Source organism: Mus caroli, unplaced genomic scaffold (genome assembly GCF_978045245.1).
Source record: "Mus caroli unplaced genomic scaffold, Mus_caroli_1 scaffold_9, whole genome shotgun sequence".
In the NCBI taxonomy this organism is placed as follows: Eukaryota; Metazoa; Chordata; class Mammalia; order Rodentia; family Muridae; genus Mus; species Mus caroli.
This window is the reverse complement of record NW_028227264.1, coordinates 20148504-20220592: the sequence shown is the minus strand read 5'-3', so window position 1 is coordinate 20220592 and position 72089 is coordinate 20148504. Positions and strand designations below refer to the sequence as shown.

The window sequence follows — 72089 nt, the reverse complement described above, 5'->3', positions numbered from 1 at the left end:
GATAAGATTGACTTCCAACCCAAAGTCATTAAAAAAGACAGGGAGGGACACTTCATACTCATCAAAGGTAAAATCCTCCAAGAGGAACTATCAATCCTGAATATCTATGCTCCAAATACAAAGGCAGCCACATTCATTAAAGAAACTTTAGTAAAGCTCAAAGCACACATTGCACCTCATACAATAATAGTGGGAGACTTCAACACACCACTTTCACCAATGGACAGATCATGGAAACAGAAACTAAACAGGGACACAGTGAAACTAAGAGAAATTATGAATCAAATGGATCTGGCAGATATCTACAGAACATTCTATCCTAAAACAAAAGGATATACCTTCTTCTCAGCACCTCATGGTACCTTCTCCAAAATTGACCACATAATTGGTCACAAAGCAGGCCTCAACAGATATAAAAATATTGAAATTGTCCCATGCATCCTATCAGATCACCATGGACTAAGGCTGATCTTCAATAACAGAATAAATAATAGAAAGCCAACCTTCACGTGGAAACTGAACAACACTCTTCTCAATGATACCTTGGTCAAGGAAGGAATAAAGAAAGAAATTAAGGACTTTTTAGAGTTCAATGAAAATGAAGCCACAACATACCCAAACTTATGGGACGCAATGAAAGCATTTCTAAGAGGAAAACTCATAGCTCTGAGTGCCTCCAAAAGGAAACTAGAGAGAGCACACATTAGCAGCTTGACAACACACCTAAAAGCACTAGAACAAAAGGAAGCAAATTCACCCAAGAGGAGTAGACGGCAGGAAATAATCAAACTCAGGGGTGAAATCAACCAAGTGAAAACAAGAAAAACTATTCAAAGAATCAACCAATCAAGGAGCTGGTTCTTTGAGAAAATCAACAAGATAGATAAACCCTTAGCCAGACTCACTAGAGGGCACAGGGAAAGCATCCTAATTAACAAAATCAGAAATGAAAAAGGAGACATAACAACAGATCCTGAAGACATCCAAAACACCATCAGATCCTTCTACCAAAGGCTATACTCAACAAAACTGGAGAACCTGGATGAAATGGAGAAGTTCCTAGACAGATACCAGGTACCAAAGTTGAATCAAGATCAGGTTAATGATCTAAACAGCCCTATATCCCCCAAAGAAATAGAAGCAGTCATTAATAGTCTCCCAACTAAAAAAAGCCCAGGACCAGATGGGTTTAGTGCAGAGTTCTATCAGACCTTCAAAGAAGATCTAATCCCAGTTCTTCACAAACTATTCCACAAAATAGAAACAGAAGGTACTCTACCCAACTCATTCTATGAAGCCACAATTACTCTGATACCTAAACCACAAAAAGACCCAACAAAGATAGAAAACTACAGACCAATATCCCTTATGAATATTGATGCAAAAATCCTCAATAAAGTTCTTGCTAACCGAATCCAAGAACACATCAAAACAATCATCCATCCTGACCAAGTAGGTTTCATCCCAGGGATGCAGGGATGGTTCAATATACGGAAATCCATCAACGTAATCCAGTATATAAACAAACTCAAAGACAAAAACCACATGGTCATCTCCTTAGATGCGGAAAAAGCATTTGACAAGATCCAGCACCCATTCATGATAAAAGTCTTGGAAAGATCAGGAATTCAAGGCCCATACCTAAACATGATAAAAGCAATCTACAGCAAACCAGTAGCCAACATCAAAGTAAATGGTGAGAAGCTTGAAGCAATCCCTCTAAAATCAGGGACTAGACAAGGCTGTCCACTTTCTCCATACCTATTCAACATTGTACTTGAAGTCCTAGCCAGAGCAATTCGACAACAAAAGGAGATCAAAGGGATACAAATTGGAAAAGATGAAGTCAAAATATCACTTTTTGCAGATGATATGATAGTATATATAAGGGACCCTAAAAATTCCACCAGAGAACTCCTAAGCCTGATAAACAGCTTCGGTGAAGTAGCTGGATATAAAATTAACTCAAACAAATCAATGGCCTTTCTCTACACAAAGAATAAACAGGCTGAGAAAGAAATTAGGGAAACAACACCCTTCTCAATAGTCACAAATAATATAAAATATCTTGGCGTGACTCTAACTAAGGAAGTGAAAGATCTGTATAATAAAAACTTCAAGTCTCTGAAGAAAGAAATTATAGAAGATCTCAGAAGATGGAAAGATCTCCCATGCTCATGGATTGGCAGGATCAACATTGTAAAAATGGCTATCTTGCCAAAAGCAATCTACAGATTCAATGCAATCCCCATCAAAATTCCAAATGAATTCTTCAACGAATTAGAAAGTGCAATCTGCAAATTCATCTGGAATAACAAAAAACCTAGGATAGCAAAAACTCTTCTCAAGGATAAAAGAACCTCTGGTGGAATCACCATGCCGGACCTAAAGCTCTACTACAGAGCAATTGTGATAAAAACTGCATGGTACTGGTATAGTGACAGACAAATAGACCAATGGAATAGAATTGAAGACCCAGAAATGAACCCACACACCTATGGTCACTTGATCTTCGACAAGGGAGCTAAAAACATCCAGTGGAAGAAAGACAGCATTTTCAACAAATGGTGCTGGTACAACTGGTTGTTAACATGTAGAAGAATGCGAATCGATCCATTCCTATCTCCTTGTACTAAGGTCAAGTCTAAGTGGATCAAGGAACTTCACATAAAACCAGAGACACTGAAACTTATAGAGGAGAAAGTGGGGAAAAGCCTTGAAGATATGGGCACAGGGGAAAAATTCCTGAATAGAACAGTAATGGCTTGTGCTGTAAGATCGAGAATTGACAAGTGGGACCTCATGAAACTACAAAGCTTCTGCAAGGCTAAAGACACCATCAATAAGACAAAAAAACCACCAACAGATTGGGAAAGGATCTTCACCTATCCTAAATCAGATAAGGGACTAATATCCAATATATATAAAGAACTCAAGAAGGTGGACTCCAGAAAGTCAAATAACCCCATTTAAAAATGGGGCTCAGAACTGAACAAAGAATTCTCACCTGAGGAATACCGAATGGCAGAGAAACACCTGAAAAAATGTTCAACATCCTTAATCATCAGGGAAATGCAAATCAAAACAACCCTGAGATTCCACCTCACACCAGTCAGAATGGCTAAGATCAAAAATTCAGGTGACAGCAGATGCTGGCGAGGATGTGGAGAAAGAGGAACACTCCTCCATTGTTGGTGGGATTGCAAGCTTGTACAACCACTCTGGAAATCAGTCTGGCGGTTCCTCAGAAAATTGGACATAGTACTACCGGAGGATCCAGCAATACCTCTCCTGGGCATATATCCAGAAGATGTCCCAACCGGTAAAAAGGACACATGCTCCACTATGTTCATAGCAGCCCTATTTATAATAGCCAGAAGCTGGAAAGAACCCAGATGTCCCTCAACAGAGGAATGGATACAGAAATTATGGTACATTTACACAATGGAGTACTACTCAGCTATTAAAAAGAATGAATTTATGAAATTCCTAGCCAAATGGATGGACCTGGAGGGCATCATCTTGAGTGAAGTAACACAATCACAAAAGAACTCACACAATATGTATTCATTGATAAGTGGATATTAGCCCAAAACTTAGGATACCCAAGATATAAGATACAATTTGCTAAACGCATGAAACTCAAGAAGAATGAAGACCAAAGTGTGGACACTGTGCACCTTCTTAGAATTGGGAACAAAACACCCAGGGAAGGAGTTACAGAGACAAAGTTCGTAGCTGTGATGAAAGGATGGACCATCTAGAGACTGCTGTATCCAGGGATCCGTCCCATAATCAGCTTCTAAACGCTGACACCATTGCATACACTAGCAAGATTTTGCTGAAAGGACCCAAATATAGCTGTCTCTTGTGAGATGATGCCGGGGCCTAGCAAACACAGGAGTGGATGTTCACAGTCAGCTATTGGATGTATCACAGGGCTCCCAATGGAGAAGCTAGAGAAAGTACCCAAGGAGCTAAAGGGATCTGCAACCCTATTGTTGGAACAACATAATGTACTAACCAGAACCCTGGAGCTCTTGTCTCTAGCTGCATATGTATCGAAAGATGGCCTAGTCGGCCATCAATGGAAAGAGAGGCCCATTGGACTTGCAAACTTTATATGCCCCAATATAGGGGAATGCCAGGGCCAAAAGAATGGGAATGGGTGGGTAGGGAAGTGGGGGGCGCTATGGGGGACTTTTGGGATAGTATTGGAAATGTAATTGAGGAAAGTATGTAATAAAAAAAAAACTATTCAAAATAAAAAAAAAAAGAAATGGAAAAGAGAGGTTACATTTAAGAATTGCAAGGAAAGAGATTCAGAGATTGATAATCCATGGCTTCTGTGGAAAGGAGAGCAAGAAGAGGAGAGCAAGAGAGGAAAAAAAAAGAGGAGAGGGAGCGAGGGAGGAATGGAGGTAAGGAGAGAGAGGTGGGGGGAGCTGACTCCTCTGAATGAAGCCTGGGGAACATGAGCAATGCTGGTGCCACTACCAGGTCAGAAAAAGGTTTTGAAAGTTTAAATGCTGTGACACGTTTGGAGGCTGAGGTGACTTGGCGGCAAAAAGGCTACCAAGAAGAGCACAACAGAGCTCCAGAAACGGCAGAAGCAGGCAGAGTGTCTGATTGCAGGCAGAGTGTCTGATTGCAGTAGCAAATGCATAATAAAAATTTAGTGATTACTCAGGAAACTGCAAAGTTCATCTTCCTGGGTTGGGAAGGCCTCTTTCACATTCCACATCAGGAACCTGAGAGCTCTCTTGCCTCTGACTTTTGTATTAGTTGACCTCCTTGGATCTGTGAGCAAACATCCTGACGGAGGCAGATTTGGAGGGTAAGGGTTCAGGGGTCACAGCACGAGAGGATAGACCCTGTAATGATGGAGAGGGCAAGGCAGGAGAATATGGTATCCAGAGAGAGGACAGGAAAGGAGCAGGGCTAAGGAACCTGAAGAGTCATCCACAGTGACTCCCTTTCTCTAGCTAGACAGCATCAGCAGGCCCGACCCTTGATGCCAGCCAAGTGTTCAAAAACAGGAGTCTCGGGGTGACATTTCTCTTTCAAGCCATATCCCCTGTCTCCTGGGATATGGCATTATCATCTCTACCCATCAACCAAAGAAACAAAAAGAATACAGAGGAAGTATGCCTGTGTCTTTAAAATGTTGGCCAGGAAATGGTGTACGTGTCACCTGAGCTTCCATTACTAGTGACAGTTACTGCAAAAGACTGAGAGTTGTCATCCGTCACATACCTGAGAAGAAAAGGATAAAGTTTTTGATAAATGGAGCTCTCTGAACATCTATCCTTGCTGGCAGAGTCAAGAATCTGTGAGGACAAAGATAATTCTCCACTCAACCACCATTATGGTGTTTTTGTCTGCCATGTCAGGTGCCTGGCAAGTGTGTGGTGTTGGCCAAAAAAGAAAAAAAGGCAGAGCTGAAGCCATGGGTGAGATAAAAGAAGAGGATGTGCTGGGCATGGTGGCTCATGCCCTTAATCCCAGCACGGGGGAGACAGAGGCAGGCGAATCTCTATGAGTTCAAGGTCAACCTAGTTTACATTCTGAGTTCCTGACCAGCTGGAGATAACAGTGAGACTTGTCTCAAAATAAAGAAGAGACAGAGAAACAGAGACAGAGAGACAGAGAGACAGAGAGACAGAGAGACGAGACAGAGAGACAGAGAGAGAGAGAGAGGAGAAAGAGAGTAAGGAAAGAAGGGAAGAAGGAAGAAAGAGAGAGACAGAGACAGAGAGACAGAGAGAACAGAAAACTATATAGAAAATTTAAAGAAAAAGATATCTCACCTGGGGATGTAATTTAATACAGAGCATCTTCCTGATTGCTCAAGGCCCTGGGTTTGAGACTGCATCACAAAAAAGTCTGAACTAGTGATGACAGGGAACTCTGCAAGTTGCTTGAATTTTAATCTCTAGTTTACCAGTTACCGAGGGAAGGGTGCCAAGGACCCTTGACTCCTGTCACAGCAGAAGAGAGAGGTATTTCTGCAGGATGCTGAGGAGACACTCAGGAGAACCAAGCAATTGGTTAGTCTGAGCTTTTGGCTTACACCGCGAGGCATGAGCAGATTTGCCTGGGGATCACAAGCCAGCCCACATAGGGAACAGGGAGAAACTTGGCTCCGTTATTCAGAGAGCCCCCAGCCATTGCTGTCAGCCTCGGCCTGGCTGCTGCCTGACCCTACGCGAGCTTCCCTGCTTCTGATTGAAACATTTACCATGAGACAGCCTATCCCTTGTCTATCTTCTTGAGTGGCCACCTCTGAGGATGTCACCTCGATGTCACCTGCCCTTAACATGAGGTTGGTGCCTAACCAACCTCGACTTTGCCCATATTTCTAAGATTCACTAAGGGGAAATATTAGGAAGTTTCAGTTAATTTTATTTTCTGAAAATCTCATGCACCCCTCTGCTTCCGAACGTTTCCACCTCTACATGAGTTCTCGCTGGACCACATAGATGGAGCCCTGCCCGGCCTTTCCTCGTCCTTATCTCTCTCACACTAACTTATTGTCCAGCAGTTCAACAGCAAGTGGTGTTCTGATGTGCACCTATGCTTAGTCTCCACACCTTTTTAAACTTTTAAAGACCTACTTTGGAGTTAGTAATAGGTAAACTTACTGGCACTAGTCTTTTAGGAATTCTTCCAAAAGCTATGTGATGTAAATTGAGTAAATGTGACCATTTGTGACAATGGCAGCGATTTCCTTCCTCCTGCTGCCTGCTGAGAGATCAGGGGGCCAGCTGCTGAGCTCCGGAGTCCCTTTCCTCACCCAAGTAACCAGCTCTTTTCCCTCTGTCAAAATCAAGAGAACTCAAATGTGTTTGTTGTCAATGTTTTCGGGAGACACTGATTCTACGTAGATTTATACGAGAATATATTTAAATGAATCTAAACTATCATTTAATACCTTTGGACACAACCAATCTGTTAGTTAAACATGAGGTCAAATCTGTTGCAAGGAAGATGTGGTTTTAGAGATACTCAGATATTTTAGTAGCTATCTTTGTAGTTTATATTACATCCGTTAACTGAAATATTCTCTCTTGTGCATTGGAGTAAAAATTTTAGTTTCACATTTTTAAAAAGCAGTACTTTGGGCTGTTTTGTCATCACATTCAATGTCATAAGCCAGTCTAGACCGGCTGAGGTAGAGGCACTTTCTGAGTCCTCCACCTTTTTCAGCCTTTTCCTGGTGGCCTCCTATCCTGGTGGCATCTCGAGGGTTTCTAGCCCAATTCAGGTGTTTCAAGGCTCCCCACATTTCTCTCTCTTCATGAAGTCTTTGACAGACTTGTGTATATAGTTGTTGGATTAATGCCTACCCCCCCTCGCCATCGTATCACCAACACTAGTAACAAACATTCAACAAATACTTTATTAATGAGTTTACAATTTCAGTAAATAAGAGTATATGACCCTTGGAGGAAAACTCATGTGAAATGCTTGGGAAATAATGCTTAATTTTGAACCCCTTCACATACTAGTTTTTGTTTGCTACTCAGTGAATAATTTTAAGTAAAAATATTCTACATTGACTATCAGCAAGTTAGTGTGAATCGAAACAGAAGCAATTTAAAAAACAATAGGCTTTCTAGTCCTATTGAGTTTCTAGTCTGAATGGAAATGTTTGTATGCCCTCTACTTGTTACCAAAAGCTGTGATATTTTAAAGTGCTTTCCATTCATCTACATCTTACAATATTTAAACATCTTTGCTTTGCAAGTTTTGCTTTTCCTTTAAGGAATTTTTAACCCAACAGTTTAGCAAATGAAATATATATACAGCTCATGAACATATTTTAAGACTTTGGGGAAACACTTAAAACAAAAACTATTTTGAGGATTAGGAAATGGCTTGTCTGAGCGTTGCCAAGTGTATGTGGCTAACCTCTCTGTGTGATGCATGGAAAGAGAAAGGCACAGGCCCCGACATTCTCAGTTCAAGGTTACCAGAGAATGTGAGCGCAGCTTGTTCCTCTTCCTGTTAACATAGGCCATAAAAACAGTGTCTTCTTTCACTCAAAATAACTTAAGCACATGCAGGGAGACTTTGACCGCTTGCCTTTTAGTTTCTCGGGAGGGTCCTGGATGGGTTTTGACCCCCTTTCCTCCTTCCCAGAGTTTTATTGTGTATTTAATGAGCCTTGGATACCTGTGCAATCCACTGTCTACATTTAATCAAGCGGGAGAGAGGGGACTCCAGAGGTTTATTACACGGTGGCTAACGCCATTGCAGAGTCTGGGCATCCCACTCCGAGCAAACTGCCCTCGCCTTTTAAGAAATGAGGAGTTTATTCCCCAGAGTTAATATATTAAAACGAAGGCTTAATTCTCTACTTAGAACACAGAACCCAAATGCTCTTCTGTTTATATTAAGTCTATTTACTAGAGGAAAGACATTACCACCTGTAATTCTAGCACTTGGGAGGCTGCAATAGGGGGAAGGCAGTGAGTTCAAGGCCAGCCTGGGCTACGGAGTAAATTCCAGGCCAGCCTAGGCATTCAGAATTAAATATTGCCTCAGTAAGAGAAAAAGGAGAGAGGGAGTAAGAGGAGGGGGAGGAAGGAAGTGCGAGAGGGAGGGCGGAAGAGGGAGAGAAGGGGGAAGGAGGGAGGAAGGAATTTAAGGGGTGACTGCTTACAGAAATAATTCATTACATAACTTCTACAGTGCTTTCAACAGGAATTTTATGTTAGCCAAATATAGTATTGCCTGTGCCCCTACTGGAGTACTTCCTACTTTGTTCACAGCACGTTGGACCATGCCCAGAACTTACCTGCATGGAGAAAGAAAGATTTTCCAGGAGGTAGGCACCAAAGTCAGACTGTGAGCACTGGGAAACATGACTACGGAAAGAGCCAGAGGGAAAATGAGTCCAAACTCCATTGCCCTGACTGAGAAGGAATTCTCCAGTGAGAGCCAGGACTTGTAGCCCAAAGCAGTCTGAAAGCTGACCTGGAGCCTGTCCACCTCTTTCATGCCCCTGCTTCTCCCATAGGGCACTTGGGCAAAAATCTTTCTGAGGAATGTCTCCTGGATCTTAAAAAAGAATTTCAGAGCCAATAATTCAAATTAGTCATCGTGACCTAGACCTGGGCATTAAAAGCATTTATTCTGTGTTACTAATAATATTAAGCAATATATTATTAGATATAAAATATGTATATTCAGCATTCCATTAAATACACAAATAAATATATGTACCTTGTCGTTAATTTTGCAAATTGAAGAGCAACACATAGAGCAGGCAGGTGGGAGAAAGTCAAGAGGTTACACTTTGTTCATTTTGTACTTTTAAGATTGTGTGATGAAGTTCCACTCACAAGCCACAAAGCAGGGCCACTGTACATAGCAACAGTAGCCAGTCATAACAGGAGAGAACTACTAACAATTTCTTTTAAAAAATTACATTCAGCCGGGCGTAGTGGTGCACGCCTTTAATCCCAGCACTCGGGAGGCAGAGGCAGGTGGATTTCTGAGTTCGAGGCCAGCCTGGTCTACAGAGTGAGTTCCAGGACAGCCAGGACTATACACAGAAACCCTGTCTCAAAAAACCAAAAAAAAAAAAAAAAAAAAAAATTACATTCAAAGACTGGCTCAAAAACTACAGCAATACTCTCATCAAAAGTACTTGAAGCTCTTTGGAAATAGCAGTGGTCTAGCCTGCTTCGTCTGATGAGGCATCTCATAGGAACTTGATAGTGAAGTCAGGGACAGGTTTTAGGCCATGTGAAGCAGTCAGAAATCTGAGCCCTCTCATTTTGTGTGTTTAAACTCGCATCTCATTTTTCTGCGTTTCCCTGCCTTCCTCAAGAGCACCATCGGAACTTCTGCTTCCTCATACACAGCATCCAGCACACACTTGATGACTAGGTGTTAATTTTGTTACCACCAAATGAATACATTTTAAGGCTGTGGGTTAAAAGATGCTAAACTACTGTAGCAAACAGTGATGAAAACTGGCATAATCCAGAAGCTGTAGAAATTCATTTCTTCTATATGCACTGTCCCAGGACCACTTCCCCCTCCATCTGAAAGTCTCTGTGACCTCCAGAAATGCAGCAGCATCTCCATCCAGTTGCCAGAAGCTGAAGATCAGAGAGGACCGTTCTAGGGAGCCCAGCTTTCATGGTGCTTCAGGGAAATGCTGAGAGAGGATGAGAGCTGACATGTGGGTTATTTACCTGGTTATGAAGCAGAAGAAAGACTAGACCTGCAGAGGTCGCTGAAAGCCACAGCCACTCCCTCCTAAGCTCCAGGAAAAATCATCACAGTAAGGAAAGAATGCTAAGTACTCTAAGTGTCCCAATAAATTTTAATATTAAAAGCTCATAGTAATTATGAAAGATAGTAAAACTACATATAGTGAAGTATGTTACACAGAAAAAAAATATTAAACCCAAAAGTGTTGTCAGCTTCTAAGTGCAGCAGACAGCTTGTCAGTCTCATACAAATCAAAGGTGTTATGAAAGTTAATCTATCTACTGGCTGGGTTACACTGTGGATTCAATGTCCACTACATTTGAGGATCAACAGAATAAGGTGATACGCACTTTATATAACAGTTGTACAATCTGTGATTCTACTGCTACATGATGAAGCTAGAACAATTTTCTTGTTACATGCATCTCTAATTTCTTTCTTTGGGGTTTGTGTGTGTGCCAGGGTATGTGTTTGTTTTTCTGGTTGTGTGGGTTTCATTTTCATAGTTTTGCTGTCTCCATAAATAGATCAGGTGCACAAGATTAGGTCTTTGTCTCCTCTCTGTCACCAAAACTCCTTTAGACAAAGCAAAACATGCCACAATCTTGGTCTAATTAAAGCCTGGCCAAATGAGTACGTACTAAGCAGTGTGCACTCAGGTCAGCAGGCCACCCACCAAGCAAGTGGAAAAGAAGATGTGGGGTTATCCCACAGAGAACTGGATGCGCCTTCAGAGAAAACAGAAGATAGTGTATTTGGCCACTGTCAAGTACAAATAGTACTTCACGTGGTGGCACGCAGGCCACATGTGTGCTGAATATTGAGAGCATACTTGGAAAGAGAGAAATAGCAGTCTGACATCTGTAGGGCAGAGTGACCTTCCTCCACTGCCCCCCCTCAATATTCCCAAAAGACTAATTCTAGGGAGAAAATGATAAAAATACATAGTCATTTAAGGATAATGACTGAAGTTTTCCAACTGAGTTTCTAAATATGTTTAAACAAAAAGGTTGTCTGGGTCTAAATGGGTTTCAAAAGATGAAAAAACTTTAATCTCTTCTAATGCTCTAGACATATTTTCACTTAACAGAATTCCTCATTAGTTTTTAACTATTAGTTTAAATCTTGCCAACTGGAAGCAAGCAGAAACTTGCGGATGTGCGGCAGATAACTGATTCTCAAATGGGAGTTGGTAGGAAAAACTCAGAGCCTCCACAGAGATAATGAGACCAGGAATGTGGAGTTTGGGAAACTCCCCAAGCTGAGGCTGACTCCTCCACCCTATCCTTGTCTAGAGCCACTGCTGAGCTGTTACTTCACAGTGTGAGGGCAAACTGCTCTCCTGTGGACTAGCCAGAAAATAAAAACAGGGTACTTTCCCTTCTCCTTGGAAGTTATGAAGGAACAAGGAATGGTCATAGAAAAATAGTCAAAGAAAGAAAATTGCTTCAAAAGGCATACATGTGAGGGAAATGAATGGTTCTTTCTTTTCCTTCAAATGTTTCCTGTTTTTTTAAGGTTCTCACATATGTGTGTGTGTGTGTGTGTGTGTATGTGTGTATATGTATATATGTGTATATATATATATGTGTGTGTGTATATATATATGTGTGTATATATATATATGTGTGTGTGTATATATATGTGTGTGTATATATGTATAAATATGTATATGTGTATACATGTGTATGTTTATATGTTTGTTTATATGTGTGCATATGTGTGTATGTATATATGTATATGTATGTATATATGTATATGTATGTATATATGTATATGTATGTATATGTGTGTATATGTATAAATGTATATGTGTATATATATGTATGTACATATGTATATGTGTATGTAAGTGTGTATATATGTATATGCATATATATGTGTACATATATGTGCATATTTATATATGTATGTATACATGTGTATGTATATATATATGTATATGTACATGTATGTGTGTACGTATGTGTATAAATGCGAATATATATAGATGTATGTGTATATGTGTATGTATATGCAGATATGTGTATGTATTTATGTATATGTGTATATGTGTATATATATGTATGTGTGTATGTATATATGTGTATATATGTGTAGGTATATATGTGCATATATGTGTATGTACATATGTGTATATGTGTATGTATATATGTATGTATGTATGTTTATACACACTGTATGTTGAACATGTTCCCCTCATACCCTCTATTCTTCCTTTTCTTACTTTGCCCTCTTCCCTTGCCAACATACATGGGATTTTTATTATCATTTCCTTAATTTTTATAATTATAATAATTATATTATATATATTATATTATAATATAATTATATCAAGTAATTATATTATAATATAAAATTACATCATTCTCCTCAACCCTGTCCCTTTCCTCCCTGCAAATCCTTCCATATACTTTTCCCTGTCCTCTTCAAATTCGTGGCCTCCTTTTTTATTAATTGCTATTCTGCACAAATATGTGTACATGCAAACACATTCCTAACTACATAAAAACAATCACGTTACTTCTACTTTCATATCTCATGCTTATTTCACAATACACAGTACACATTATATATACATATTCTCATGAATCTATACATCTATATAAATATAAGAAAAAAAGAGAAAACATGTTATTTATGCTTCTGACATGGCCTTAAGTCACTTGTGTCCAGCTGCATGCATTTCCCCGAAAATAACAAGACTGTTCTTCATTGCTGAAAATTTTGTTATGTATGTATACCATTCCTCTGTTGTTGGATATCTAGCTTGGTTCCATGATTTATCAATTGTGAATTGCTCTATAATAAACATTGGTGTGTACAAATCACTGAGCTAAGTGGGCCTGAGGTCCTTTGTGTCAATACCTAGGAGTGATGTAGCTGGATCATATGTAAGATGCGTGGAACCCTTACATGATGCTGGTACAGTAAACTAGCCCAGTCGCTATGGAAACATAAAATTGACCATATCTCCATGCTCTTCTTTCTTTATCCATTAGAATTGTTGCAGCTGGGATACTTGGAAAGTGGAGACTGACATAAAGTGGATTTTATTTGTCCAAGAAAACTGAAAGTAAGCAGCACAGACCCTCACAGTGGATAGTTCAAATTAGAGGAAAGAAAAGCAATGAGTGAGAGAAACAGCGCTAAAATATTGTTAAATATCTCAGTTCTAAAGCCCATTCTATTTAGGCCAAATTTAAACCCAGTTTTGAAAATGTGTGTGTGTGTGTGTGTGTGTGTGTGTGTGTGTGTGTGTGTGTGAAAATATCACAGGTTTCACAAGTTTCTGGGTCACTCTTGGGAATGAAATAACAATCCACTACAGCTTTGACTCCAGATTAAAATGAGACAGGCTGATTTTACCCGGACTGATTCCATCCTAGGCTGACAGGACCTCAAAGGAGGCTTCCTCCACCTCAGCACCATTTGCACTAGGGCTGAGTAAACACTGCTGTGGGAGGCTGCACTTGAATCCTTGATGGGCAGTCCCTGTCCTGTTTCCTCTAAGTGTGAGTGGGATCTCCCCTGCTGTGACAGTCAAGAAGTGTCCCAGACATTATCAGATGTGTGGGGCCCAGGCTGGACCAGGGTTATCGCTCCATTGAGAACCTCGGATGCCTGGGCAGAAAGCACTCCTGGGAGACCTCACACTGTGCATAAAGTAACTATGGGATTATGAGAGAAATCAGTATCAAAGTAGACAAGCCCATTCTTAACTGCAAGACTTAGGGAACTCTGGCCAAGGTTTCTGTTGCAAAGAAGCCTTGCCCTGAAGTTTCTGCTGCTTTGCTGTGTAGGCAAGGATTACCCAGAAAGTAAAAATTCCTGAAGTGTGTGGGCCATTAACGTTTTAATTGTCTAGTGTTTGAGTCCAAGAGGAAAGAGGACAGTTTCAATGGGGACACAGGCAGGCAGCTCTGTGGACAGGAAGTTCTACAGTGGAGAACACTGTCCCCTGACCTCCTTCCTCACTGTCACAGGGAGAACCTCGGAGGAAAAATTCCAACCCACAATGGTCCCTTTAGGATTGATTCTGGATGGTGGCTTCCCCAAAAAGGTGGAATGATCAACCAAGAATCATGTGGTACTTTTAACTAAAATTAAATAACTTCCTTACTGTTGTTGAGCTTGATACTAGCAATTTCAATTTAAAATGAAACAAATCAAAACTAACAGGAATTCGGCCAAAGAACAGCAGCCCAGCCTGAAATACTTCTTAAATTTACCCTTAAATGAACCCATCAAATAATAAAACTTTTTTAAATCTTAACTCTTCCATAATTTTTAAACATAACTTTTTCCTAGCTCATCTAAAAATAAAATGCAATAAAATAATTGCAAAAAATTAAATATGCCAGAGAGAAAATTTTACTGTGTGAACTCATATTGCTCAATTAGAGTCACATACACACACACACACACAAACACACTCACACACACAAACACACACACTCATAAACACACACACACAGTATTTTAGATACCTAAAACATCTGTGATTTTAAATAAATAGACCTTTTTAGTGACTTAGAAAGAAAGCATATTATTACACAATTGCGTTATACATACCTCACACCAATGAAACTAACATTAAAATACAAAGATTCCTAAAATTAAAATAATTTTTCCATTATTAACAGTAGCTGGAAGAACTGATGTGAATAAATGCAAATTCATCGATTATTAAACATGCTTTTCCAACTCATGGAACACAGCAATTTAAATTTTCTCCACCTGATCAACTTTTGCACTAGAGTCATGCTGAAACAGCAAAATTGATCACATTTCTATCTTCGTCCTTTAAAAACACGCAAATAGATCACAACAGAAATAAAAATAAATGGTAGAAATTGTTCAGGAGCCACTGCCCTTTTGACTGCACAGAGCAGAGAGCAGGTAGATGCAAGCCACTATTACCTTGACTTTAAACCTCTGTCATGCTGACATCTATAGCAAACTGACAAGCCAAAAAAAATTTTACCTTCATCTGTTTCAAAAAAGAATCTTGAAAGGCATTACATTTTGTGGTATGAATTCAAAAGTAGTTTTAGTAGGAAAAAAGAAAAAACTTCATCTACCAATAATGTGAACTGAAGCTTTGGGCTTAAGAGGAAAACTGTGAATATACAAGCGTGCTCAAGTGTCTTTTAACACATAACTTGATTTTTAAAGAGACTATACTAAGAACTGGAGCAGAAGGAAGTACTGAGTCCTGCCAAGTGGCTTACAGCGTGCATGTTCTTCAGTGATTTTAAAGCCTTAGCTTTACTTAGTTGTATCCCGATGTTTAGCTAATATTTTAGTCTATACTTCTCAGGTCTGGGAATGTATCTCTGAGTTGAAAAACATTTTCTTGTGTGTTCACATAGACTGTTCAATTCCCCTTGCTTAGTCTCTTGCCCAGTTAGAGATCTGAACATTTGCAAGGGTCAGAATGGTCACCTGGAATACTGTATCCAGGGGTATGGTGTATCACCTAGATGTTTGTCTGCACGAATCATAGATGGCTACTTATTTGGCATTGGTCGGTTCTAGGCCTTGACACCAAAGGTAAACTCATGCACTCTGGCGCAGGGATGTCGCATTCTGTTTAGAAAGTAGAGCAGAGGCCAGGAGAGGGGCCACACCAGTGTGCAAGTCAGGATGCCAAGAGCTCATGGCCCCCAGAGATGGCAGAGCAAAGGGAGGTTTGATCGCATCTGACAAAATATTCAAACTCGAGATATCTCTGTCTGCCCCAACCTAAGAAATATAAGGCATAATGCAAAAGTCCGCCAGTGATCTCTTCCTTATCTTGGCTGATGGCATAACCTCAAGTCACACCGTCTCCAGTTCCTGCCTCCTGAAACCTCACACCCATTAGTCACCAGGTCTTGTCAATCATACCTCAAAAAAAAAAAAAAGTTTACATAATAAACTGTTTCTGGGCCTCTGTCGTTGCCATTGTTGTGTCTGGGGCTTTATTCTTTATTTAGCCATGTGTCATGCCAGCCACTACCATGCAACGTGTATCCTTTCTCAGCAGCCTGTTTGCCTAGGACAAATTCTGAAATTCAGAGTTTTCTCTGGCACGCTAGTGTCCAGCTGCTCCCTATGTTAAAACTATGTTCCTTCTACTCATCTGTCAGACCACCCACAGCCCACACTTCCATCTGGATTAACCCTTCGATTTTTGATACCCTCTAGTCATTTATCTGTACTAAGACTGTCTCTCTGCCACCTGCTCTGTGACCTGAGTTACATCTCTTACGGCAACCATTGCTTTCGATTGAAGTCAGGGCTTAATTTTATTCAGCTTCCCAGATCAAGTTCCCTAGACAGCATCCACCATTATTTTATGTGAATTTTTAAATGTTTAACTTAAAGAGTCAAGTGCCAGTAAAATAAGGAATTAAACAGTAAAGTTCCCCAAAGTGACTGCAGGTAAATTTATTTATTAGCAACTTCTATAGAACATAGTCCCATTTCTTTATTTACCAGTCTTCCTCCACACTTCCTGTGTCCTCGTGAGCTTGGTCCTCATTCAGCTTAGAAGAAATTTGAGGAAGAAAATGATTTAAGGGGAAAACCTTTATTCTTAGCAGGTGTGATTGACAAACCATTGTTCCCCTACATAAAACAGTGTACAGTTCTTGGAAGTCCTGGAACCTACTCCATCTCAGCATACAAATGAGATACATGCTGCTCAAACACAGCAGTTGAACATTATTCCCTCCCCCCAAAAAAAACTGATAATGGATAAAATTAATATGATTTGAACCCACACTTATATTATATTGACTTTCAGTTCCCTAAATAAGTTTTTCAAATGTATTTATACCTTTCATCAAAAACAAGAAATATATACATATGTATGTATAATTTATATTTTTATTTTCCTGAATGTTATACACATTGAAGTACCCCTCTTTAGGTTCCTTCCTCAGTGATGTATAAAAGAAGATAAAAGCCACCTTCCTCTACCCTTGAGCTTCAAAATACAATAAACAACCAAAGCAGGGCTCCCAAATGACAAACCCACAGAACAACTATCCAAGAATTTATAGCGTGTGTAAATAATGGCATAATACGTAACATTTAGCATTGTTGTGAATATGTAACACACTGGTATACAACACAAATACAGAGTCAATTCAAGTTCACAAAAGCCTCTACAGTTAAAAATTATATCGGTGCCATGTTTTACAGGTCTGCAAAATGAAGGGACATAAAGAGTGGAGAGCTGGAGTGTCCGCCCACAGTTATAAAGTGGGAGAGGCTGAGCCCAGCTCTGGTCTTGTCAGGAACTAACCTCTGCCTAAGCTTTGTACAGGAAATATCCAGGGTAGGTCCCAGCCAAGCTTTGTTACTCAATAACAATGTTACTTGGGGTTGTTTTGTTCTATGTTTAAACTCTCCAATGTGATATATACACACACATATACATATAGATACATATGAATACAAACATACACACATGCATATCTTTTACTTGGGGCGATTTAGAATCTCTTTCCTTGGATTAAGAAATACACGCATATACAAAATATGCAAAAGAAGGAGAAAAGGCACTTTTATGCATTCTAGAAGTCTTAGAAATGGCAAGTATAGATATCAGGAGATTAAAATTAACCTCAGCTTCAGAAACCATGCTGGGAACAAAAGGGTTTGGACTTCAGGACACTAATGTTGAAATTCTCCATTTCAGGAGAAATTGAGTCCTCATTAGGGCAGTGAACTCTTTTCCATTAGCAGCAGGGCCTGAGCACTGGCCTTCCTGTACACCCTCAAGTGAGAACTGAGTTATGTATGAGTGGCTGCCTTAGGAAGAAAATAAGCGTTCCAGGAAGGGGGGCTGGTGGGGACGCTGAAGGAGGGCTAAGTGAAGAGCTGCCATTTAGCTTGTAAAGTGCAGCAGCTGCAGCCTGTTTTCACTAATATCTGACATGTTTCTTTGGCCATTGGCCAAATGGATCTGTACCCAACACTTCTCCCGTTCTTTCTCTGCCTGGAGGCTCCTTTGTAACGGCGGCTTGAGACTGCAGTTCACTCCAATCAATGCCTCGATTCCTTCCTCCCCCTAATGTGCAGGCATCCCCTCCTAATTAATTAACCCAACACCAGCTTCGCCCAGGACCTTCCCACATCCCACACTTTGCCCGTCACAAAGCCCGGAGACATCAGCACATTCCTGACTGCCTCACTTGTCAACTCCCTTTCTGCTAAAGACCAGTGTCCCCTTTCCCTGACCTGCCTCCGATTCCATCTCACTTTAAAGTATCTCACTTTAAGAGACAGTAACAAATGTTGCCTTTTTTTCTGTTTGGTTTGTTTATTCCCTTTCACTGGGCCTGTTAGAATTAAAGCCCAGGGGACTTGGGAGAGGAGCTGAGAAAGATACTGCGTGTATAAGAACTCAGTGCTAGGTCTATAACTATGTAACCATGCAATATGTAACTTTACCTGTTACTAATTGACCTTGAGTCACCCATCCAGATTCTTTTTTTTTTACCTTTTTTTGGGGGGGGGGATAGAAACTGTCCCTTTATTGAAGGACAACTCGGATAAGAACATTTAAATGGACTGTTGAGGAAAATAGTATCAAAACCATGGGAAAACTATGCCCATCCAGATTCTTAACACATAATCTGCTACATCATTATCTGTTATTATCTACTGTTAATTAGCCCATTAATCTGTTCTGTTCTGTCATAAATGCTGGTGCTATAATATAAATAAACAAATAAATAAATGGATGAATAAATAAATAAATGAAAATAACTGCCCTTCAGAAAGCTTATACTTTAGTAGGAGATAGCTATTAATTAGTACATGAATTTAAAAATATTGGCAGTATCAAGGATGAGGGAAGGAAGAGGGTGCAGTGTTGGGGGCTTGAGAGTAGGATGGAGGATGGGAACTTGACATAAACCAATCAGGAATCACCTAATAAGATGCTGGACCAGATATGAGGGGACAGAAATGAAAGCCTGTAGACATCTGGAGGGAAAGCAGTTCCAGTAGAGGACGCACAGTTAAAGCTCAGGAGGTGGGTGCTTTGCAGGGAGCACTGGGAATCAACAAGGGTAGTTGTGTCTGGTGGACACCCAGAGGAGGCAGAAGATAATGTCCAAACAGAGAAACATCATGATGCTTAAGGTCTGGGAGACAGCTTGTTCTTTGAGTGGAATTGGGAGTCACTAGCTAATACTTATTACAGAACAATGAGATTGGATTTACTCTAAAAACCCTCAACTAACTCCTCTATGAAATGGGAATGACAGGTTGAGCCAAAAGTGGGGTGAGCCTTAATTTCTTCTTTTTTCTGTCTTTAAAATAGAACTGCTAGGAATAGTTCCTGGTTTTAATGTGGTTCAGAAGCAATGCATGACAACATGCTCAGCTTAGCACCTAGCTCACAGAGTCCTCTAAAATGTGCTGACCTTATCAGGCTGGGGAAGACAGTGTGTGAAGACTGTGTGAAGTGGGAAGTGGGAAGACACTGTGTGAGAGTACCATGCCTGAACAGTATAGGGAGCACACACACATACACACACGTATACACACACATATATACACACAAGCATGCGCACACGTATGCACATACATATGCACATATACACACACGTGTACACACATATACACACGTATACACACAAGTCACCTGTGATTATTTACATGCATTGGTCTTACCCACTGACTGCTTCAATGTAACATGGCACATTTTAAAGGTTATAATATATCACCTAGAAAGAGTCAGAGCAGCCAGAGTTCACAGATTATCTCCAGCGGTCTCAGAATTGAGAAAGGATTGATTGAGTTCAGCTCTGCAAAATTCTCTGGGACAGTAACACTTTGGTTGAAGAGGTGATAAACTTTATGTACACACACACACCCTATATGTGAACATGTCCCTGTTTGGGGGGGGGCGTGATATTGAAGGCTGAATTTGGGGACTCACACACTAGCAGGTGTGCTTAACCACATCTTTCTTTTTATTTGTTTATTTAGAGTCAGGAAGATCACAAGTCCAAAGCCTGCTGAGCTGCAGAATGAGTTCAAGTCCAGCTTCCGAAAGTTAGAGAGATCACAATCCCAACTAGCAGAAATTACAGTCATGTGCTACTAGCCCTGGATACTCCTGTCTTTTTTTTTTTTTTTTTAAATAGAAAAAGTGTTGAGCAAAGTCTCTCTGTGTGTTGCTGAGCCTTGTTGGGGGCTAAAAATTAGAACCGGTATTGACAACTTAAATATAAAGCAAACCAATTCTCCAAAGAATAATGAGCATTGCCCAGCAACAGCAGAGTGCCCCATGGTAACATGCACAGTGAACTACAAGCATAGTCCGTGAGAATGGACCTGGTTAAGAGCTCTTGATCCTCTTTCAGAGGACACAGGTTCAATCCCCGCACCAAATGGTGGCTGCCAGTTGTCTGCAGCTCCAGTTCCAGGGAATCTGTTGCTAGGTACACAGGCATACACTGGGCAAAACAGACATAAAATGAGAATATTTTAGATGTCAAAAGGCTATGATAGTTACTAGCAGGCGATCGGCGATCGTGCAGAGCAGCTCTTCCCTCACTGCTGCCTAACTTCATGGCCATTTCAAAACCAGCATTGACCAGAACAACTCCATCTTCATTTTGAAGATTTTTGTACTATTAGTCTCTTGAAAGAAAGAAGAAATGGGATTCTCAATGCATTGATCAAAGTCCAAGTCTGGAATGTATTCTTTCCCAGTAAAAGTGATATTCCATCTCTAGCCATGGCAAGAAGAGTTTTGGAGGAGGGTTGAGCTTTTGTAACAGCCTTGCCTCATTGCTCAAAGGCTACACAGTTCCTGACTCATTCTGTCCTGGATTACCTAAGTCTGAGTCTTCATTTCCCTTGCATAGCAGGCACTCACACACGCATGGTTCTCCAAACACAGATGCTTGAGAATACACTCCCATAGCCTAACTCGGCTTTAGTAGCCACCTCACAACAAGAGAAGGACTGGAGATTAATTATGCCTGTAACTTCCTGAATAACCAATGGGTCTTGGCTCTTTCCTTCCTCGGAGGATAGACAAAATCTAATTTTCTATTCTCAATGTACCTAATAAAAAGCAACAGTGTCCTCTAAAGTCGGGCAGGACGTTATTTCATTTTTAACAATTCTCAAAAAGAAAAAGAAAGGAAAAAAGAAGAGAGGATGAAAGAAACAAAGAAAGAAATTGCGTTATTTTCCTCAGAGCCCAGCCATACTTTCAGAGACATATGAACCAAAACTACTAAGATGCTTTCATATGCAAAAAATAATGATAATAACAGTAACCTCTGCATATGATTCTATCTGTCAAACAGCACAGAAATCACACATATAATGAAATTATGGCAGCTTGCTAGACCTGCTGATTCCCTACTGTCCCTACCTACTGATCCTCCCTGCCTCCTCAGCTGATATCCTGCCAAACTATACCCTGGAATCTTATCCCTTCCTGTCTGGGGCTCTGCTCCTAACCGGTCTCTCCAGAGCAAGCACTCTGCAATGCTGTTAACCTGTCCTCTGGTAGGTGTCAGATACATCCTTTTACTTTATTTCCGAGGGAACCATCTGCACTGGAAAGACCACTCAGTGATTAAGAAAGCATCCTGCTCTTGCACAGACCGAATGGGTATCTCAGTACCCACACTGGGCTGCTCACAACTGCAAAGGGATGTACGTGTGCGTACCTACACACAGATGCACACCCACACATGTCACTTAAAATAAAAATCCTTTGAAGGCGAGGAGAGATGATATTTTGACATTTATTCCGCAAAGTTGTGTGATTAGAGTAATAACATGTGAATCACGAAGACATTGAGGTGTGTAGCATATAAGGTATTCATCTATATTTCCTTAGGACGCGCACAGTCAGAGATCTTAACTGTAGGGATAAAACATTCCTAGACCTGTTCTATTTGCTGCACAAAGGGGCTTGGCCGTGCCTGAGGTTAAGAACCCATGAGGCTAAACTCCTTCATCTTTGTCCTCGCTGATCTAACAACACTCGAAAGGAAAAGACAACCTACAGAAGAACTCTAAGAGACCTGTCTTCTCCATTTTTCCAACCCCTGCCTCCTACCCTGTAGCGGGTGCGCTGCAGAGAGAGCTGGGTGTTCATCCTCTTTAACTTAGCCTTCAGCTTCCCCAGCCTCCTATTTGAACTAAGTAGTCTCAAGCTTTGTTGTTGCCGCTTTCCACTGGACGCCTCCCCTCTTCGCCTCCAGAGGGCGCCGTTTCTATGGAGTCTAAAGTGAGCTGCTTGCCAGGGGGAAGGTATGGTTAGGAAGATGGGGGGGGGGGGAATGTCTGTGCCCTCCAAACCTCTCTGCTTTGGCCTCCTCCATCCTTGTATACGTGCCCAACCTTTACCAAGTCGGGGCTGTGAGTGCTGCTCTTTTTGATGAATAACCAGGCTTCAACTTGGATGACAGGTGCCAAGAGCTCCCCAGGGGATCCTGCCCTTAGCTGCTCCCCAGATCTTGGAATGGGAACCTCTGATTCGGAATTTACCATCTTTCAAACAGTGCAAAGGTGATATGAAACTAAAACAGCTCCGTGCTAGACTGGCTGGTTCCTGCTATTATAATGTTCTGGTTTGCCGCCTCATCAGTGCCTCGGGCCCGGGATACAGGAGCAGCTTGCATCCTCTACCTATCTGCTCCTCTCCTTTGTCACCTGGCCAAAGGCACACAGACTTCTTTCCTGTTGCTCTCTTACTGAGCCTCACTTCCTCAGCCCACTGGGATCCATTAAGAAGACCCAGGAGCAGGGAGAGGAGACTTAGCCAAAAAGGCAGCATTAACTGCGTGCTTCCGAAGCATCACACCTGTGAGCTGGAGTGGTCTGTCTGGCCAGTGTTACGGGTCTTCTGCACACAGCTCTCCCCATTGCACTGCGCAGACAGCACCTGGACGTCAGGCCTGCTGGATTCTGAAACTTTGGATCCTCCAAGGCTACAGAGCCTCAGCCAGCACTTGGCCCAACGACAGTTGATGACTGATAAATGATTCGGGTTGTGATTTGGAAAAGTAGTTCCATCTTCGTGTTCTTTTATTTGAATGTGACCTAAAGTTGGTAGTACAACTGACAAATATTTACTGCTATGTTGGGGGTCTTGTCTGTGGTGCCTAGATTTTACATAGATGTATAGAAAACATTGTTTTAAAAGAGTGAAAAAATAAACATATGGAAGAAAAGGAAGACTCATTTGCTTCATTCACTTCAACCCCTGTCCTCTGCACATAAGTCTTTTAAAGCAATTTCCTTTTGTTGATTTTTTTTCTGACAATTCCTTGTTTCTTCGTGGCTTCCAGGGAAAACTTAAAATTTTTAGATAACAAAAAAGTTCAGAATTGTCCAGATAAACCGAATCAAAAAATTACCACATGCCAGATCTTCTTTGCCCATGTAGAAAGGAAAATGTTAAACGATTCAATACGCATCTTATTATATAGACATATATATGTACACATTCATACGCTTGTAAATTTATCTATTAAATATACTATTTTGGGTTTTCTAATTCATATCCATGAACTGAGAGGTTCTGATGAGCCTTGTGAAATGTTCAGATCTGTTTACCGTTTGTGCATTTCTCTGGAAACTTGGATCTACAGCTTTCACTTGCTTCTCAGTGAAACTCACAAATGCAAAACTTTAAAAAACCAGTTGCAGGGCTGTGAAGACAATTCCACAGGCGCTTGGCTGGGAGCCTGATAACCTGAGTTCCACCCAGAGAACCTGCACAGTAGAGGGTGAAAATTGGATCCTACACACGCACACCACACAGACACACTTGCGTGTGTGTGCGTGTGTCTGTCTGTCTGTCTCTGTGTGTGTGTGTGCGTGTATCTGTGTCTGTGTGTGTGTGTGTGTCTGTCTGTATGTGTGTGTGCGTGCGCGCACGCGTGTGTATGTGTGTGTGTTTGTGTGTGTGTGTGTGTGTGCGCGCGCAAGCAATGAAGTATTCATTGCTGAAATAAAAGTGGTTTTCAGGGTTACTCTTTACTCTCTGTGCTGTCTTCCCTTTGGAGACCCAGTAGGGCCCTGCAGTGTTACTGACATTTTGGATGTCCACACTGTGCGAATTATAAAACATTGGAAATGATCTTTCTTAATGCAAAGGAAGACCAGAGGGAGGAACATAAAACAGAATGGTTGAGACCCTCGACTTGTTTAAGTTTAAGTAGCACTATCATGCTTCACAGAGCTGGCTTGGAATAAGCACAGAAACAGCTTTCGTCCTTTGTCTGAAGCCAAAAAAATAAATGCAACTCTGCACTTTTTTTTATCTGAAAGCATCCACACATGACATGCAAGACGTAGCTGTCAGCCAAACACTCTAGCTGAGCACGTGGAGAAAAAAGTAACAGAAAGGAAGGAAGAAAGAAGAAAAGGAGAAAAACAGAGAATCTATGCTTTTAAGCTAATACCCACTAGAAATCAGTTCTTCGTTTTTATTATTAGATTATAAATGAAACCAGGAAAAGCATATTATAGTCTATGCTTTATGTATGCCCTTTCATCTAAATGTCCATGACAACTTACAAAATTCCAAGTAACTAGAGGGTGGAGGGAAATGGGAGGATTTGTGGGATTTGATGGACAGCCTTTCTAGGCAAACTGATAAGATCTAGGTTTGGCAAAAGACGCTATCTCGAGTGAGTAAGAAAGGGGAAGAAAAAAATACGGCAGAAGTCAACCTCTTGTTTTCACACACACATACACACAGAGAGAGACGCACACATGCTTGCGTACATGGGAACACACACAGGTGCTCATGAAATAAGGATTCATAAAAATCTAAACAGGAACCTCTCTGCTTTTGGCTCAGTGAGAAAAAAAGGTGCTGGGCAGAGCTTGGTGAGTCGAGGTAGACAAGAACTGGTAAAGCAAATAAGCACTAAAAGAGAATATTCCACTCACATTTCTGGATGTCTCTGCTAGAATGACGTTCTCCTGCAGGTAAAACTGATCGAGAGCAAATATCTGCAGCTATCAGACAGATATACTTTAGTGAGCAAACTGTCTATTCATTTAGTGCCACATTATGAGAGTTACACTAGAAAACTATCAGCTCGCTAAAAATACTCTGGAGAAGAGAACCACTGAATGCACATGTGCACATGCGCACACCCGTGAGCGCGCACACACACAGAGACAGACACAAATTATCTGCACGGTTGTGGGTAATGGAACCTCAAAACAAATGCAAATTTTCAACATCTTGAAGACTTCTCAGCAATCGTGGTTATGCAAGTAACCTCATCCGGGGTTCCCTTTAAGTCTCACATGACTTACTTTTTGCCTCTGAATAAAATGTTCACCATTCACCCTGAATTATGATGCTGTCATCTACCGGGGAATCCACTGCCACCCAGGAAGTGGTCGTTTAATATAGATGAGTAGGTGAGTGTACTGGCTTGTCTCATTGCTGTCATCAAATACCAACAAAGATCAAATTAAGGGAGGAAAGACTTACTTTTGGCTCTCAGGTCAAGAGAGTGTGCAGTAGTCGATGACTTTGTATTTGCAACCAGGAGTCAGAACTCGATCAGGAAGCTGAACTGGACTGCAGAAGCTTGGGGCTATCCCAAGGCCCCACTCAGTCTACTGAGGCTCTACCTTTAGAAGAGTCCATAACTTTCCCAAATAGTGCCACACTCTGGGAAACAAGTCATCAAACACAGGAGTCTGTAGGAAACATTTGACATTCAACCCCTAACAAACGCAGACTGTTTGTTTTCAGGAGGCACGGTCCGGAAATGATATCATAGCAGAACACATCCTCTTCGAACTTCAGCTGAGTTTCAGCAGCGCATCTTCACATGAAATATGAGTTTTGTTTCAGAGTTTTCTATCAGAGACATAGTGGATCTGTTAGTGACGGTGTAAATGAGTGTTCAGGGGCGGGACTCCAGAGAAAAGGCCTCTCTGGAGGGAGCATCACCTCCTGCTATCTAGCATTGCCCCCTTGCTGGTTAGGTAGAGCGTTTGTCAAGCTTGAGTGACACATGACACTCTGGGTTCCATTCTCAGGGATACCAAAATAAACAAGTAAATAAAGCAGGTCTCCAGAAAGCCCACCGAGCCAAGGCCACTGCCTCCTCTGCTCCTTTTCCCTCACTGCCCACAGTGCTGAGGCTGATAAGCCACACTACCCATCTGTGATTCCTGATGCTGCCTGATGCCAAGCGTTCTACGCTGTGGTTTAGGCTCCCTTGCTCTGTCCTCATTCCCCAGGGATCTAAGATGAGGAGGGAGAGCTGCAACATTCTAAAGTCACTGTGCAGGGATCCTTATTGCTGCCCATAAACACTTTTGCTTCGTGTCCTTAAGTGATTTTGAATTATCCGGAGGCCAGTCATAGATGTTTCAGACTCAAAGGCCAGCAGGGTGAAGTGGTTCACATGCAGAGATGAAAACAGATGTGTGTGCCCTCCAGAAAGTGGCCCTCCAGTGTCCTGTGCTACCAACCTACTGAAAGGGACACCAAGCATGCGCTTTCAAGACTTCTCTAGAGAGCATAGGTAGCTAAATATTTATGTAAATTCCAGATTTTGAAATGCAAACACTAACTCCATTCAGAAGCAACTGCAACACAAGCCAGAGACCACTGGGAGAAGAGCCTTTTAAATCCAGTTTGGTTATATGGCCATGGGAAATTGGACATGTGACCTAAAAGTCAGAGACCAGTGATCTCATTTACAGATGAGAAAGGCACCCTAGTGATGGTCTCTGGGGTGCATTGCAAGATAATCACACATCAGTGGGTCCTGAGTTATAACCATCCTCCTCCCTACAGCCAGCTCCAGCTCTCAGACAAGGGCATGGCCCAAGCTAAGCACCGAAAGACATGACAGGCATCTTAATGTAAACTTCCCATGACTCATAAACTGTACTTAGAGTCAGGAGTTGTGGGACTCACCTAATAGCCCACCGTCCAGCAGGTTGACACAGGAGCATTGCAAGTTCAAGGGCAGGCTCAGCTACAAGGTAAGATCCTGCATCAGAAAAAAAAAAAAAAAAATTGTGCTCAGGAAATTGACCAAGACTCACTATATCACCAGCAAGATGGCTCAGTGTGTGAAGTGTTTGCCACACAAGCCTGAAGACATGACACCTAACATTATTCTCTGAACTACACACACACACACACACACACACACAAAGTATACACGCACAAATACACACACACACATGAGCACATAAATGTGAGTACAAATATACACACATGCAAGAGTGCATACAGGAATACACACATAACACATAAAAATTCACAAATTTAAAAAAAATAATCTTTAAAGATTCAGTGTGGAAATTTTTATAAATATAAACAAATCTCTTTACAGCGTGTCTCTTCTCAAAGTCTTGAGACCGATTCAATATATGTTTTCGATGTCATCTTACCCCAGTGTACTTTTTAGTAGTCTTTCTAAACACACATTCATTGAATAAATGCCAAATCCCTAAAGAAGAATAAACACAACTGTGAGAAGATCAGCTTCAGATCAGCAGCATCACAAATCTTTCCAGTTTGTCCAGAATAAAGTGCTGTGAGTCAAAAAATTGAATCTTTCCCCACAAAAATAGCCTTTCCCAAGCTATACAGTAGTTACCATCATCACCATCATCACTATCACCATCATCACCATCACCATCACCAACATCAACATCACCATCATCAACATCATCAACATCATCAACATCATCAACATCATCACCAGTCTCCCACAGTGGGATTCTCAAAATATTAATGAATCTTGAATTACTACCCTACAATAATAGAACACTAAAAAACATATCACGGAAACTTACCATTTATATGTATGGACATTAATCTAATTATAAAGTATTAGAGATGCGCTAATACTCCGAATAATGACTGTAGAAGGAATGCTGTGGAGAGAGAGAAGAATGCTCACATCCAAATCAGAAACAGAAAAAAAGGGTGATATAATTTCTATAAGTTAATATATAGCAGAAGCACACTCACAAACACTCACACACACACACACACACACACACCTACTAAGACTCTAAATCAGTGTCTCATCCCCACATTTAAATATTTATGGGGCCGGTTGACCGTTGACGTGACTTCCCATGATGTCAATGGCTTCACGTATACAACTCGCTGAGAAACCTTCCAACAAGGCGCCCTGTTGGAAATTCTCCATTCCTGAGATGAATCAGTGATCCGGCATCGTCGCAGTGTGGACACTTCCTTTTCCCAAGCCAAACATTCTTATAAAAATTTAATGAGAAATATTTAAAGCCTCTCACCAAGGTTGTTTGTATCAAGCAACGTGGAGCTGTAAACAGTCTTGTGGGACTGGGGAGATTTACAGCTGCGAAGCCACGAGCTAGAGCCGCTGCCCTCTGCTCACTTTCTGAAGCACGCTGTGTTAAGTACGATCCTTTAAAAACTGGGGTAAATATTTTGCTATGCACTGTATCTCATGCTTAGACATGAACATCTAATGAAGTCTCCATCTTTGCCAATGTTCACTGTCTTCCCGGGGATGGCTTGAAACTTAAAGGGCACGCCATGGGCCCAAGGCAACCTCTTTAGTATACACTGATTTCTGCTGAGAACAAAAATTCCTCACACTTCCTCCTCTTCTCTAGATCTCTCTTATCAGGGGCGAGGCGATCCATCTTCATTTACTATATCCCATGAGTCTGTGGCAGGAAAAAACAAATAAAGACATTTCAATAATTTTTAGAAGTTTTTGTAAATATCAATTAAAAAGATAAATGCCTACTTTGAATTACTCTGTATTCAATGATACATTTTGAGACTCTGACTTAAACAGATTATAAAACACACACAACAGTATTTGCTAGAAACTAAAGGCAGTATGCATTTTTCTCACAGTAAGCCTTAATGGTATAGACTGGCAGGGTTGGGTTTAAAAAAATAAAGAAAATATAATTTGCAAGAAATATTCAGTTATGTTGAACAAATAATTCTTCAGTTTACCACGGTTGGTTTTTTTTTTCCTGAGAAGAAAGAATTATGAGCAACAATAATTTATTCATTATTCATCATTTCTTGCTTTAGTGCATATTTTGAAAATTTTGCAGCCAAGAGGAGCAGATTTAAAGTCATTTCCTCTAGAATAAACAGTGTGCAGCCCATAGCAATGTCTGTATAAACTCTTAGTTTCAAGATGGAAGATAGCAGGGAGCCTGTGTGTGTTTTTCTTCTGTCTTGTGAGGTCAATTCAGTTTACCTCTGCAGGGAAGTAAAGGCTTAGGAAGTGCTGGCTTGCACACTTGCATGGTAATATTCCCTCATGTGTGGAAAAGACAGGAGGTGTTACATGCTCACCGGGACATGGAAGAATGCAAGTATGTAGGTACGTATGCATGTATGTACTGAGGAATGCATTAATAACTAACCATCATTCCAATCTCTGTGTGTGCGCACGTGTTCATGTGTGAACCAAGGACAACCCTGGCCTTCTATCATGGTCGAGACAAGATCTCTTTTTTTGTTATTCACTGTTGTGAACAACTGGTCAACAGCCTTCCACCTTTAAGGTGTTCTCCTTATCCATTTCCCAGCTCACTGTGGTACTACAGATGTGCCTGACTTCATATGGGGTCTGGGGACTCAAAACCAGATCCTCACAATTGCCTGACAGGCACTACACCAGTAAGCCATCTCCCTGACACAGAATTAAATCATTCTTTTATATGGTGTCTCCATTTTCAATTTTTTTACCAAATGGAACAAATGTACACACCTTTTTTTTTGGGGGGGGGGGACCTTATGTAACCCAACAGGTCCTCAAACTCACTGTGCAGCCTTGAATGAACCTTGAATGCCTGATTCTGCTTCTCCCCACTCTCTCTCCAAGTACTGGGATAATAGCTGTGTTACACTATGCCCAGCTGCCTGGTGTGTGTGTGTGTGTGTGTGTGTGTGTGTGTGTGTGTGTGTGTGAGTGTGAGTGTTGGGAGGGGATATTTTTTACTTTAAATTATATGTGAATTGTGGGTTTGTGCTCCTGAGTGCAGTGCCCTTGAAGGCCAGAAGAGGAAGTAAGACCCCGCAGAGAAAGAGTTACATCCAGTGTAGCCACCACACATGGGTACTGAAGACAGAACTTGGGTCTTCTGTAAGAGCTCTCGATGGTTGGGTATGAAACAGAACTTCTCTGCACTGGTTGAGGAAGAAGGACAAAGAATAGCAAGGGAATGAACTTCTGGTTAAACACAAACCTTCTAGCTCTTTCTCCTCTGCAGTTACTGTGTTAATATCAAAGGCTAGAACAACAAAAGAACCAGTTTCTCTATGTTCTGCCCCAGAGAGGACAATGTATGCCTTCCAATACATAAACATAAGCTCATGATAGTTAACACACATACACACATACACACACATACACACACATGCATATGCATGCATACATGTATACACACACATACAAACATATACACATATGCACTCACACATACACACACCTTCACATATACACACACTCACACATACACACACATATACACACACACACATATACACACACTCGTACATACACACACACATATATATATACATACACTCACACACATACACAAACACTCACACACACACACACACGCACGCACGCACGCACACGCACACTTGAACAGAGCTGTGCTTCTGGGCCTCTAGGAATAAAGTTCAATAAGTCACTGGCCTTCGCTAGGCACTGCTGGGTTAAGCAGTACTCCCTCTCCGTGCTCCCTTAGCTCATCTTTACAGACTGGACATTTTCTTTCGGCCTTGGCCTGCTTGTGAACACCCAGAGCTCAGCTTCCCACGGTGGGAAGGCTCCTGTTGAGCACGCTTGCCTTCGCCTTCACTGCATTTACTCCCATCAGTCTCAAAGACGTTTATAAAAACAGTTTTAAACTAGCAGGTGGCAGCACCCACCTTTAATCCCAGCACTTGGGAGACAGAGGTAGGTGGATCTCTGAGTTTGAAGCCAGCCTGGTCTACACAGTGAGTTCCACACATAGAAACCCTGTCTCAAAAACAGACAAAACAAAACAAAAATGTTTATGCTTCCAACAGGGCACAAGCTTATCTTCCAACTGCTCTGTCCTTACCCCCAAAACATGGGCCTGAACTACATAGTGTAAAGACACACAAGCTAATGTAACTGCAGTTCTCAACAAGGGAAGCTGTCACTGTGGTGCAAGGAGACAAAGGAAGGAGCTGTATCCTTAGAATAAGATGAAACGCCCCCCCCCCGTTTTGTAACTCGAGTCCATCCAAAGGTTATGATCCATTTTCCCTGCTTCCTGTAAGATGGGTGTCTGATTCCCTCCATCAGGGAAGGATTGCCCTTATTTTATGTTCTCCAAGGATGGCTGGGAGCAGGTAGACAGAGACTCTATACAATGCTCTTGCATAGCTTTTGTACTCTGAAGACATCTTGTTAGGATACTCCTTGCATTATATATGTAAATGAGTTCTAAATCTTGGCATAACTAAGGAAATCAACAACCTCAGCAACTAGATGGGATCGGTTTCTTTAAATCCATGAACGATGGTCAGGTTCTCAGGGTTTTTTGGTTTTTTTTTTTTTAAGATTTATTTACTTATTTTATGTATGTGACTACACTGTCGCTCTCTTCAGACACAACAAAAGAGGACATTGGATCCCATTACAGATGGTTGTGAGTCGCCATGTGGTTGCTGGGAATTGAACTCAGGACCTCTGGAAGAGCAGTCAGTGCTCTTAACCACTGGGCCATCTCTCCAGCCCTCTCTCATTTCTTTGTTTGCAAAGGGAATTAATTACTAGAGAATCATTCTGCAGTGAAGCGCCCTATGTTGAGAATGTTCAGGCATACTGGCAAATGGATCCCAGGTGCTTCATTGTAATATGAGTACAACACCCTCATGAGTTGTGGAGTCATGCTTGGAGCCACGCTTTCCAAAGCTCAGAGACTTGCTTGTATCTCTTCTGATGTCCTGAAAAGGGAAAGACAGTTGGAAACTTTGACAGTAAGATGTCAACTTATTGTAGTCCCTTTATAGCCTAGGAGCTATACTTCCATGTTGGAAATTCCGTCTTCATTGCACTGACCTAGCCCAATTTTAAAAGAGACTTCAAGATAAGAGAGATAGATTGCATCTAGGTTTAGGAATAGACACAAGAGAGGAAACAGGAAAGCCCTAAAGTCTTGTTGAGTCAGGAGGCATTAATGCTAATCCCAAGTAGCTTGGGACGACTATGTTTTCTTTGAACTGAAACCCAACCCTGGTCTTAGGCTTCTGAGATTTCAAAAGTGTAGATGTCTTTTGGAGGGTTGGGATTTGAACTGATACTTCAGCGACTGAACAGACAGAATCTCTCCTTAAAATTCCTACTTGGGAATAGAATGAAATTGATTTCCCATGAAACAGCACAGAGATGGTGATGTTTGCAGTGTTGCTGCTGATGCTGGGATGGGGGGCAGGGGGCAGTCTGAGTACTCATTATTATCTTACCACCAGCTCAGTGATTCAGATTGTGTGATGTAACTTTTAATTCAGTGAAAATTAAGTTCTTTGTCGGGAGCGTTGGATGGTAGTGTGCTAAAGATTGCGTCCCATGTAGTTTGAGTGCCTGAAAGGGCTTGGGTATTCTAAAAGGTTGATCTATATAAAAAGTAGAAGCTGTATGAATTCTCAGTCAGAAAGGTCTCTGTGTTTTATAGGTTTGATCTTTGGTTTTAACATAAAAACAAGTTTGACCTCCCTTGATACCTTGGTTCAACTTTGAGCAGACTTCTGTGTATGTTTAATAAGAATAATACAAATTCTTACCTCTATCAGAAAACTGGCACAAACTCATCAACAGCATCAACTCTTTGTTGAAGGCAATCAATAAATACTGGTCCGATCCGCATATGATTCATTTCTACAGAGAACACATTCACAGCTAATATAAACCATGCTATCTCCTGGGAGTTACTTGGTAAACAATAGACATTCAAAAATGTGTGCTTCTATACACTATCCTAAGTTTTCTGCCTATCCCACAGAAATCAGATGATGAGCAACGGTGAAAGCCAAAACTCTAAAGAAACTCTCCCTCACCAGATGGAGCAGAACAAAGTCTACAGTGAAAAAAAAAGTCCTTGTTGTGTGGGAACACAAGAATCACAACAGCAAGCTTCCAAGAATTTGAAGGTGACAGAGTCAAAGATAGCCGGATATCCCTATTGCACTGGATCAGTCATTACAAGCAAAGGATCTGAGGATAAATTCTGTGGTAAAGCACTTGCCTGGCACCCAGGATGCACAAAGCCCTGGGTTTGATCCTCAGCACTGAAAAATAATAAATAATAGATAACAGATAAATCTTGATCTGAAAGTACACAGGCAAATACTTTCTAATGTTTGACTGTAGCTTTCTTTGGCTTGCTTCAGTAATTCACCTTTATTCAACCAAAACATATTTTCTACTTTTCAAGCATTTTTACAAGACCCCTTAGAAATAAATTTTGTTCATATTCCAGGAAAAACAGTTCATAACATAGGAAGCTCAACCAATAAAACTATTTCTTTCATGGCAGAAAACAGATTTTTTTTTCTTTCACAAGGAAGAAGCAGAGCTGAGTAATATCTACACAATGAGAACAGAGCCTACAATTGTTGCAACGTTGTTCCTAATATTCAAAATGGATAAAATGTTTGTCATCTGATGTGAATAGATAAAATGTAGCACATCCCTGAGATGTAAAGCTATTCAACTGTAAATATGTGTGTATATAGATATATGTACATATGTATATATATATACATATATATATATATACCTAATAAACATAAGTGAAAAAATCTAATCACAAAAGACCACCAATTGGATTATTTCACTTACATGAAATTTCAGAAACACATGATAAGGCAGATTAATGTTTGCCCAGGGCAGTGTTGGGGAGGGAGGAAAGAGAGAAACTGTCAATGAAACACAGCTTTCTAGGAGAAAGTGGAATAAAAACATGTAAAATTATGTTGTAGTGATGACTGTTAGATCAACAAATATTCTACACAATTCCTTGACTTGTGTAAGTCAGATATGTAAATTCTATCTTGAGTAAGTTGCACAATTAAGTTGGTTTTGTTGTTGCTCTACTTTGTTTTGTTTTAAGCCAAGAGATTTAACTAATTATTTGAAATTGAATTTATTTGGAGGTACAACATTTATTTCATTTTCTATACAACTCAAATTATCAGAAACGTAATACATGTTGGCTTTAAGTAATACTACAGGCTTTAAAATCTTTTCCTTTAAAATTTGAGACACAAAGTAGAATTTTTTATTAAGCTAAATGAAGATACTCAAAAACGCTGTTATTACCATTATTGAGAGCATTATTGTTTAGATCTCCATACTTTATCCCATTCGCTCCTTTGCTGCTGCTGTTTTTCTTCTCTAAGCCTACAGTTAATTTGTCTCAGCTAAGCCCAAAGGAAGCCTGATTTTCCTGCATGTCAGTGTTAACCTGAAGCTAGCCATTCACCTTAGGAGTTATCAAAAACTGATTTATTTTCAGGATAAGTTAATATTATCTAAAACAACACTATTGTACTCTGTCACCCATCAAAATATTCTGGAGCAAGAAATTCTTCAATTGGTTTAGCTGACCTTACACAGTTTAACTGTCAAATAAATTCTATAATGGACAGCTTAGCAATCTAATTTGGTAACCCGGAGGAACTCCCTGGCCCTCCCTTGGTTTCCCTAAAAGGTTCAAAAAACAGCAATTACAACATTGACATCCTATCTGGAGCTTGTAAAGTATTTTTCATGCTGTCCCTGGTATTCTTAAGTAGTCTTAGCATTCCTAGGATCAAGAAGATACAGTTTTCTAGTGGCTCGTATGATTACAACCCCTGACGTTGCCATTCAACAAATAAACACAGTGGAAAATACTTGAAGTTACAAATGCTATCCATCACTCTAGCTAGCTCTTAGTCCCCACAAGTGCGCCAACCTCTGAAAGGAGGCAGATCTTCTCCTGGAAGGAAGATCATATTAGCCCAGCCCCCTGTGTATATCCATACTTTATCTTTAAACCACTGCTGAGATGCTATCTTGAACAAAGCAGGCACCGTCTATAAATAGACTCTTAAATATGGAAATTATTTGCTCAGGGGAGACCAGACATTAATAATCATAAAATATTGATGTTGCAAAAGAAATTAAAACACGGAGAATCATTGTTTTGTTTTGTTTTGTTTTGTTTTGTTTTGTTTTGTTTTGTTTTGTTTTTTCAGTCTTGGCTATCCATCAAGGTGGGTTGGTTCTACTTCAACTAGGAACTTAAGAACTCTGCCCAGCAGTACTCGGGCCTTGAGGCCAAGGAAAAACAGCCCCAGAGTCCTAACTTTTTTTTCAATAAATTACTTAGAACTATCTCACTGGACTTCAGATGTCTACAAATACTAACAAAATATATGCTTTCTTTCCTTTTAGTGTTATTGAAGCCCGGAGGATTGTACAACAGTCAGATTCATGTCTAGTGTCTATAAGGTGTAGAATTGAAAGGGACCAGGGACTAGACAAGAAAACCGAATAAGAAGTTGGATGTGAGGGTGCTTGCCTGGAATCCCAGGACCCAACACCTGTGTTACTGGAGTATATCACGAATGAAACAGAGCATTGCGTAATGAAACCATACTAAAACCCTGACAGCATCAAAAGGGGCTTCCTAATGGGCTGGAAACCCTTCTTTACTTCTTTGCTTCTTTGGAAAGAAATAAAATAATGTTATTTCATTAGATAAAAGCCACTTGACACAAATATTTAGATAGAAAGTGAGTCTCTTTGTGTGTCATTTCTCTGAAGCTTATTTCTTTCCAAGTCTTGGCCATTTGCATTTATGTAACAGGATTTTCTTCACAGCCTGCGGCTCACTTTGCATGCGAAATGCAAAAAGAAAAAACAAAGTAAACAGATTGTAGAATGAGATCACCTGCTAAATCTTCCGGATACTTTATAAGTGTGATTTGGGGTGTGTGTGTGTGTGTGTGTGTGTGTGTGTGTGTGTGTGTTGGTTTTGTTCTTTGTTTTCCATTTCAATAACAGTTTTAGAAACAAATGTAATATTTCTCTTATTTCAGATGCTTTGAAGTTTACTTAAAATCTTAACAGAGTCTCACAAAAATGACCTGCGGATCAGTTCTGACCACTGGTTTATTTCACAGACTTCCCTCTTTCCCTGCGCTGCTGTGGGGATGGAAGGCACGAAGGGAAAAGGGAGTGCAGGAGACGCCGAGTGCAAGATAGCAATCATCAACTCTATTAAAAGGGCCCTGATCGTCCAGTGCGCGCTAAGGATCCACAGTAATTCCGGGTGTTGGGGCTCGCTAAGGGACACGTTGATGGGTCAGAAGACGGGGTGGGTGGGGGGAGGAACATGACCCTGGAAATGGGGTGTTGCTTTTACACTCCCTGGGTATCTGTTACAAGTGAATTTCCTCTGGCGCCAGCAGGTATTTTGAGCAAGGAACCAGAGGGATCCCAGAGGAGCACGGTAGGGTGGGGGAAACCGAGCTGCAAATGTGGGATCAAAGCTTTAAAGATTTCAGAGGAAATTGGAAGCTCCGGGTTGCTTGGCTTTAGGTTGAAGAAGACACTTAATAATTTCTTAGGCTTAGTGCAGAGGGAATGGGAATGGTCGAGGAATAACCAAGATCCCCGGGAGAGATAGGGGCAGACAGCACGGTTCCCACCCTCCAGACAAAGGAGAGTTGCTGCACTGTGAGATTTACCTGCATCCTTTGCCCTGGACACCATAGAGGGCACTCCAAGAGGCTGAGCTCCCCTGAGTGTTTGGGACATCTGCCACTGTTCCCAGTTATCCCCGGAGCCCAGCAGTGTGAACAGAGACTGTTGGGGCCAATAAAGTTGGTTGACATTTCCACAGAGCCCTCCCTGGCGGCAGAAAAGGCAGAACGTGTAAAACCAGGTGAAGGACTGAAGAGCACAGCAAAAGTGAATGCTATGTATATGAAGTAGTCGTCCTAAAGGTCGGGAAAGACCGCTATTGATCCAATGCATGTGAGGCCTTGATAAATTGAGCAATCCAAGAGTTCGGTCCAGGGTGACCCTGGGAGATGCCAGAGCAGAAGACAGGAGCCACCCACGCACTGCTGATCCCCAAGGGGCATGCCCAGAAGCGACCACACATGCACTGGTCCCTGCAGCCCTGAGGGCAGGGTGCCCCTTCCCTGTTTGAGGGGGATTGACTGTGCTGCCTGCAGGGGCTGGGAGTTAGGGTGGGGAGCAGTTCCTTCTCCCTGGATCCTGTCTCTCCAGGTTCCTGTCAGGTCATCAAATCTGATATCCAGCTCTGGTGTCCTACTGGTGACCCGATACCAGGAAGGGTCCTCCTGAGTAAAAATCCTTTAGGTTGGCAGCCTCCGGTGTCTTTTATATAACTTGGGTTCTTAACTGAAGATAACCTCGGTATCGTGGAATCGTGGAATCGGGATCCACCCCCATCCCCCACTAATTACAGCCTTTGCGTTTAACGGTCCAGTACTTAATCTGAAAATTTCAAGCTACTGCCGACAGACATTTCTCTATATTTATGAACTTAATTCATTTTCAGATTTTTCGATGTTATATTCACTGCTACGTTAAAATCTGTTTAAAATACATTTGCTCTATTCACCAGCAAAATGGGTGGATAAATTTCTAAGTTGTGATACAATCAAATGCAAAGGCAGACAATTAATTTTACCAGCATTGTACTGCTTGCAGTACAGTTTTGCCTCAACTTTAAGGATAATGCAAGTGTGCTGTGAATCTATAATACACAATTCTAAATAAAAACTGTGTCGAAGTTTGGGACCAACATTCCTTTGTTACTCTCGCTGTGATTAAAGCAATATGGTTTTACTTCTTCACTTTTGTTCTGGCTAAAGCCCTGAGATTAGGAAAGTGGTCTGAATTAAGCTCCTCTTTACACAGTAAAAGAAATCAAATCCCTTCTGTTAAAATGATGAAGGTTCTGTGTAGCTAGAACGTGAAGGTTTTTTAGTCCCTTTGATGGAAACTATTTGAACCTGAAAATTTTGCGTGGCTATCTATCTTGCTAAAAGTCAGGGTGAGATAAAGTGGAATCTGGCTGTGGTTTCTCTTGGAAAGAAAACAATGAACTGACCGGTCATTTATCACAGTGCCAGCTCTCCCCCTCCTCCAGGGTAGCTTAATTTGACATTGTTACATGGAGGTGTTTGCATCGTTGGCTGATGAAATAGAACCAATTTGGTTGGAGGGGAATGCTAAATTATCCCGCTTTTGTGTAAAGAATGATAATAAACAGTAGGAACTTCTCTAAGGATGCGGCTACCCTCAGCAGGAGCACTGGAGAAGTTCCCAGGGTCTGTGCAGACCTATCCTGTCTTCCCTCTGACTCTGCTCAGCCAGGTCCCCTATGTAGTGGAGAGTTGAGGGACCCATTTCGAAAGTGGCTGAAAGTACTTCAGGCATCACAGAAATTAAAAGAATCAATTCCTTTTTATCCTCATCCATGTAGTTATTTTAGCCAAAAAAGGAACAACATTGATCTTCTCTACAGATGCCTAAACAACAAAAGAAAAACATCAATATGCATGTATAATAAAAATCCAGTCTCGTTTGTAGGAATTCTATAGTATTCAATGAAGCTGGCAGTGGTGCTCATTTCCTGTCCTCACTGCACTGTGACACTCAGCAGAAGGATTGTCGGGAGTTCAAAGACAGCCTGGGCTAATTGGTGAGCTTGAGGCCATCCTGAGCTACAGGGCAACACTTAAACTCTGTTTGGAGGAATTTGTTTGAGAGGAAGAATTAAGGATCTATGAAACTGCCTTACTTAAAAAAAAAAGTTATAGAAACAAAAAAAAAAAAACTGGAAATCAATGGCTTTCTCAATTATGTCACAGAAGAACTTCCTAAGACATCAAGTTATTTGTCATATTCTCCTCATTTTGTTTTGTGTTTTGTATTTCTTTTATTTGCTTTGGGGTTTGTTTTTTTTTTTGTTGTTGTTGTTTTGTTTTGTTTTGTTTTTTGACAGTGTCTCACTTTATAACCCAGGCTGATCTGGAATTCATTTTGTAGCCCAGGCTGGCTTCGGACTCGTGGCAATCCTCCTGCTTCAAACTCCAGAGGATTGGGATTACAGGCATGTGTTGCCATGTCTGGCTTAGTTAACATTTTTTTAATGAACAAATACATTTTTCATTCATTTAAAATTTCACTTACTCCATAAGTTTGCACCTGCATTTGGATTCATGAAGTCATATAAGTTTAAAAGTGTTTCTGTCTACTTGGGCATCAAGAAACGATTATTTAAATTAATGAATATTCATAAGATGCGCTAATAGAGCACATCATTCTCCTGCATAAGTTTATTACTTACCCTTTCAAATGTTAAGGCAATATGAGGACGGGGTACTCAAGCTTGTTAAAGGTCTGCACACAGTTTCATGGAGATTGCATTAAGTTTATTAGCTAAGAAGTGACATCTTCAAAATATTGAGAGTTCAGAGTTGAGGGTGAGTGTGTTTTAAGTGAGACCCCATCCCCCACCCCACCCCAGTCTTTTAGATATTTCTCTGTGAAGTAGATACTGCACACGAGAAATTGTACCTCCGTGGAAGCTCTTGAAAACGTAACCGTGCACGTTGCAGACACAGTCTGTTCCAGATGAAGCAACAGCCGTGGTTTCTCCTTCAGGGAGACATAACAGGAGTTAAGTGAGAAGCTCCTTAAAGCACCTAAGACTCTGCTGGGCAGCACCAGCTCCTCCACAGCGCTGCTCTCCCTGGGACCCGAGCATTAAGGAGCTTGGGTCAATTGCCTTCTAGTTACTGTCCTGGGACCTTTCCTCTTTTGTCTTTACTTTATGGAAGAGTATTACTTGAATTAAGAACAATGTTACAGCTGAGCAGTGGTGGCGCACGCCTTTAATCCCAGCACTTGGGAGGCAGAGGTAGAAGGATTTTTGAGTTTGAGGCCAGCCTGGTCTACAGAGTGAGTTCCAGGACATCCAGGGCTACACAGAGAAACCCTGTCTCAAAAAAAAAATGTTACTTTTAACATCAATGTATCATATTTATCACTCTCTTATTCTTTCTGTACATTTTCAACTACTTCTCTTATAGGTCTTCTAGTTATGCAGATATGCAGTTTTATCATCTGAAAGTATAATTTCCTCCAATGATGATGTTTTATTTATTTATTTCTCTCTTGCTTAATTGCCTTGGTTAAGACTCCCAGAACCATATTATACTAGCAGAGCTAATATAGGCTTTGTCTCTGACTATAATGAGACAGTATATAAACAATCCAAAACTGTGAGCAATGAATTTTGACTACTTATGTGTTACCTCCTCTAGAGTCTTTTGTCATGGTTGCCCAAGCCAAAGGAAGCCAGCTAATCTAAATGCAGTAGAAGCAGAAGAGTGACTTGCATAAATTTGTGTTCAAAGATTAGTCTGGCTATATCATAAAAATGGAGAAAAGGGTAGAACTAAACCTCATTAAAGTCTGAATGAAAACAGCAGCTCCCACAGTAACGTTGGATGGAAAGATGGATGCCGTGGGATCAATTCCAAAGATGTTTAGGGAGTCGAGTCACAGAAGGGTTGATGGATTATCCTATACGGAAGATGAGACAGCTCACTAACCAGTCCTGGATTTCTGATTTTCTAATCTCTGCGATGGAATTGCTCCCAAAGAATGAAGTAAGCCTTCTCTGTCCTTGGCCTAGGCCCTCGGGCAAGTACATCAGGTTTTGAGATTCATGACCATATGGACACACCTAATTAGCTAGCATAGATATATTACACAAATAAGTGTCTACATATATTACAAAGACTCCAGACTATGTCCCTAACAATATCCTGAATCATTATAAAGAAGATATGAAAAAAAAATCTCTGAAAAAAACACCAGTTCGTTTGACAAAATAGTCTGTTTGGAAACGTCTCCATTAAGGACCAGATCGACCATGAGAGGTGATTAAAAGACTGTGTAAAGCAGGGGGAAGGGTCCATCAGAAAGAGCTGGACCCCATCAGCTTCTCCCTGCCTTTCCTAGATCACCGTGAACAAGGAATAGCTCCGAGAAGAGTGAGAAGAGCGAGCGCAATGGCTTATGTCTGTAAAGAGTCACAGTACTCTGCCTGGGAACTTTGTTCTAAGGGTTGAAAAAGACGCTGTGCCAAGCCTTCAGCCCCCTGCTGTTCTGTTGCCTTTTCCCTCTAAACCCGAGGGGACCTGGGCTGTCAACAAACAATTCACAAGGCCCTCCTGAAAGCAAGCCAGTCACTCTTCCCATCTGGGTGAAAATCACTTTGCAAGCCTTTTAAATAAAAATGGTGCTTTTTAGAGACTAGCACTGTAAAGGCAAATTTGTGATTTTATTAGCACTTAATATGCACTGAAGAAGTAATTGCTATAACAGACTATATTTTTACAAAATGATCACGTATGTTGAAGAAATATAAAACATTAATTTTATCAGATAAGCCTTTCGACTGAGTTAGCCTTTCTGCATGTGCTCCTTTTTTGAGCTTCCTTAAAGGTTCTGTATGTGAATCTCTGTTCACACACAGAACACAGCATTCCAGCTCTATAAAAACTGGGAAGGCCCACAAGTAGATCTAATTCTATTATACTAAAATCTTAAGTATCACTGGGTAGTGGTGGCACACACACTTGGGAGGCAGGGGCAGGCAGATCTCTATAAGTTCAAGACCCACCTGGTCTACAGAGCAAGTTCCAAGACAGCCGGGTCTACCCTATCTAGAAAGCACACACACACACACACACACACACACACACACACACACACACACACAAACCTTGAGTATCTAAAAATATCAGCTATTTTAATTGTCTTGATCTTGAAATTAGCATTTCAGTTGTTATTTATTAAAATACAGAAAGTCCATATGGTTTAAATAATCTTGATAGATAGTACAGAGATTTTCACAGTTACGGGACTTGACTAAGTACATAGAATAGAGATTCACAGCTCATAACTCACTAAAAATTCATGCAAGACAGAGCATAATGATTAACTTCTCTTGAAGCACTGGTTGCAGTTATACATCTAAACAATCAGAAAACTAGACATCTTACTTTAAGAACCGGACAGGCAGAAATAATGAAGAGGAGGAGGAAGAGGAGGAGGAGGAGGAAGAGATTGGGAAGAGAAAGGGAAAGAGGAAGAGGAAGAAGCATATAAGAATGCAAGCAGAGCGTATTGTGACAAGAGTTAGCACCTACTAATTAGCACATGCATGCTGACACGTGTGCGTGTGCACCTGTGTATGGCGTCTCATTTCATCTGTAAAACAACCACATGGCACTAGGCAAATTAATTCTAACTATGCTCCAGCTCCTGCAGCCAGAAGAAAACTTCCATCCAGTTGACTCCAAACCTAAGTGTTATCCTGCCTCTCCTATGTACCCATTTCTTTATAGTAAATTCTCCTGTTTCTCTCTAGGAAATTCAATGAAATAAAAGAGAGCCCTGAAGGGCTGGTTTAGACTGGCTATATTGGAGCCAACAAACACACTTCTTTTATTTGGAGCCCAGATTTAAATCTATAAAACTGCTTACAGCAGAGAAAGGTTATTTAAAGCATGTGTTAGTTAAAGGAAAGAAAGAAAATGTGAGTACAGCTTTCTCTTTTTGCATGGACAGACTGCCACCTCATAAGGTGTCATAACTAAAGCGCATCCTGCATCAGCCAGGAAACAGGTAGAAATGAAGAGGGAGCAAAGGATGCAAGTGATAAAGCCACAGGGTCATAAATTACCTGATTTGCGGAAGGTTGTAGTGAATACCTGCTAAATGAAAAGTGACCCCGGGGGCCAGAATATCAGACACCAGCTTTCAGAGGTATTGATAGCATGATTTTATACATACTTAAATTGTGCTTTTTATATTGATCATCGTGCTAGTTTTATATTTTAATTAAATACAAAGACTACTTATACTATAAATCAAAACCTGTAAGTTCACAAAGTTGCTTAAGTATGACAGTAATGATGTCAAATGTATTCAATGAAAGCTCCAACAAGCATGAGACGTATTTAAATGTTCCAAACAAATCCCACAAACCATAGTCGATTTGAACTTTCCACCACAGTCCCACAGATTAAAGTATATTTATACTTTGAATTTAAAATCATGACTTCATCACCCTTGTACGTATTTTCATTCCTTTAATAGTTATTCACATTCTGGACAGAAAATATGCACAATATTTAGCTGCCAAGTTCTGACTGCTGAGTGTACAGAAGCAAACCTTGGCACTCTGCTCCCCTGTCCGCTGGCCCTCAGCTGTTCTAGCTAAATCTGGGGGCATATGAGCATTGAGAAGACCCATGGCAGAGTTGGGTGTTCACTATTTCCATTTTAACTGTCCTGTATTTTCACATTAAAAACTCAAAGAAGAAAGATTACTTTTTCAGACTACCTGAGGTTCATCTGCGTTATTAGATAACTTATCCATATTTGGCACATAGTATCTGTTCACACCATCTGAAGTGACTTAAGCTCTGACCAAAAGGTGATCTGATGACTGGACCCTTTAGGGCTGGAGCTAAAACGGTGTTGCAGAATATGCCTGGCATGCACAGGCCGAGGGTTTCCTTCTAGCTTTGAAGAAAAGGAAAATGAGGAAGAGGAAGAAGAAGGGGAAGGAAAGGGGAAGGGAAGGGAAAGGGGAAGGGGAAGGGGAAGGGGAAGGGGAAGGGGAAGGGGAAGGGGAAGGGGAAGGAGGAGGAAGAGGAAGGAAGAGGAAGAAGGAGAAGGAGAAGGAGGAGAAGGAGAAGGAGAAGGAGAAGGAGAAGGAGAAGGAGAAGGAGAAGGAGAAGGAGAAGGAGAAGGAGAAGGAGAAGAAGAAGAAGAAGAAGAAGAAGAAGAAGAAGAAGAAGAAGAAGAAGAAGAAGAAGAAGAAGAAGAAGAAGAAGAAGAAAGAGGAGGAGGAGGAAGGAAGGAAAAGGAGAAGGAAAAGGAGAAGGGAGAAGGGAGAAGGGAGAAGGGAGAAGGGAGAAGGGAGAAGGGAGAAGGGAGAAGGGAGAAGGGAGAAGGGAGAAGGGAGAAGGGAGAAGGGAGAAGGGAGAAGGGAGAAGGGAGAAGGGAGAAGGGAGAAGGGAGAAGGGAGAAGGGAGAAGGGAGAAGGGAGAAGGGAGAAGGGAGAAGGGAGAAGGGAGAAGGGAGAAGGAGAAGAAGAAGAAGAAGAAGAAGAAGAAGAAGAAGAAGAAGAAGAAGAAGAAGAAGAAGAAGAAGAAGAAGAAGAAGAAGAAGAAGAAGAAGAAGAAGAAGAAGAAATGAAGAGTCCCTTTGGATGGGTAGATCTTGTTCACCATAGCGTTCTAAAGAATGTTATAGCCTTGACGAATCTGACGATTTCTGGTATCTTAAAACCTAATTGATTTTTCTATTTGATGATGACTGTTATTAATTAGATTTTACTTTATAGTATTGCATAACCACACTTTCATCATTTCAGGCCTGGACTGGTTTCAGAATCTGAAATGTCTGGCCCATTTCTTCCTTCTTGTTTGTAACTGGGCTTTTTTTTTTTTTTTTACCAGTGTCAACAGACACTGGTAGACCAGGAGCTACTATGAAAAAAAAAATAGAAAAATAAAGACCTTTCCTTTGAGCATGGTGCTTGTTAAGACATATTCCTATGGAAGTGTTCATAAGTGGATGAGCCCTCATTCCTGATCTCTAGAAACTAAATCTACAGTAGGAGCTAACTGTACAACTGTATGCACTCATGCATACATACATTTCAACACTCATGCAATTGAAAGTGGCTGACTGGCAGTGGTGCCACACACCTTTAATCCCAGCACTAGGGACACAGAGGCAGGTAGATCTCTGAGCCTGGTCTAACTGAGCGAGTTTCAGGACAGTTACACAGAGAGAACGCTGTCTTAGAAACAGAGCAAAACAATGTTTGTAGTCATTAACTGGGAAAACATGAAGAGCACAGCCTTGGGCAAGCCCTCACTACAGCTGTGTAAGGAGAACACACTTGAGAGTGCAGTGATCAATGACATCTTGAAGTCATCATTTTGTAATGTTGCAGGATGCACGCAAAGAAAAGAACTTAATTGATGTATCATTCTATGTAATAACAGGGGGGAAAGCTTTGAATAACTAAAAATGCTCATCAACAGGCAGTAGTTAAGTTATAGTGAAAAAAATCATAGAATATAATGAAACTCTCAAGATGAAGAGCACCTATTCAAGAGAACTTGCCCAGCAGGTCAGCACTAGCAGGAAGAAGAAAGAAAAAGAGGGAAAGAGAGTGGGGGGAAGCAAAGGGATACTAAGCCTTAATATATAAAATATCTACTACTTAGGTAAGTTTGAAATAAACTACATACAATTGCCATTTAAACTAGACACACACATATATATACATATTAATAAGAGATAACTGATAATGTTGTTATTGGTGATGATGATGAAGATAGATAAAGTTGATAGATATAGATGATAGATGTGGTTAATTGATAGATGATAGATGACAGATAAATGATAGACTAATATCAATAGGTAGATAGATAGATGATAGATAAATAGAAGATAGATAGATGACAGATAGACAGATGATAGACAAATTGATTGATAGATAAATAATAGAAGATAGATTGATGATAAATAGGTGATAGAAAATAGATAGATGATAGAAGATAGATAAATGATAGATAGATAGATAGATAGATAGATAGATAGATAGATAGATAGATAGATAGATGATAGACAGATAGATAGAAAATAGATACCAAAAAATGTTTTTGATGAACTTTAAGATGCACCACCACATGGCGAACAAAGACAGCACTGAGAGAAGAACTGAGTGGGGTGTCCATGAAGGAACACTTAGCAGCTCTGAGTTCACACAGAGCTGAACACGCAGAAGTCAAGACAGCAGAAAGAAGTCAGACAGTGGACTAATCAGTTAGGTGCTAAGCCTCTCTGCGTGAGCTTGTTGTGACTTAGGTTTTTTACCTATAAGCAAAAGCAATCCCCTTTACCCTTGGATCAGGTTGAGTTTCTGCCATTTGATGCAAACACCATCAAAACTTGCTTTTTGTTTGAAACTATATCTACAAATGTTACAGAAAATGCTTAAAAGTGAATTTCCATTCATCCAAAAAATTTCCTTTGGCTATTAATTTTAGTGTGGGACCTGCAGCTCTTATCAGCGCAGCTCACTAACCAACACTGAAATAACATTAAGCGGTTTGAATTTCACCTTCCCTCCTTTGCTTAATGAGTAGTGAAAAGTCTCAGAGGTGAAAGAGAAAAACTGCTGATGGTCAGCTCCCCAAAACTAATGCAGGTGTTGACTTCAACTGTTAATCTTTCTAGCATATTGTTGGAGCGAAAAGGTGAATTTTCTTGTTAAAGTTTTGAAATATTCACTACTATTAATTTTATGAATATAAATATTTCCACAATGATGTACAAGATGTTATTGGCTTTCTAAAACATATGGAGTTGAGCTGAGTTTGTTTCATCATTTTATATGAGATCACCATATAACTAACATTTTACCCACAATAATGAAATTTATACATTTATACATTATGAAGCATTGTGTGACAGTTAATTTTCATTGTCAAGTGGATTTAGAGTTGCTTAGAAGACACACCTCTGGGTATAACTGTGCAATAGAGACTTAACTGAGGAGAAAAGACCCATCCTCAATTTGAAAGATGTGGTAATATTGGCTGGGGTCCCGGGCTGAACAAAGTAGAAAAATGAGTGAGCTCCACCAAGCAGCCACATTGGAGCATCTCTAGTCCTAACTACAGATACAGCGTGGGCAGCCATTCCGTGCTCACTCATGCCCTGCTCCCCTGCTAGATGGGCTCAAACCAGAATAGACCTTTCCTTCCTTAAGTTATTTTGGTCTGGTATTTTGTCACAGCAAGAGATAACAACTAATGTGTGTAGCAATTTAAAACACCTAGAACTAGTCATTCAAAATAAAAACTACAACACCACAATACCAATGATTCTATGTCTGTGCACACACACACACACCCCTAATTACATTCCTCTACCTTGCCCCCAAGTTAAAAATAATCACACTTTGAACCTTGTGTTCCACAGTCCCTACACCTATGTCTCTATTCCTGTCATCACACGTGTATTCATCCTTAGGCGATCATACTACATGTGGTTTTCTATGGCGTAAATATTCACGTAACACCCCTATAATTCCATTGTGTTCAGTGATTTGCCCCTGTTGTTGGATGTTGGTATAGCCACATAATTTTCTCTGCTATCTAATACTAAGCTGTTATTTGTGTATCTTGTACTTCTCAAACCGCTGCTCTTTATGCCTATTTGACTCAGACTAACCGCTAACTTGGCAGCATCTAGATTCAGTAGGATGACAAATATCTGGGCACACTATGAAGAAGTGCCTAAATTAGACTAATTGACATGGGAGGAGCCCCCTAACTGTGGGTGGCACATTCCATAGGCTCAGCTGCCTCCAACTCCAGCCAGCCTTCCCCTCTCCCCACCCACCCTGTGACAGACTTCTCTCTCAACTTCTAACTAGAAAAAACCCTTTCTTCCCTCAGTTGCTTTTCTCAGGGAATTTTATCACAGAAACAAACAAACAAACAAGTAACTAGTACACCGTGGACTTAGCTGAACGTTGGCATTTAAGAGTGCATACATCGAATTATAGAGGTGTTAAGTGAATATTTAAGCCATAGAAAACCACATGTAGTATGATCTTACAGAGAACCCAAGTTTGTTCTCAGTGCCCATGTTGGACAGCTCATCACAGGTAACTCTAACTCTGGGGATGTGACATCCTCTTCTGGCCTCTGAATGTGACCGCACCCACACACACTTAACCCCACTCAGACGCATGCATTCACATAATTTAAATGTTTTAATCTTTAAAAATAAACAAGACTGAGCTAATGATCTTGTTTTGTGTTTTGTTTGTGTGTTTGTTTTCTCTCAGAAACTGATGGCAGCAAAATAAGGCTAGTGACTCCTGCAGCCTTCCTGGAACAAACTGGAGCGCTGTCTGCCTAAGAAGCTTAAATGGAGACTGTGCAATGACTTTCCACACACCACGGTTGTGCTCACCACAATTACAGAGAACAGTGCATTTGTCTTGCTTCTCTCTAAACCACTGAAATAGCATACAGTTGCTAAGATCAAACACAGGATGCTGACACTGGGCTGGGGGTACAGCTCAGTGTGTGTCACTCAGCAGTGAGGTATTTGTTTGTGTTGTAGTGTGTGTGTGTGTAAAATAACAATGGAAACTGAGGAAGAAAAGGTCATGAGTTTGAGAGAGGCTCGGGAAGGAGTTGAAGGGAGAAGGATAAGGGAGGTAGAAATTATACACAAAGAATAGTAATGTATGATATTCTCAAAAAATAAAAAATAAGTTATAAAAGAATAAAAAAAAAAAAAAAGCCCAAGGACCTGAGTTTAATTCCAGAATCCACATGGAAGACAATGAGCTGATTCTCACAAGCTGTCTTGTGATCCCTGCATGCACACTTTCACACACACACACTCAGAGAGAGATAGATTAATAAATAGATAAATAAATAAGCAAAAGTAAAAGGGGCTTTTAAATGTTGGCTAGTGGGTGAGTCTGGGCTCCCATATTGTGCCAAGCAGCTCATTAAAAATTATAGTCTCCATCAAATTAAGAGGAATAAAACATTAATGTAACCCAAAATATCAGTGAACCTCTAAAACATGTGAAGTGAAAGGATGAAGGTCACGTCCTTTATGACTACCTACTTTAAAATTTATATAACATACACCGCACATTGTGTGCCACACAGACAAGTCTATAGACACAGCCTGAACAGCAATAGCCTGGCACCAGAAACAGGAGCAAGAATAAGGCGTGAACAAAAACAAGAGGCAACGTTGGATTGCAGTGACCTTGGTTACACGGGGATAGAAATTTACTAAAATTAAATTAGACTAACGCTAAGTCTGGCTCATTTATTTTTTTTCATTTTTATTAATACCCACCATGGACTTTTTTTTTTCTCCAACTGGCCTGGTACTTTCACACTTGTCATGTAGACCAGGCTGACCTTAAACTCACAGAGATCGACATGACTCTGCTACCCAAGTACTGGGAGTAAAAACCTTTTGACTCTACTTTTGGAAGTGGAAAAAACACAACAACTTGAAACCTGTTTGCAGTGACCGCAAGGACTCAGGGCTTTTTTAAGGAACCAGCCACTGGAAGTCTAACTATGCTCCAGTGAGCATTGGGAGGGGTGGAGGGCCAGAAGGAAGGGTGGGAGGATGGTTGGGTCTGGGAGGACTGGAAAGGGAGCATGATAGGGGTGGGTGCATGATATGAGATTCCCAAAGAATCAATTAAAATATATTGAGGGAAGAAAAGACAGAATTGCTTCCTCGAGGGGTCTGACAGACAACACCAGGCCACATGGGAACAGAGATGCTGAGGAACACTGAGTCATAGAGGAGCTTATGTCAGGATGAGGGGGATTACAGGAAACACCTCACACTTTATTTTTCTTCCTGGCACCCAGCAGAGGTTTCAGGAATTTAGTGGACAGGTCAAAAGCTACTTGCACTATAGCATCTCCTTCCCCATGGTCAGCACATGGGTCTTACCTGCTCTTCTGGAACTCCTCTTCCTTCTGTCAAAGGCACTTGCAATTTTTTTTCAGAAGTCTGCAACTATCAGTCAAGTTTGGTTGGCAAAGACATAGATGATAACTGAAGAAAATCATTGTGGATGTCTTCAAAGCTGAGGATTAAGAATGATTTGGACAGATCAATCTCCCTCCTTGGGGTATAATTTTAGATGAAAGAGATCATTTTTATGACAATATGACCCAGACTTAATGCTAAACTCTCAGAAAAATAAATATAAAATGTTTCAACATCGTTTGAAAATTTACAGTGACATTAATGTAACAAAAGAAACATAAACCATTTAAGCCGTTTCTCCCCCTCCCCCAAAACACTAGTGTGCCTATCATCTGTATATTCTTGAAGAAAACTGTCAAGGATTATCCTAGTAAAGAAAGTTCATCTAATGGCTTTGGCTGTGCAGAAGCAATGTAAGTGAAATTCATTGATAAATCTCACATTCACAGAAACAATTACTCACAAACCAAGACATAATCAACCTCAACTTCATCCTATGAAGTTTGGTGGTGACCAACTGTGTGGTGCTGTCTAACAAACAACCTCACACTATCCTTTCTTATATTTTATTTTAAAATGCTGCTCTTAAAAAAAAAGACACCAGTTACTGGTTTTAAAAATTGTGAGTATCCTAGGAAAGATAATGAATGCTTTATTGCTGAATGTATTTTCATAGATAAAAGACAAAGAAGAAGCTTAGAGATAGCATTCTTCTTTCAGGGGGTCCCACGTGGTGTGGGGGGACTGCATTTTCAGTACCTAAGACCAAAGCCTTCTGTGATGTGAGTTATTGATGCCCATCAGTAGAGAACATATGAGCTGAAGAGACATACCATATTTGTACTGTCTTTTAAAGTTTCTCCAACTTCAAGAGAGTATATCCTCACCCTTATGTATATAGTTAGAAGAAATGACACAATTTGAAAAGGCCCTAAAGGGGGACAAGAAAAACCTACACAGCTGTCTGTCTAGTCAGGAGTCACTGTGGTGTTCTCTGTCTGATCAGGAGTCACTGTGGTGCTCTGCAAGAAAAGGATTTGCAGTCCATTTTTAAAAACTTAGATTCTGCTAACCTGCATAATTTATGGGAAGTTTCTAGGGACTATCTCCTACTAGTTAAAAAGTGTCTTCAGGTTTTGGTTTCTGTCTAGGTCTCAGTTTCACAAGAACGTATGTACCCAAAGGCTTGCCTTGTACTCTCTGTGTGCCTTGAACTTCTGACCCTTCTGCCTCTACCTCCCCAGTGAAACCACAGCCTCCACATCTAGTGTCATGCAATTCTGCTAAGCCAGTCCAGGTTTTGTATGCACTGAACAAAGTACTCTACCAACTGAGCTATGTCCTAAGCCCTCTCTGAGATTTTGATTTGCTGCTATGGCTGAGTCTTTGAGTCTATGTATAATCTTACCACTAGTAGAAATAAACAAAGATGAGAACCCTTTCAGATGATGACCATAGTAACAGCTGCCATCACAATCACCAATATCATAACTGTTGACTACATGTTAGGCATGAACCATAATTAACACCACAGAATCCATTCTGTAGTCACCACACTGAGGAGGAAGGGACAGGGATCCATCCAGTTAAAAGATTTGTCCATATTCAAGTTCACACAGCTAGATAAGTATGCATACAGGATCTGGGCACTGTCCCTTGTCACTCAGCTCAGGAGTGTTATACTGAGACAGACTAATGTAAGAGATAAATAAAAAGAACAAAGATCGTGGTTCTATTCATGCCTTTGATGTTTTAGAATGTGGTGGTGGTGGGGGGGGGGTGACGTTCACCTTCCCCACTCAACCTTTACCTCAGCTTTCTGATCAAATTCCTTTGAGAAGCCTTAGACTCTTCCCATACAAACTTTTGTGCCATGGTCATCTTTGCAGTTAGGCTAAAAGAGAAATGAACTTACTTAGCAATATGAAGAGAAGTTTAGCATCTGCATAACATTCTAGCTTAAAATAAAACTAACTTTATCTAACATGTCAGAGTGACCAACTCAACAGCCCCCGGCCATCAGTCAACTGTGTTTGTCTATGGAGAAACCCCTCAACACTTGTTGGCATATTTTATGACCAAATTGATCTAACCCATGTCTGTTTCCATGTAGGGCATGTATGATGCTCTCAAATGTTCTTCTGATAAAGAATTCCTAAACTCTTCCACTAATAATTCTTGAAAGCTCTTAGCTAGAGGATGGCCCTACTCTCTCTTTGCAAATTTCAGGAATGGAATCCGAGGGACCCTCCTCATCGTAGACCAAGGTTCTGGATGTACAGTTCTTCATCACAAAAATTTCTCACAAAACCTGAGGTCTGTTGCTATTGTTTTGTTATCAATGGCATAAAAGCTACAGAAAAGTCATAATCTTATCTTGATATTTAATTGGCTGTAAGTTAGAAACAGGAAGAATCATTTCAGGAGTTAAAATTTCTAATGGAAATTAGACTACATTCCTAGAGCTAGTTTGCTGAAGTCTTGACTTCTAATCTCACTGTATTTGGAGGAAGATTTTAGAAAGTAATTAGGTTGAAAATGAGGTTCATAAGGGTGTGTCCTTCCCATTGGCCTGGTGGTCTTCTGTAAGGAAGACCTCATATATGTCTTCCTATATCTTTCTGTCCCTCAGTGTATCCATTCAGGGGAAAGATAATTAAGAGAACACATTACACAAGTGACCATCTGAAAGTCAGAGAGAGGGCCATGACCAGAACAAACCATGCTGGTAGTCTGATCTTGCACTTCCAGACTGCAGAATTATGAGAAAATAAAATCTTCATTTTTGTACTCAACCTGGTCTTACTAAAACAATAAACTTCTATCAAACTTTGGAAACATATTAGAAAAAAATTTCAAAGAAGTTTCACCTATCTTATCTTGTAGTATACCTGATATATAAGTATACTGCTATTAAGTTAAACAGTAATGTGAAAAGGTTTGGTTAATGCCAATGGCCTTTAGTAAAACTACTCAATAACTTACACATTTGTATTGACCTACCCTCAGAAACTGACTTTATAAAGCTGTTTCTTCTGAGGCAGGTAAGGCAGGGATAACAAACAGCCTTTGGGAAAGCTTGCACAGGAGAGTGCTCTCAGGCTTGTAGCTGAAGGTGAGTTATTAAAGCTCACTCAACTGGTTCTGAGCTCCAGAGACGAGCCAAATGCCCTAGAACTCAACAGAGCACTGAGTTTAGGCCACAATTCCTGGTGGCTGACCTGGAAACTTGCAATCAAGCCATAAGATCCTTGTCAGCCTGAAAAGTCACTCAGGGAGTGGGGGTCCCATACAGGATCTCAAAAGGGGTCAGGTTAAAATGGTAGGGGGTGTTCCAGGCTCAGAACAGGGCCAGGGGAAGGAGCTCCACCTAGTTAGCTCCAGTTTCCAAGGACAATTTAGTCAAGGTCTCTTATAGGGTTCTGTTCATTCTCTCTACTTGCCCTGAGCTCTGGGGACAGTACACAAAATGGAGTGTCCCATTAGTCCCCAGTATCTCTCCCAATCCTTGACTTACCCTAGAGACAAAAGCAGGACCATTGTCTGATCCAATTACCTTGGGCATTCTGAACCTCAGGAAAATTTCCTCTGATATCTTCTTGGCTATCACAGTAGCTGTTTCCTGCTTAGTGGGAAAAGCCCCAACCCATCCAGAGAAAGTATCCACAAACACTAGAAGGTATTTATAGCCATATTTTCCTGGTTTAACTTCTGTAAAATTGACTTACCAATATACTCCAAGCCGTTCTCTCCCAGGTCTTTTGCCCTGTTTTCTCTGGGCCACATAAGCATTCACTTGCTGGCATACCTTACACTGTTCTACTGTACCAGGCTAAAACTCTGAGGTCTATTACATATACCTTAGATCCCTTGACTGCTTGCATGACCTTATCCCCTAAATAAGTCCATTTATGCATTTGGCCAAGTCTTTTGCTTGCTTTATGGGGAGTGTAGTTTTTCCTTCTTGTATGCACCATTGTCCTTCCTTCTCTAGGTAATAGTTGATAGGGTGGCTAGCAATCTGAGTCCTTTCTTCTTCTGTATATTTTAAGTGAGGCCATCCCTTAGTCCAGTCTCATTCCCCAGCGAGTTTCTCTTGCAGGCCCATAACCAGGATAGGCTCCTGCATAGCCACTTCTCGAGATCTGCCTGGTCATTGCCTCGGGCCACCGAGTCTCTTCCCTTCTGATGCAAAGTACATTTTTGAGACAGTTATTTCTTAGCTTGTTTCTTACACCCTTTCTCTAGAAGTGCCTGGGGAGTGATGAGTCTAAGCTTAACTTAGCACAGAAGTGACACTTCCGGAGTGTGATGGAGTTGAGAATTAAAATATTTTATGTTCTGCAACACCTACCTGTTCATTCATTCTTTGATTTACTAACCCTTATTAAGCATGTGTCAGGTTCAGAGGCCCTGCTTTAGGCTCTGAGTACTCAAATAAACCAGAAACACCAACCCTCTGCACTTGTGACATACTTGATATAGTTGGGGAACAGGGAGAAAAAGAGACAGAAAAACAAAGCAAAATTTAAAAATTTTTTGTAGGACATCACTAAGTTCAACTGGGGCCTCAACAATCACAGTGGCTGTTAAAACCAGGCTCTGGCATTTGGCCAGGTAGCATCTGCCTTGAATGGTGGCCACACCTATACACTGAATTTACCCTCTGGGTGTTCCTGATGCCCTATCAGCCATACGTTTCACTCATTTTCACCCAATGGAATAAGCCAGAAGTGACCTGTGGCTTCCAAGGCTATCTGAAAGCTACTGACCCCCACTTGGGTCTTCTGAAAACCTGACTGAAGGGAGCCATCTGACAAGACATCAGCCCCTGGTACTGCCCAGTAGACAGGCTGAGAGAATGAGAAGCAAGCCATGCCCTCATTCTTCTGTCCACTCAGATCAAGCCTGCAGGAGTACATGAAGAACTTGCTTTGGCATTCATCCTTAGCCTACTGGATCCTTCAAATGACTCCAGCCCCACATGACTCGGGCTACCTTAGTGTGTCAGGCCCCAGGAGAGAAGTACAAACCTGAGCCCTGTCTCCACACAATAGCAAGAGAAGTAAGAGCAGCTTACATCATTGATCCAGGAAGTGGCCCATGAACAGATCTCTAGAAGATGAAGCCAGTGAACTAGGTGTTTCATGTCTCTGTACTCCCTTGTTCTCATCCAGGACTTTCAAATCTTACAAAGTTGTGATGAGAGCTAGAGGAGGGAATCCAGAAAGTTCTACAGTAGTGCCTGGTGTGTAGCAGCAAGTTAGCAAGCATTAGCTGCCATCCTTTATTGTTAATGAGTGAAATGGAAGGGTGGGCAGGCCAGTGAGATTGCTCTGTGGGTAAAGATGTTTACTGTACAAGACTGAAGACCTGAGTTCTAAGGCTGGAACCCAAGCTAAAAAGGCTAGAAAGAGCAAGCACCACAAAGTTCTCTTCTGACCTCCATATATACACCAAGCACCAAGGTGTGAAAACACACATACACACAATGTACCACATCAGAGTACTGAAGAAAAATGAATGTTGGGACCGGTTTTGGTAGCTTGTGCTATAATCTTATAGCTTGGAAGTCTGAAGCAGATTCATTATAATGACATGAAAGCCACCCTATCGTGCATAGCAAGTTCCAGGCTAGCCTGGGCTACACAGTTGAATCTTGTCTCGGGACGGCGGGGCGGGAGGTAGGGGGAAGATGATGAATTTTAAAATGTCCCTGATTTTCACTCAGGGGAGTTCTTTTATAGACAATAGCCCTTGAGATTTATCCTAAAATAAAGACTCAGTCATACAGAGAGCCAGGCAAAAAACACTCAGACAGACAAAGGTCACAAAGTAGACACTGACATGGCCAGTATGATACCCAGTGAGGGAAGAAAAGTAAAAAGTCATGCCAACCATACACACACTAACCCACACACACCCACATGCATGCACACACACACACACACACACACACATGCATGCACACACACACACACACAAAGGGATTTGGGTTACATGTCAGACACAGTAGGCAGCTTTGAGAGACGTTAATCAGTAGAGTGGCTTGAGTCTCTCTGCTGGAAATGGATTTGAAAGGACAAGAACAGAAAAAAAAAAAAAAAGAGAGACGGGAAGAGACTGAGAGACTGCAGGGACTGGGGAGAATGCTTGGTGCTTCAGGGCACTGTTCCTGCAGAGGACCTGGGTTCAGTTCCCACCGCCTGCATGTTGACTCACAACCATACTTTACTCCAGTTCTGGGTATATAGCCCCTCTGCAAGGTGGCATGGTTTTGTGGATGGGTGACAAGGCAAATCAGGAGACAGACTTGGTGTCCTTGACATTTCATGGAAGTAGAATTTTTGAACATGTGAAGTTTCTATGGCTCTGGGCTAGTCCAACACAAGCCATACATTACTGTATGTGTCTATTTAAAATGTGATAGTACGGGGCTGGAGAGATGGCTCAGCAGTTAAGAACACTGACTACTCTTCCAGAGAGGATCCAAATTCAATTGCCAGTGCCCACATGGCAGCTCACAGCTGTCTATAATTCCAGTTTCAGGGGATCTAACACTCTCATACACATGTACATGCAGGCCAAACTCCATGCACGTAAAGTAAAAATAAATTATTTTTTTAAAATGTGGTGGAACCTGGAAATATTCTGTTCTCCCAAAGTCAAGATTCACTATCTCAAAACTTTCCAGCTCGTCCTAGAGCCCAACTCCACCCTCTCTTCTTCAAGGTTTGGAAGCACCTGTCTCAGGCCACCTCCTCCTAACCTGACAAGAAGGATCCCATCCACAAGTCAACCCATTCCTTCTTATGCCCATCAAACATTTGTATTTAATCTACAAGGACTTTAGAGGTATCTTCTGTATAATCCATGAGCTTTCATTGTCAGGAAAACAAAAATTTACTCTCAGGCTTTGTTATAAGATTCAGGGCAAGTAGCACCATTAGGAGGTGTGGCCTTGTTGGGCATAGGGTTTAAGACCCTCACCCTAGCTGCCTGCAAGCCAGTCTTCTCCAGTCTTCTACTAGCAGCCTTCAGATGAAGATGTAGAACTCTCAGCTCCTCCTGCACCATGCCTGCCTGGATGCTGCCATGTTCCTGCCTTGATGATAATGGACTGAACCTCTGAACCTGTAAGCCATCCCCAATTAAATGTTACTCTTATTTTTTAAAAATGCAGGACAATAATCACAGTCCACTTTTCTACGACTTCGTTGTGACCCGGAAGAGCCTCTGGGATACATATTTAATAAATATTTCATTTCCTGTAGTAGCTTTTTTGTTTAGTAATGACCAAAAAACAAGAGTTGAAAGAATGAAAGCAAAATGCCCTGCGTGATACTTAGCTTGGAAGTTATTCTACAGTTTCCCCGTTCTTTCCTAACATTCAGCAGATGTAAAAAAAAATTATTTTAGTATTAGAAAACAGGATATTATCTAACTGTGTAAAGTGTTTCCTCCAAATGTCTGGTTTCCATTCAGTTGTTGCTCCTAGAATAAACCCAGACCTTCAACTGCATGCATGGACTGGGCTGTCTTCAACTCTACGTTATGAGCTCAGTGTGGTGGTGCAGGCCTGTGATCCCAGTGCTCCAGGGGCAGAGGCGGGAAGCAGAATACATAGCCTGGGAAGCACTGGGTGTTCCAGGCCAGTCTGAGCTGCACAGAGACCCACGGGAGTGGCAGAAGGACCCCCTACATACGAATCATACAGAATATGAAACGTGCGGCCCGAGACTAACACTTAGATCCAAAGAACCACAAAGAATCTTCCTTTAGTTATTATAATTGCCATTTGTCAACCATAAATCTTAGTGCTGTGGCAACCCATCTCCATAGGGTTTGTGGATGATAGATTGGGTGGCTACAGGATCCCTGCTAGCTCTGAACTAAGAGTGAAAGAAAAGGACAAACACTTCAATTTAAACGAAGACTTCCCCCATGCCCCAGAACGTAAGGTTATGGCATAGAATTCAGTTCAAAAGAAGCCTGAGATGTTTTCCTTCCCATAAAAACGGGAAGCAAACCATCTACATGCAACAGAATCAAGTATGAACTTCCTGAGAGCGCGCCCATGGATAAAGCAGGAGTGAAGTTCAAGGACACATTCCTCCTCTAATCTTCTTTTTACAACTTCTGCAGATAAATTTTCCTTAGCACTAAAATCTCTCAGAGACAGCCTTCCTAGTGAGACAGTTTGTTAGAGGTACAGAATAAACTGGCCAGATGCCTACATGAGCTGTGGTTTAAAAACAAGGTAAGAATGGATCTACCTGCTGTGTTCAAACCTTGAACCTTCTGTTTACAGCAGCGAAGTGACCATGTTCAAAGCAATCCTCCAGTTGTTGTAAGGGTTAATTAGCTTCCTCAAAGTGCTTTTCTTCTCACAGAATATAGTTTATATTTGGGGGGAATTTGGCAGAGCTTAAGTTACAGCCTAGCTGATCTGCTCAGTGGAATCCAGCCATCGTTCACTTCCCCATCCATCTGTCCCTCTGTGTTTATTAGCAGAGATAGATACAAAATTCAAGCAGGGGGGAAAAAAAGAAGTATTATTAATTTCCTTTCTTCAGAATTTGGCATCAAGATAACTAACTGGCAGCCCTCTGCACATCCTATCCCCAAACTGGTGGTCATTTCTTGCAAAAATTCAGACTCTCTCTCAAGCCTCATTATCAACCCACTACTCCTTCCCAGCCTGAGTATATCACCAGGAGATAAATGGACAAGAGACTTAATTATTGCTTACATTGCTATAAAGAAAAATTAATTGCAGTCATAAAAACTTGGTTATGATAAAAGACTAGCTATGCTCCCCTCCAGAAACTGTTAGTTTTAAGTTTCCAACACTGAAAAACAAAACAAAACAAAACAGAAGAGACAGCAGCAGTCTTCAGAGGAATGTGTGCATTTCTGTGGCCGTCTCTGTCACACACACCCAAAAGAGGGAAAGGACAAAGGGGAAGGAAGATAAAAATTGCCACAGCTTAGCAATCTGGTATGTAATAATGCCCCAATCAATAGTCTTTATCACCACCTCATTAGGAGACTTGTGGCCACTTTGCAGATGTCTCAGTTCTCTCTCTCTCTCTCTCTCTCTCTCTCTCTCTCTCTCTCTCTCTCTCTCTCTCTCTCCCCACAAAGCCACAAAATGCTGGCCCATTCTCATATAGCTCTTCAGTCTAAAAGTTAGGAGCTGGAGCTTTCGGGTCCTACTGAAACTGAGAAAAGAGATGGCTGTGCAACCCAAGGAAGGTTGGTTTGGAAATCTGCAGGAACCAGTGAGCAGGCTTGGTGGGTGTTCTCTCAAAGCTGTCTGTGTTGTAGCACTGGCTCACGTGTGCATGCAGACAAAGGCAACTTCAACTTGATATTTCTGTCATCCCTGCTGTGGGAAGAGTCCTTTCCTGGTTTATAACATCAATCACTCTTGCAATAAATCTTGGGAGTGGATGCGGTCATTTAAATCTCCACCTGCACAAACAACAGAAAATAAGAGCTCATAAATCTCCACGCTGGTGATTAGCAAATTTTGGGTCCTCAAGAAAGATATTATGGGGGCGGGGAGAGGGTTCACTAATTCATTAATAGAGACTGATTTGCTGACAATCTGTTTAGTTTACAGCATAGGGGGAAAGCAAACAGATCTCTGCTAACAAAACAAAATCTTAGAGGTTAGTGAATTCCCAGCTGAGCCCGGATTAGAGACCCATATCTAAGTGTAACAGAGGGGTTTGGACTCAGAGTCAGCCTCTGAAGAGTTACTCTTAGCTCCTGCCACCAATCCTCAGTGTCTAATTGTAAGGCTACAAAATCTGACTGGTTTTTTGTTTTTTTTTTTTCATGAGGGAAAAAAAACAAAAACCATCTCATCTCCTGGTTTCTTGGCACACCCTTCATTCAGTCCCTGGGTTCCTGTTCCCTTTGCTTTTCTTCTTACCTCCCAGAAGACTGCCAGTCCCTGAGAAAGACAGTCCCAACTGGAATGAAGGATGGGAAAGGTTCTTTCTCCAAAGCCATGAGTCCTGTTTTGTGTTTTATTAGGCCAGCTCTCTCTCTATGAGGAACCCTAGTAGCCCAGAGGATGGGAGAAGAGAAAGCAAGCACAAGAAGAAAGGTGTCAGGCAAAGAGAGGCCTCCAGGAGCCACAGAGTCTTTAAGACAGGAGAGAAGAAGTGAGTTGCATCTCACTGGAAAGATTCTCAGCTCGCAAAATATGTTCCACAAATCCATATAACCTCTCTCATCGCCTACCCATTCCCAGTCAACTGCATGTGTGGTGTGTGTGTGTGTGTGTGTGTGTACGTGTGTTCCTTAGTCAAGTGTGTTCCTATGCACTAGCAGTTCCCTGATACCTTCAACAAGACTGGATGGTAATGGATTTTCTTTTTCTTATTTTCCCTCCCTCCCTCCTTCCTTCTCTCCTCCTTCCTCTCTCCCTTCCTTCTCTCCGGTAATTTCTTTCTACCACTTCTTTTCCCAATTTACCTCAGGTAAATTTTAAACAGTAAAACGCATCTGGAAAAAAAAATCGTCCCAGCGATCAGCATTTTCCTTTCAAACATTTGGTTTGGTAAAATAAGCCTCTTCTCGTCCCGACAGACAGACAGGACCTGTGACTGCTGTGTTAGCCAGTGAGCGGTAACGCAGTCTTGGTAAAGCCCTGTGGTCTTAGCCGGTATTAACTAGGGGCTGCGGGGTTTTGATTGTTATTTCTTGGGAGAAAGAGTGACTGTGAGATGTTTTAGGGGGAAAGGCCACTTAGAGCAAAGGATCTGGCCCTTTCTCTGAGTTCTCAGAACAATCAGTTGAGATTCCCTCAAAGGAAAGGGGCCTTAGGAGATGAGCAAGGGTTCTAAGTAGGGCTTACTCCTTGACTTGGGAGGAAGAAGGAATCCGGTACAGGCATGTTGCAATCGGTTGCTGGAAACCAGGTCTGAGCTTGAAGTCTCCTGTGCTTGTGAAAGGGGTCTGGGAAGTCTGTTGGGCCTAGCAGGCCCCTCCCCTGGGCTGCATGGATCCGCCTCTCTATTCCCCAGATAAATTCCTAGTGTCCACCAAATTCCTCGGCGCTCTTTCACTCTCCGTTAAGGCCAGGACTCCAGTGGTGGGGAGATAGAGCACTGGTTTCCCTGTCGCGGGATCCCTTGTGGTCGTTTTCAGGACTCTGTAAAGGGGAAGCTGGGGGACGGGACTGCCAGATCCCACCTCAAACCCAACACACGAAGTGGCAGCTCCTTACTTTTGAGACCCTTTCGTTTCCGTTTCAGCGTCTCTCTCTTCCTCCCTCCCTCCACCTCTCTAAACATGTCCACTGGCTCCCTCAGCGATGTAGAAGACCTTCAAGAGGTGGAGATGCTGGACTGTGACTCCCTGAAAATGGACTCCAACAAGGAGTTTGGAACTTCCAACGAGAGCACCGAGGAGGGCTCCAACTGCGAGAACGGGTCTCCACAGAAGGGTCGCGGTGGCCTTGGCAAGAGGAGGAAGGCGCCCACTAAGAAAAGCCCGCTGAGCGGGGTCAGCCAGGAGGGCAAGCAGGTCCAGCGCAACGCAGCCAATGCTCGTGAGCGGGCCCGCATGCGGGTGCTGAGCAAGGCCTTCTCCAGGCTCAAGACCACCCTGCCCTGGGTGCCCCCGGACACCAAGCTCTCCAAGCTGGACACTCTCAGGCTGGCGTCCAGCTACATCGCTCACTTAAGGCAGATCCTGGCCAACGACAAGTACGAGAATGGTTACATTCACCCAGTCAACCTGGTGAGTCCTCCCGCGCCTCTGGTTGGGCCTGGGGACCCGGGGCGAGAGCGTGACACCTTAAATCGCTGCCCTAGCATCTTGGGAACCTCCGCGCGGGCTCCACGCAGCGCCCTGGCTCTCTGCACCAAGCGCTGCGAGCCCGCGAGTGATTTGTGCTAGGGTTTGACGTGGCACCCCATTAAGGGATTTCCGAGGGTATTTAGTTGGCAAAGACCAGGGATCCCCGCGCAGGGTGCCATTTCCTCTGTCGTGAAACTGAGCAGACACTGGGCACCCAGAAGACCTATCTTACTTTGTCTCTTTTGGCTAAGAGCAAACTTGAGTTCCCCCTCCGATTCTTATAAACACCTAGGTCAGTTCTTTCCCCTGGTATATTTAGGACTATTAAATGCAGACATATTTATGTTCTTCCGCCTCCATAACTGTCTATGCCAATCCCCCCAGCTACTTAAATATTCTGTGCTTGGCTAAGTAGATTACCATTTTAAATCCCAGAAATTCCAGCCACTGTCAATGCAATCAGTAAATCCGCTCAGGTCCTAGTGTACTGGACAAAATAACAGCCATGGGTCCCACCAGTCACAATGAATGAGCCTAATTTTTGAAAAGCAAGTGCTGGTTACTGAACCGACTTTCTCAGAGGTATTTTACTGTTTAAGGTTGTTTTTAACTTCCTCTTTCGTTTCATTTCATTTTAAAACGTGCAGGCTCCAAAGAAAACCACCACCTTTCGAGGACTTTTGTTTACATATGATAAGGATTAGATATCCCTCTGGCCAGCACTTACAAAGAGGCTTGAATTGTATTCTCACTCAGCTTGTCTCAGGAATTGGGGGAGGGGATGCTAAAACACTTTTCGCCAGGAAAAATATTTTCCTTCCAAATAACAAGGTTTGGTTTTTGTTGTTGTTGTTGTTGTTGTTATTGTTGTTGTAGTGATGGGTAGTGTTTTTTTTTACAATCTAAAACTAGAATGAGATTATCAATTAGAACATTTATAATTGCTGCTACCTTCATCTTTAAATATATTAAAAAAAAAAAACTTGAATGTGCTTTTTTTATAACAGTCCAGAGAAAGGAAGAAGAAAGAAAGGGAAGAGACAGTTTTGCTTTCTAGCTAGTAGGAGGATCTCAAATAAAATGTGCCTGTGTCTTTTATAAGTGCACACCCCCTTCGGGGGTTACTACTAACTTAAAATTGTGGCCATAGCTAGGATTACACTGGGAGATAAATGGAAGTCAATAAAGGCCAGGATGCTAGACCAGAGCCTCCACAGACCTGCAGTTGAGTAGTTAGGGCCAGGGTCCTCCCACCCACCCTGCTAGGACTCCTGGAACATCTGCCTCAGAGCTGAGTCTGGGCTTGTTTTGGGGTTCCAGTTAGAACTCAGGAGACCTGTTTTGCCCTTGTTCCAAAAGTCCACCAACCACCTCCACCTCCACCACCACCTCCACCACCCACCCCCACCTCCACCTCCACCTCTACCTCCACCTCCACCACCACCACCACCTGGGGCTGCTTGCTTTACCCTGCCTGGCATTAATAAAACACCTAGGAAGTGACAGACCCATGGCCTCTCTGGTCCTAGCCTGCCTGCGTGGCCGCCTCCCCACGACTACTCACCCTCTCCACCCTTTTCTCTCTTCCAGACGTGGCCCTTTATGGTGGCCGGCAAACCAGAGAATGACCTGAAGGAAGTGGTGACCGCCAACCGCTTGTGTGGAACCACAGCATCCTGACCTTGGAGGTGCGAGTCTGGGAACCGTGAGCTCTGGGGGCAGTGGGCCGGCGAGGGTGACGACCCCTGCCCTTCCCTCCCTGCCTCTGCTGGTGCCTTGCATCGCTCCTCTCCCTATCCCACCCCGCAAGAACACTTACCTGCGACGAGGAGATTCGTTTCCAAACCAAAGGAGACCAACTGTACTTACCGATTCCCATCTATTTAACTTGATTAACTTCTACCATGAATGACTGCGAGCCTGGCTGGTCCAAGTGCAATATGTAATTATATATATTATATATAAATAGATAATAAGAGCCTATCAATGTGTATCTTTTGTACAATATGTTGTAAAATGTAGATCATAGAATAGCTGACTTTGACAGTCACATTTATAAAATAAGTCACTCGAAGAAATATATTTTTTTCAAACAGGTTTTGCTACTTCCGAAAATAAATCTTTCTTTATATTGAAAAAAAAAGCCTGGACATTGGTGTGATTTCTTTTTTAAAATTTTGTGAAGAACATTGGAATCCATGGGGACATTTCATGATTAAAAAGTAGTTATTTTAACATTTAGCCCAAGCTCCTAGAAAAAGATTAGCTCTGATTCCAACTAGGAAAAGACAAGTCATGTTTCCTACTGAAAACTTGAAGAGTCCATCCCAGTTATTTTAAGCTCACTAAAGATACTATAACTGTAAATAGAGAATAAACAGGATTACAGTTATCCAGTCACACAGACCCGAGGACAACGAAGAAAAAGAAAATTTCACTCTGCACTGTTTTACAGTGTGCTTGTTCTGAGGATCCTGATAGTAAACTAGGAGAGATTTATAACTTTCCGTGTGTTTCTGTGATTTTAAAAACAAAACCAAACGCTGCTTGCAATCCAGTGAAGAAGAGATTGAAGCTCTCATGTGAATTTCAAATGCAGCAAGATACTTTGTTTGTTACTGACTGGTAATTAATTAATTGCAACAGTAAACGTTCTTGCCTGCTTTTCGGGTGCGGTTACCCCTTGCGTTAAGCTCCCGCCAAGATTTCCCGCGGGCCGGGTCGTAACTTAAACATCTTCCAGACTGAGGAACAGCACATAGGGGAAGATTAAGTTGAGATAAACAGAGAGGCTAGGCAGAGGAGCCTGGGACCCTGCTGCCTCTGCCCCAGCGCAGCCCGCCGCGGCAATGTGCCAGATGCCACCGCGGCTGTTTAATGTTCGGGGTTATGACCGCAGTGTTTACAAGACGCCCTCGGTTATTTATACTGTTATCCCTCTTAGAGGCCTTGAAACTTCCGCTTCGCTTTTAGACACCCCTTACCCCCTCCCCCCATTATTTCTTAGCTGCTTTTGGTACCTGGCTAGGATAACTTCTACTCAGGACTCCAGCCCACGTAAGGACCACGCGGGGCGGAGCCTTCGCGAGATCTTCCCGGAAACACCTATTCCAGGCGTTTGTCCCAGCGAGAAGCCACCGAGCCCCAGGTGCAAACTCCGCTGTCCAGTGATTCTTCATCCGTGTCGTTTGCACACTTTCACTGGATGATATTTCAAGGCGTCTGGCGACGCCTCAGACCTATCCCAAACTTGACTTTCAAGAGTTCAGTTCAAACTCTAGGTGGTAACACCTGCTCGTACTCTCACCCGCCTTCCCTTCCACCTAAGAGATGGGCCCTCGCCAGACGGACGCAGGGATTCTGGCGGAGGAAGGAAGGTTAGTGTTGCCAACAGAAATCAGGCTGCGGTTAACCCAGGAAAATTCCCAAGTTTCTAGTCACGTTTTTTACCAACCAAGTAAATTCTTGACGTTCTGCGCACTCTGCGCGGGCGGCCCCATAGAAGCCTTTTCTCCACAAACAGGAGACATACACGATTTTAAAGTCTTTGTTCATCCTACTTATAATCTGAAGCCTTGGCTGGAGGAGAAAGGTCATGAGAAACCAAAGTCCTGGCTCCACACCGGGCTGTTTTCTCAGAGGGCCAGATCCAGCTTTCTCTTCCTTACAAGAAAAGAGGATGATAACATTAGTAAGGGTCGGGGTTGTGTTTTCCCCAGTTGCTGTCCAAGCTTTAATCCTGCTCAACGAAATTATAATATGTGTGACCTCTTTGTGAAAGACCGGATCCAGCAAATAAATATCCAGTGGCAGGTGATTACACCCAAACAGAGGGTGTGTTTTTAGCAGCGGTGGTGACCGGTCCTTTGATTGTATGGTCTAAAATGTGTCTCTTCAAAGCAGCTTTGGCCCCTCTTATGTTTCCACCTCCCTCTGGTGTTCTCTGAGTTTGCATAAAGCTGTTTACTAAAATTACTCCTACAAAATGAAACTTTTTTCAGAAATAAGCGAGCGAGCGAGCTCTCTCTCCTTCCCTCCCTCCCCATCTCTCTCTCTCTCTCTCCTTCTTTCCCAACACCCCTAGTCCCTTCCTCCCTCTCTCCAGCCCTTGTCCTTCCTCTCCTACAGAGCATCACTGGCCACTAGCCCCCTCCACCAGACCCTGCCCACACTCACCGTGTTCCCATGTTCCCCTTCTTCCCTGCTCCTCTTGTTCTCACATCTTCCCCAAAGTTTGCAACTCCCTGGCTGCCTGGTACCCAGTCTAGTTTCCAGTGCCAAAATTTAAGATGAGGTTGCAAAGGAGTAGTGACTATCTTTGTCCCAAGCCAGTAGAGCTGGGAGGGGAGAGGGGAGAGAATGAGGAGTGTCATGTGACCTTTAAGCTATTAAAAGTATCTTAGAGAAAGCACTTTCAAAAAGGACCAGGCAAATGACCAAATTACTATAGCCACCTAGGAGAAAAATGAGGTGTTTCCAAAAGTCTGAGTTCTCAGACACAGACTCATAATGTGGCAGCAAATGACACCTCTCCCCCTCCCTCCCTCCCTCCCTCCCTCCCTCCCTCCCTCCCTCCCTCCCTCCCTCCTTCTCTATATCCCTTCTCCCCTCCTCCCCCCATTGCTTGTAGGACTTAAAATTTTTACAAGCAATTCAGTGTGCTTTTAGCAGGTGTGCCTATTCTCAAATCAAAGACTTACTCCAAAAAGTAATAATAAACAGAGCTTGGGTATTTACTGGTTATATATAAAATCTCCAGTCCTTAAGAGAACACCACCCAGGGCGACTGTTAAACCAATGCTGTTTTTGTGAGTCCCTGTCCTCCTCCGTAGAGACTGAATCTGGAGGTCTGGGGTCACAGGTTGCTATGTGATGTTTCTGCTGCTGGTCTGGGGACAGTTTGAGAACCATGATTTGAAATGCATAATTAAGGAAACAAAAAGAGTTAAAGGTTAAGGCAGAGGAAAAGAGAGTGTGCCTGTGCGCGCATGCTCGTGTGTGTGCATGTGTGCGAGTGTATGCTTGCTGCTCACTCTAGAGTAAATGCACCCAACTGTCAGCCTAGAGTTGCTCGCCCTTAGAAAACATGAGTTCAGTTCTGTCCTAAGGATGTGGCCCGACCAGGTGGGCGCTCATCTTGTTCCCTAAAAGATAAATTCCAGTTATTAATCAATCAATGAATCAAAAGGCTGTGTATTGACCAGGGTATTGCTGGATCCCTTAGACTCACTCCTAAGAAGGAAAGAACTCTGGGCACTGTGGGCTCACACCTCGTACGACTCAATCCCAGATCTGCAGATTTCTTCCTCTCTCGGGTGAGGAAGAGTCGGGCTTGCAGCCCTGTGCTTCAGGAAGTGGGACTGTGAAGCCAGGGGTGAGGGTGGGCGTGGGATGAGCGCTGCGGGGAAGAGGGGAGGGAGCAGATATGGAGGAGGGAAAGGCCATCTCGGGTTTAAGGAAGTTAGCAGGATGTGAGAGAAGCTTGGGTCCCCAGCCTGCGAGTCCGCACAGCCTCCGCTTAGCTTCCTTTAGCGGTGTGATGTTGGGAAAACTGGTGCACTCAGTTCAGGGAAGGCTCTGGGTTACTGCTGCACGAAAGTACACGCAAGCGAGAGCGGGGTCCAGCTGATCAGCAGAATTTGCCTCCTAGCCTTCCTTCCACCTTCTTTCAAATTTGAAACTGTCAGAGCCAAAGGCTGCACTCTCCAGCCCTTGGCTTCCTCCTGGCGGCTCGGCTCAACAGGTTCTTTGATCTTCCTGCCCCCTAGTTAACTATCCCGGATCAGCTCCAGGATCCTCCTTCACTGTGCAGTTGTGCTAAGGGAGGAGAGAGGCAAGGAAAGGAAAGGAAGGGAAGGGAAAGGAAAGGAAAGGAAAGGAAAGGAAAGGAAAGGAAAGGAAAGGAAAGGAAAGGAAAGGAAAGGAAAGGAAAGGAAAGGAAAGGAAAGGAAAGGAAAGGAAAGGAAAGGAAAGGAAAGGAAAGGAAAGGAAAGGAAAGGAAAGGTGGTGAGAAGCACCTTTTACCACAGCGGAGTTAGAATACCTGATTTGGTTTTGTACCCAGCACCTAGCCTAGGGCTGGAGATCTCATTAAGTATTGATTCAAAAACAAATCATTACTTTTAGAAATGTGGGGAACAAAAGAGAGAAACGAAAGAGAAAAGAATGATTCTGGGATTAAACTATTCTTAAGCCTTAAAAAAAAAAAAAAAAAAAAAAAAAAAAAAAAAAAAACGGGCACAAGTCTGTGACAAAGAAAAACTAAGGAAGATGTTTGTAATGGAACCAGATAGAATCAACAGAAGACAAGAATATCATCACTAGGTAAATTGTGTTCTTTCTTTCTCCAGTGGAAATAGTATTGGATCTTATTAGTTTAAAAGATAGTCTAACTATAGAAATAACTCAAGACACTACAGTAAAACCTAATGTAATTTGACTTGTAGAGAAAGAAAGTAATTTGTTACCCATGTAAATTTTGTTCTGTTTTAATGGGGAAAAAATCTTTAACTGGGTTCTTGGAGAGAATCCTAAACCTTTCGGGATCTTCAGTCTCCCATCTGTAAAGTGCAGAGCAGTAATCGCTCTGGTAAGGAGACACCAAATTCATGAGAGGTACTCAGCCTGTTTCTGCCTATTTCTGGACTTTATATTACAAACGTGGGAGTTAGGTGTGGTGGTTCATGCTTAACTCTCAGAGGCAGCTGTATCTTTGTAGTTTGAGGCCAGGCTGGTCTGGTCTACATAGCAAGTTCAGAGCTGCACAATACAGAGATCCTGTTTCAAAATGAAAAAATAAAATATTGACCAGCCATTTGAAAATTCAGTCACAAAAGTACCTGAAAGAATGATATTGATGTCCCCTAATTATGTAAGAAATCAAAGATGGCTATTATGTGTTTGAGATGCTTAAACTGGACCAAACCACTGAGAGTGCAATAAAGAAATGTCCTCAGCTCTCTCTTCTTCTGTTATGAGACCTTCCCATTTTTGTCTACAGTGAATTCCACCCTTGCCTTCATATTCCGGTGACCATCACCTCAAGAAGAAGTGATTTGCTCACTTGTCTGCTCTGTTTGTTGGGTCCATCTCTACTAGCTCCATGCGAGCAGGGCTGACTGCGCATGCCTGGTTTGCTGCCCACCCCTGGCACTTAGCATCGTGCCAGGCACAGGGAAGCGTTCAAAGGGTGTGCTTCTTGGAGACAGGGGCATCTGTTAATAAATGCCATGATGCGCCTCCAGTCAGACTGGCTCAAATATAGTTACACTTCAATTTAGAATTTGGGGATGCAACACAGAGCTTGGTGTTTAACAGTCACATCGTCCACAAGAAAAACTAAGGCATATTGAGAGAGCATTAACTGGAAATCCTGGTCCACAGTACTTTATAACACTATGTGCCAGGTAAGGTCACAGTAAGCTTGGTGCCTTTGAAGTGTACATTTCTCAGCATTCTGTCAGCCCTGAGAGGCAACCCCCTCTAAACATATCTGATCATTTTCATTTGCTAATGAATCTCATCTATAGTTGTTTTTTCTTCTTCTGTGGCTTCTGTGAATAACCAAAGCTTTTGGTACCCTTCAATCTCATTCTCAAGCATTCGTCCCCACATTTGTCCCCACTCCAAAGTCCTTCATCAGTCCCCAGTCATAAGGAGTTACTACCTTTTCTTCTCATTTCAAAAAAAAAAGTTCTTCTATATATTTACAGCCCTCCTGACACCCAGTGTATGATAAATGAACACCCCAAGCCTCCTGACACCAAGTGTGAGATAAACTAACATCTCTGACTCTAAATGGAGTGAATGTGCAGTAATTAGTTTCACACTATCCTCCTAAAGTCAGCATCAGATCCCACAAGAGACAGAGTTCCACATTTTTTTTTTTGCCATTTCAGATGCCAAATCTCTGACTCATAGGCTGTAAACCAGAGGTTCCCATAACCCACTCCTCAGAAAATTTGCCATAATGGTTCTCCTGACACAGGACACCATTTGCCTTTGTCCAATTAATTCATTATAAAGGTTGCAGGTGGAAATCCAGGTGAGGTACAAGGGAGAGGTCCTGAGTGTACGAGTGTCTGTCTACACGGAGTTTGAGTATACCTGCTCTGGAATCTTCCCAGGTCTGTACTTTTAGAGATTTCTTTTTTCTTGAAGGTGTGTAATTGAGATTGATTATGTCATTGGTCAATGATGATAAACTCAACCTTCAACCTCTTCCCAGGGCAGAGGGCGGGAGGGCAGGACAGGAAGAGTTCTTAACCCTGACTCCAAGACTGGTGAATCAGACCAACAACCAGAAATCACCCTAAAGTTTCTGAGGGACTCCAAATATAAGTCATTCTACCAGCATATAAAAAGGCATAACTAGGCACAGTTGCTGGAAGTTATACCTCACTCTCTAAGGAGAGGCCAGAGCATCAGAAGCTCAAGGGCCACCTTTGGCTACACAGTAAGTTAGAGACCAACCTGTTTGAGACCCTGCCTAGAAAGAAAAAAATAAAGGTACGGCCCAAGAAGTTTCAAGAGCCTTAAAACTGTTAGGCCACGAGCCACGACGATGACAAAATACCTTTTTACATGTTATACCACACAATGGCTTTCTCCGACAAGGAACTCAAGATGTTTCTAAACCTAGGAGAGTCGCAGATCTACCGGGGCCATTTGGGTCTTCAGAGCTGTCTCAAATCAAAGGGAAATGAAGTACTGCGTAGATGATGCTGGCAATCTGTGGTAGGCATCTCCTGGCAGAATAGTAACAAGGCCTTAGGGAAGTGAACAGTCAGAAAGTTCAAGCCCAACTCCCTCTGCCAATCTTCAACATCTCCTCCTCTGCAGCCCTATTCTCTGTGCTGGCTAACCTGCTCCTTCTAATCGTCTTAGATCATACAAGTTTGGTTGAATTGCTGTCTGTGGCCTCAATATTACAAGATTCCATTGTAGACTTTGCCATCCACCACATATACCTTGAATATGAATTTTTGAAACAGGCATAACTATCTCAAGATTTTGTTGGTTTATTTTTATTGATATGTATTCACATGTACCTGTGTGTGTGTATGTGTACCTTATGCACGAAAGTGTTCTTGGAGGTCTGAGGATACCAGAGCATCCAAAATTGAATTTAAGAGCCATTTCAAGTCACCTGATGTGGATGCTAGGAACCAAACCTGGGTCCTCTACTCTTATAAAGCTAAGCTATCTCTCCAGCTGTGTCTGGGATACCTCGGATTATTTTGATTGGTTACTCCCACAAGCTATGTGCCACCATGGTCCTAACATATCTTGCAGGTAGCTCATGATTATAGATCAAATGATTTGTGGCTGGGCTGATGCTTCTCTTTTGGAACCATGCAGGGTGCCTTCCTATACCAAAGCTGCTAGCACATAGGGATAATGGCCCTATGTAGGCACCAGCTGAACATCTGCATGTAGTGGTAGCTGATTAATCCGCTCTAGTGTCCCTGGCGGCTGCTCATGTGCTCCTCACTTGCCACCCCGATGCTCTGGATTCTTGAATGAAACACACACACACACACACACACACACACACAAGCACACAAGCACACACAGCCTAAAACAGCTCAATGACTGGGCCACCCCCAAACATCCACATTGCTAATGCCTCCCCTCTGATACTCCTGAATTATTACTTACTAAAATTCATGTTCATCTTTGCTACCCTGGACTGAAGTCTACAGCCCTCCTGGACCCCAATCCCCAATTCTTACAAGTTGGGAGTCTCTCTGTCTCTGTCCTACACTTCTTGGGCCTGGACCTTCTCCTTCCCCAGCATTGCACCTTGTGCCTTCTCTTGATTTTTTTTTTTTTTTGCCCTGGGGAATCCTAAAAGTCCTGCCACTGTCTCCCTGCCCAGCCATTAGCAGCTTGGCAGCTTCACTTACTGATCAAAACCAACTGGGGACAGGGACCCTCAGTGTCCTACAAGCAGACCTGTGAATTCCTGAATAATTTTGGGAATCCAATTAACATAATGCAAGCAATCAACCAAATCCATGGCATCTCCATGATGTGCAATGAGCTGTGTAGGTGTTGTCTTCAATAATGGGGTCTTGTCGTCAGTTTGGGGGTGTGAGTGTTCTCTAATTCGCCCGCGAATAAGGACACCACACACAATAGGGTTCTTCTGCAGCAAGCTTTATGCGTCTTGAGAGGGAGAGCATAAGCTTCACAACCGGAGACCCCAGGCAATCCGAGCCCCTCCCTTTTATAAGAAATTCTCCCTGCCTCGGACGTGGCAAGCCATGATTGGCTCAACACTGATTGCCCCATCCCTGAGGCGGAGCT

General features: G+C 42.0%; 1 protein-coding gene and 1 long non-coding RNA gene across 2 annotated transcripts; one reads left to right on the top strand and one right to left on the bottom strand.

Annotated features, from left to right (window-relative positions):
• Positions 1 to 31933: 31933 nt before the first annotated feature.
• LOC110304028 (uncharacterized) lies at positions 31934 to 37598 on the bottom strand. The gene is made up of 3 exons (XR_002378999.2): positions 37010 to 37598; positions 33056 to 33149; positions 31934 to 32218 (listed from the first exon to the last, which is right to left on the bottom strand). It is a non-coding gene; the product is annotated as an uncharacterized LOC110304028 (long non-coding RNA).
• A 23444-nt stretch (positions 37599 to 61042) lies between these two features.
• Positions 61043 to 63903, top strand: Tcf21 (transcription factor 21). Its single transcript, XM_021174695.2, has 2 exons — positions 61043 to 61718; positions 63369 to 63903. Exons 1-2 carry the CDS (start codon positions 61269 to 61271, stop codon positions 63456 to 63458), a joined length of 540 nt encoding a protein of 179 aa, XP_021030354.1. The 5' UTR covers positions 61043 to 61268; the 3' UTR covers positions 63459 to 63903.
• The last annotated feature ends 8186 nt before the right edge of the window (positions 63904 to 72089 follow it).

Excerpts from the sequence above, each read along its gene's own strand:
- Tcf21 (XM_021174695.2), top strand. The coding sequence starts at position 61,269 with ATGTCCACTGGCTCCCTCAGCGATGTAGAAGACCTTCAAGAGGTGGAG. Across the intron at positions 61,719-63,368 it reads ACATTCACCCAGTCAACCTG|ACGTGGCCCTTTATGGTGGC; the intron begins GTGAGTCCTCCC and ends TCTCTCTTCCAG.